This window comes from Anomaloglossus baeobatrachus, chromosome 5 (genome assembly GCF_048569485.1).
Source record: "Anomaloglossus baeobatrachus isolate aAnoBae1 chromosome 5, aAnoBae1.hap1, whole genome shotgun sequence".
NCBI classification, from domain to species: Eukaryota; Metazoa; Chordata; class Amphibia; order Anura; family Aromobatidae; genus Anomaloglossus; species Anomaloglossus baeobatrachus.
Window position 1 is genome coordinate 392,567,403 of NC_134357.1, and position 72,089 is coordinate 392,639,491.

The window sequence follows — 72,089 nt, forward strand, 5'->3', positions numbered from 1 at the left end:
GTCCCGGCTGTAACATCAGTCGGAGACCCGGCAGCGATCACGGGGGTACAGAGCAGGAATATCGTGAAAATCTGCTAAAAAACGTATTTCTTCTGCTGCATTTTTCCTGCCAAAACCTGCAGTTTTGTGTGCAAAAAATCTGCACACAAAAAAACTGCTATATGGGGACATAGCACACAAAAAACTGCTATATGGGCACATAGCCATAAACTCACAAGGACAATTTTCCACCCCCTTTTCACCCTATAATCTCAGATATTGGTTCTCTTTATAAGATTCTCAGTGGCTGGATAGACAAACACTTTCAGATATTAACCCTGTAGAATCCCAGGTTTTCTTTGTACTACAGTATTAAAAGATTTCAAGCATTTTAAGTGGTTAAGCAACTGTTCCTTTATCACATTTGATTAATCTGTTTACCCACATGACAAAGCAATGATGGTGCTAGAACATTATTTGGATAATCACAGCGGTTATACTGGAGAACTCAAAAAATTTATAATTACCGCTACAAAATATCTGTTGAAAGATAATTTTTTCCTTGTGTAACATGAAGTATTTCTTACTGAATGGCGCTCCTATGGGGTCACACTTCTTATTAGCCCTAGTAATTCTGTTTGTTGGATGGTGAGATGAATATTATATCTTTTCAGATCGAAATCAGTTTGTGGCGCCCCTGAGGCGTCAGGTGCCACAAGGTATTGCATCCAGTAACAGGTGCGGTGCTAACCTCGGGTTCCTGGAAGACCAGTGGCGGTAAATACCATTCAAACACATATCCATGCCCTTTTTCCCAGACTGGGTAACAGGCTAGAGACGGGTCTGATGGATGGCCACCTATTGGTCGGGACTTATCCAATCCGCTAGTCAGACACCTGGGAGGAGGAGGGGCTAGTCAGTGCAGTTGACGGGAGACAGACATCTTGACAGACAGTGAGTCCGAAGCCAGTCGGACTGTCCGTCCTAAGTCAGTCAGAAGTCGATGTTCAGACAAAAAGTGTAAAGTCTATATGAATTGAAAGCTGCACACCAAATTCAGAGACATATGAACAAGCATAACTGCTTTATAATACATAAGGAATGAAAAATACAATTAGCCATATTGAAAAAAAATTGAAATGTGACATTGCATAACTGCTGAGGATTATTTGGAAAAAAAAAAAAAGAGATCTTTAGCTAATGTATTGATCAATTCATTACTGCCCCATAACCACTTCACGGTAATCTCTTATTTATGGGGTCCCTAACCAAATGTTACCTCTATATGCAGTTAAAACCTGCTTGTGTGTATGGGTCCCTAACCAAATGTTACCTCTATGTGCGGTTGAAACCTGCTTGTGTATGGGAAGCAAGGGACCTGGCTATATAGGAAATTGAATAAATATGGCTAAAGAGTGGGACTGGGTTCTCAGACAGAAAACACTGCATAACAATCAAAATGACTGCTGGAACACCATTGCAAATGTGAACAGGGTGCTAGCCAAAATATATACAATCTATATGAAGTGAAAGCTGCACATCAAATTCAAAGAAATATGAACAAGCATAACTGCTTTATAATACATAAGGAATGAAAAATACAATTAGCCATATGAAAAATTGAAAAAATTGAAAAATTTCAAATAATCCTCAGCAGTTATGCAATGTCACATTTAAATTTTTCATATGGCTAATTGTATTTTTCATTCCTTATGTATTATAAAACAGTTATGCTTGCTCTACTTGAGGAGGGCTATAACATCCAAGCTGCTCAATACCTCCAGCCCCAGTAGTGAGAGACTTTGCAGCGGCGGCTTTCCCCACAAAGCCATATACCGCAAGTGGCGGCATGAAAAACACTTTATTTTTATTTGTCCCTTTTATTTCCCTTTTTATTAAGCGACCCCAGGGTCACGGAATCGGGCACTGGCCACCCGTGATACGTCCCCATGATTCAAGACCTGGGACCAAGTACCCCAAGGCCCTGGGGTGCGTCACTTTTTTTCCCTGTGGTGGCTTGGTAGTGCCGTTACATTGATGACATACTTCAAGTATGATCAGACGGCGCCGTGGCTATTTACAACCTTTGTACAGTATGTAAACTTTAATTATATAAACTTGCGATTTACATGTTCTGATTCAATTTCACATACTGTGTTTTGGATATACTGTACATTTACATGGAGGCTGTGTGTTAAGCGGGCTTTACACGCTACAATGTATCTTACAATGTGTCGGCGGGGTCACGTCGTAAATGACGCACATCCGGCATCGTAAGTTATATTGTAGCGTGTGACAGCTACGTGCGATTGCGATTGAACGGAAAAAATGTTCATCGCATGCACGTCGTTCAATTCCTAAAAATTGAACGTGAGGCTGTTCAATGTTCCCGAGGCTGCACACATCGCAGTGTGTGACACCCTGGGAACGATGAACAGATCTTACCTGCGTCCTGCGGCTCCCGCCGGCAATGCGGAAGGAAGGAGGTTGGCGGGATGTTTACGTCCCGCTCATCTCCGCCCCTCGCTTCTATTGGCCGGCTGCCGCGTGACGTCGATGTGACGCCGAACGTCCCTCCCACTCCAGGACGTAGATGTTCGCCGCCCACATCGAGGTCGTATGGAAGGGTAAGTACGCGTGACAGCAATTAATCGTTTGTGCGACACGGTCAACAAATTGAACGTGCCGCAAATACGATGGGGGCGTGTCACATCGCATACGATATCGTATGCTTAATCGTAACATGTAAAGCAGGCTTTAGGCAGAGTTAAGACCACTATTTTTCCGAAAAAAATCTCAGGCCATACAATTCTCTTTTATCAAAAGTTATCACTCTATACATACTATTAAATCAGTACCCTATGAAGAAATGTTGAGAACAAAAATAATTTGTTCTGATAATGAAGTCTTTAAATAGGAACAACAAATTGTTAAAGGGAAACTGTCAGCAGGTTTTTGCTATCATGATATAGGAAAGGAGCCCCTGAATCCAGCAGTGTATCACTTAGTTTACTGGGTGCAGCAATTGTGACACAGAGTTTTTAGATGTAGCATGTAGAAGAGGTCAGATAGCTAACCCTGCCCACACCACAACTCTCTGTGTACATTGTATATTGACAATAAGCTGCCAATTACTACTTGGGGCCGAGTTGGACCAGGATTCATTTGGGCGCCTAGTTCACCAGTGTTAATCTCCTGATGATAAAACACTCATTGCATTGAAACAATATTGACACATTCATAAAATCAGTGCCTAAGCTGCCCTCAGATTACATTGTAAAAACAATCAATATTGAACCTATTTTTTTTTACCCTTTTAAAAGATGTTCAATAAAAAATAAGCAAAGCTTTTTTTTTTTATTTTCATTGATTGTGCTGCTCATTTTTTTTTACAATGCTATCCATTATAACAAATTAATTCTGGTGAGGTTCTGACCCTTGTTTTAGGTCCGTATAGGAAAGTTATGACTCTGTGCTGTGAAAATAAAGTTTTTCATTTATTTGCTTTTGTACTGTATCATATGTCTCCCTTGTAAACTGTTAGCTATAACATAAAGAGTAACTGTCTTTGAGGCACACTCTTAACGGCTGTTAAACTTCTTAGATCCGTCTTCTTAGATGATAAATTGTTTCAAAATGAACATAAATGTTGTTCTTCTGTAATTAGAGGTGAGATTATTGTTTGATAATTAATTTGATTAAGTAAGACCTATTAGAAAGAGTTCCCTTAAGTGTGGAATATATGTATGAAGTCATTTTGTATTATCATGCTTCTGTGCTGATCTATGATCAATTGACCGCTGAAGATCAAAACCTGAGGCTGCACTATTGAAAGGCAGATAACAGAACCTGCACTTAAATTAATAATAATAATAATAATAATAATAATAAAATAATGTTTTATTTCTATAGCGCCAACATATTCCGCAGCACTTTACAATTACCTTTATTTGCTTCCTATCAATCATCTTAGAAGCCTATCTTGATTCTGTATTGGTTTGTGTAGATTAACCATGATACAGCAGAATTTCTGCAAGTGCAAGTGTCATCAGGGACTCAACTCCTGCAGGAGGTGTTCTCAGTGATGGAAGATAAAATAGTCATCCCTGTGTAACTGTAAACAACACAATAGTGACATCTAGTGGTTATTTTTTTAAGATCTGATGACATTATGCGTTCTGCCAGGAGTGGACAATTAATTGAGATCTCTTTACTGAGATGACCTCTGAAACATAGGGTTAAATGGTTTTATAAAAAAAAAAAATGCAGAAAAAATCCAGAGAAAATGCGGCTCTTTAGTTCACTACTGTAACTTTACGTTTTTCAGCAGAGACTCCTAGAGACGCAGCTAGGTAGAGCATTCTACACTTCACATGTTAATTGAATAGAATAGAGCTCCATCTCCTCTGCACAATAGGTAGATGGGGGTTCCTGTGCAGGAAAAGGGCTACAGTGCTTAATTTTTATGATTGGGGATATTGGAAGGTAAATCCAGATTAATTACTGTCTTTGTACCCTTCTGAAACTATGCCTCTGTTCAAAAACATTAAGAAAAGTGGCTGAGGAAATAGTACAGTAGGTTATAGGTATAGTTAAGCAAGCATTGTTGACCTTAGGGAGATCAACATATCCACTGCGGAGACACCATCACGTGTTTCTCAACGCAGTTGTTAGGGCCAGGTGGACGGGCAGACCCAGGAGGTGGATCCACTGGGCCGAACACCTTACTGAAGGCAAGGGGTCCGGTAGCCGGAGCACAATAGGTAGCAGGACAGTCCGTTCAATAGAGTGGAATGCAGAAGTCCCTGGGACCACGGAGTCACTGATGGTAGTCCGGGTGACGGAGCTCAGGTTCGGAGGCCGAGATGTTGTCAGGCAGAGTCCGGAACCGATGGAGCGAGGGGACGGGTCACCACAGGGATCACAGATGGTACGGACTGACGGGATGGCAGATGGTCAGCGTTCGGGGTTCGGGAATCGGCAGGGCCGGATGGCGAGGCAGTAGCGGCTCTAGAAGAGAGATTGGTGAGTATATCACAAAGACACAAGGAGACCTGACTCCTAGCTTAGGAAACACGAAGAACAGGCCCCGCCCACTTGGACATTAAACCCCTTTATACCCTGTACCTGTGTGATCAATTTCCTGTCAGTGGACGCTGGCCCTTTAAGAGAGGGTCAATGACCGCGCGCGCGCCCTAATGCGCATTCGCGAGGCCCGGGTGCCAGAAGCCAGGGCAGGGAGCGGTGAGCAGGAAGCAGGAGAGCCGGGCTGGGGCTGAGTAGCCGACGGACGCCGGGAGCGGGGACCGGGCCGCCTGGGGACCGCAGGCGATGGAGGCTGGAGACCGTGGAGCGGGGGACGCCTGACAGAGGAGCCAGGGAGCGAAGCAGGGAAGCCGGGGAGCGTGGCAGGTGAGCCGGGGAGCAGAGCAGGGGACCCGGAGAGCGTGACAGTACCCCCCCACGCCCCCCTCCCCGCAACCGGGACAGGAAGGCACGTATCAGGGGAGTACCCACATTCTCCCGGGGTTCCCAGGACCTATCCTCAGGACCATACCCTGCCCAGTCCACCAGGAAGAACTGTCGGCCCCGTACAGTTTTCATGGCCACGATATCCCTTACCGCATAGATGTCATCATCAGCAATAGGAGGAGGAGCAGAACTGGCAGCAGCGGAGAAGGGACCAAGGACAACCGGCTTGAGCAGGGAGACGTGGAAGGAGTTGGGTATCCTCATCGTGGCCGGGAGCTGCAGCTTGTAGGAGACCTCATTGATCTTGCTGAGGACTTTGAACGGCCCGATGTAGCGAGGACCCAGCTTGTAGGATGGTAGCTTCAATCGGACGTACTTGGAAGCAAGCCAGACCAGATCTCCTGGAGAGAAACACGGGGGATCCAGACGCCTCTTGTCTGCGTGTCTCTTCATCCGCAGGGAAGCACGTCCAAGGGACGTCTTGACGGAGTCCCAAATTGTTGCAAAGTCACGGGCTACAGCATCAGCAGCAGGGACATCCGAGGAAGAGGATACAGGTAAAGGGACGGAAGGCTGAAGTCCGTAAACGACATGGAAGGGAGAGCTGGAGGAGGACTCACTGACGTGGTGGTTATGGGAGAATTCAGCCCATGGAAGAAGCGTGGACCAGTCGTCGTGATGGGCGTTGACGTAGTGACGTAAGAAGGAGGTCAGAATCTGATTGACCCGTTCCACTTGGCCATTCGACTGAGGATGGTAGGCTGAAGAAAAGTCCAGAGTCACTCCCAGATGTTTGCAGAGGGCCCTCCAGAAGCGGGAGGTAAACTGAGTTCCTCTGTCGGACACAATGTGTGATGGAAAGCCATGCAACCGGAAGATTTGCTGTATGTAGGCGTCAGCGAGCTCCTGGGCAGAGGGCAGTCCAGCCATAGGGACGAAATGAGCCATTTTGGAGAACCGATCCACCACGACCCATATGACTGTGTGTCCGGAGGACAGGGGCAAGTCCGTAATAAAGTCCATTGCAATGTGTTGCCACGGAACGGAGGGTATAGGCAGAGGCAGAAGACGGCCATATGGCAGGTGTTTGGGCGTCTTGTTCCTGGCACAGGAGGAGCAGGCGGAGACAAAAGAAGCGACGTCCGTGCGAAGGGATGGCCACCAGTAGTGACGTACAATTGTACTCCATGTTTTCTTCTGACCAGCATGCCCAGCTATTTTCGAGGCATGGCCCCAGTGCAACACTTTTTGCCTGTCGGTCTCAGAGACATAGGTCTTCCCAGGCGGTATCTGAGCCAGGGTGACAGGGGCCACCGGAATGATTTTACTAGGGCAGATGATGGGCTGGAATGTCTCCTCCTCCTGCTCCATGGGCATGAATGACCTGGACAAGGCATCTGCTCATACGTTCTTGTCCGCGGTCGGAAATGAAGCTGAAAATCGAATCTGGCAAAGAACAAGGACCACCTGGCTTGTCGTGGGTTCAGTCGCTGAGCGGACCGCAGGTATTCCAGGTTCTTGTGGTCCGTGTAAATGATCACGGGGTACACTGCTCCCTCCAGAAGGTAGCGCCATTCCTCCAAAGCCAGTTTGACTGCCAATAGCTCTCGGTCACCGATGGTGTAGTTGCGTTCAGGCGCTGAGAAGCTCTTGGAAAAGAAACCGCAAGTAACCATCTTCCCAGAGGAGGACTTCTGCATGAGCACTGCTCCGGCTCCCGAAGAGGAGGCATCCACCTCCAAGGTGAACTGTCGATTTAACTCCAGACGGTGGAGCACAGGGGAGGAAGCAAATGCCCGCTTCAGGGAGCCAAACGCGGCGTCGGCCGCAGGTGACCAGTCCTTTGGATTAGCCCCCTTCTTGGTCAAGGCGGAGAGAGGTGCAGTCAGAGCAGAAAAGTGAGGGATGAACTGACGGTAATAGTTTGCGAATCCCAGAAAGCGTTGGATTGCCTTCAGTCCAGAAGGAGGGGGCCAGTTGAGAATGGAAGAGACCTTCTCCGGATCCATCTGCAGCCCGGTATCGGAGATCACGTAACCCAGAAAGGGAAGAGAAGACTGCTCGAAGACACACTTCTCGTACTTGGCGTACAGACGATTCTCCCTCAGTCTTTGTAGTACCAGCTGCACGTTCTCTCTGTGGGTCTGGAGGTCCGGAGAAAAGACCAGGATGTCATCAAGATACACCACCACACAGACGTAGAGAAGGTCCCGGAACACGTCGTTCACCAATTCCTGAAAGACTGCTGGTGCGTTACACAGGCCGAAGGGCATCACACAGTATTCATAGTGCCCATCGCGAGTATTGAACGCGGTCTTCCATTCGTCCCCAGAGCGGATGCGGACCAGGTTGTAGGCACCCCGAAGATCCAACTTGGTAAACACACGAGCTCCTCTAAGCCGATCAAACAATTCGGGGATGAGCGGCAGGGGGTATTTATTTTTCACGGTGATTTGGTTCAATCCCCGGTAGTCAATGCATGGGCGTAGGTCGCCCTCTTTCTTCTTAACGAAGAAGAAGCCTGCTCCAGCAGGAGAGGAGGACCTCCGAATGAATCCTCTTGCCAGGTTCTCTGTGATGTAGGTAGACATGGCCCTTGTTTCGGCAGGAGACAGCGGATATATCCGTCCTCGAGGTGGTGTAGTTCCCGGGAGCAGGTCGATGGCACAATCGTAAGGACGATGTGGCGGCAGTACCTCTGACTCCTTTTTATCAAAGACGTCCGCGAAGGACCAATAGGCCGAGGGCAGTTCCGGTAGGGACTCTGGAACCGGAGGTCGTCGGATGGGTTGTATGGTCTTCAGACAGTTCTCGTGGCAAGAGGAGCCCCATCGGGTGATTTCACCAGTACCCCAGCTGACTGACGGTTCGTGTGTCCGTAACCAGGGGAGTCCCAGCAGGATCTGATGAGACATGTGTGGGAGGACATAGAGAGCGATGTTCTCGGTGTGCAGGGCACCGATACGCAGTTCCACCGGCTTGGTGATCCACGAGATGGTGTCAGAGAGGGGTCTCCCATCCACGGAGGCAATCACAAGGGGTTTGTCGAGTGGAGTAACAGGCACCTGGTACTTGTCCACCGTGGCCTGCTGGATGAAATTGCCTGCTGCCCCGGAATCGAGGTACGCCTCGGCCGTGAACCGCGTCTCTCCCGTTGTCACTTGAACAGTCCACGTAACCGGGTCTGAGAGAGTCCCAGCACCTAGGGTGGCCTCTCCTACCAACCCTAGGCTTTGGAGTTTCCCGGCCTCTCTGGACAGGAGCGTAGAAGGTGTGTACCCTCTCCGCAGTAGAAGCAGAGACCCTTGGCGAGCCGTTCTGCTCGGCGTTGTTCGGACTGCCGTAAACGGTTGATCTGCATGGGCTCGTGGACGGAGACACCAGATGACGTTGACTGGAGTACTGCGGGCTTCTGCGGAGGAGAGGAGTGCCGTATCGGACGTCTCTCACGGGACACCTCTTTGGATCGTTCCTGGAAGCGAAGATCCACTCGAGTCGCTAGGGCAATCAGGGCATCCAGGGTGGACGGCACGTCACGACCAGCCAGCTCATCTTTAATTCGACCCGAGAGGCCTTCCCAGAAGGCGGCGGTAAGAGCCTCATTGTTCCACCCGAGTTCCGAAGCCAAGGTGCGAAAACGGATGGCATATTGGCCCACCGTCAGAGTCCCCTGACGTAGCCGGAGGAGAGATGAGGCAGACGCGGAGGCGCGTCCGGGCTCGTCAAAGGTGCCATGAAATGCCTGCAGGAACTCCTGGATGTTGGTGGTCACCGGATCCTCCTTCTCCCACAAGGGGTTCATCCAGGCCAGTGCCTCTCCCTCCAGATGGGACATCATGAACGCGACCTTGGCTTGGTCGGAGGCAAACAAGTGCGGCAGCTGCTTGAAATGGAGGGAGCATTGATTTATGAATCCCCTGCAGGTCTTGGGATCTCCGGCGTACCGGGGTGGTGAGGCCAAACGAAGTCTGGAAGCATCCGAGGAGGCTGCCACGGGAGCTGCGGCCGTGGATTGTCCAGTGGAAGCTCGAGATGTCGAGGATGTGGCCGCTGCTTGTAGCGCGTTCAGCCGGGCGTCCACAGAAGACATGAAGTTCAGCATGCGGGTCTGGGTCTCACGCTGGCGTGTGAGTTCTTCCTGCAAGGCCGCTAGTGCTTCGGCGGGATCCATGGCCTGTTCTTACTGTTAGGGCCAGGTGGACGGGCAGACCCAGGAGGTGGATCCACTGGGCCGAACACCTTACTGAAGGCAAGGGGTCCGGTAGCCGGAGCACAATAGGTAGCAGGACAGTCCGTTCAATAGAGTGGAATGCAGAAGTCCCTGGGACCACGGAATCACTGATGGTAGTCCGGGTGACGGAGCTCAGGTTCGGAGGCCGAGATGTTGTCAGGCAGAGTCCGGAACCGATGGAGCGAGGGGACGGGTCACCACAGGGATCACAGATGGTACGGACTGACGGGATGGCAGATGGTCAGCGTTCGGGGTTCGGGATTCGGCAGGGCCGGATGGCGAGGCAGGAGCGGCTCTAGAAGAGAGATTGGTGAGTATATCACAAAGACACAAGGAGACCTGACTCCTAGCTTAGGAAACACGAAGAACAGGCCCCGCCCACTTGGACATTAAACCCCTTTATACCCTGTACCTGTGTGATCAATTTCCTGTCAGTGGACGCTGGCCCTTTAAGAGAGGGTCAATGACCGCGCGCGCGCCCTAATGCGCATTCGCGAGGCCCGGGTGCCAGAAGCCAGGGCAGGGAGCGGTGAGCAGGAAGCAGGAGAGCCGGGCTGGGGCTGAGTAGCCGACGGACGCCGGGAGCAGGGACCGGGCCGCCTGGGGACCGCAGGCGATGGAGGCTGGAGACCGTGGAGCGGGGGACGCCTGACAGAGGAGCCGGGGAGCGAAGCAGGGAAGCCGGGGAGCGTGGCAGGTGAGCCGGGGAGCAGAGCAGGGGACCCGGAGAGCGTGACAGCAGTGATTCTAGAGCAACGCCCCCTGGGAAGTATGCAAATAAGAAAGCCGCGGAGACACCATCAAGTGTTTCTCAACGCTGCCAGGAAAGCGTTGAGAAACACGTGATGGTGTCTCCGCGGCTTTCTTATTTGCATACTTCCCAGGGGGCGTTGCTCTAGAATCACTGCGTTGAGAAACACGTGATGGTGTCTCCGCAGTGGATATGTTGATCTCCCTAAGGTCAACAATGCTTGCTTAGGTAGTCTTTTACTAGGCATTGCCCCCACTAGCCAGATTTCTACTCCACACTGATGAGGGGCAAATACCCCGAAACGGCTGTCTGTGGATGGATATCATGTTTGGTATAGGTGGTCTCCTTCACTGGAGACTGCCCTTCCCGTGGTTGTTCCTTCCCGGTGAAAGACCTGGCTAGTTTCCTGGCAGCGTTGAGAAACACGTGATGGTGTCTCCGCGGCTTTCTTATTTGGTTATAGGTATAGGGCCGTACTTGCCGCTAGGTATGCGTGGGCGGGTGCCCAAGGTGGCAGGTTGCGGAGGGCGGCCCCATCATGAAGTAAAAAAATAAATTTAAACTTCACCCTTCTTACTTCCTCTGGGCTAGATATGACAACCGCCATTTTTATTTGGAGGCGGGGGCGTGAGCATGGGTGGAAGAGGACCGATCAGCCTCCTGCGAAGGAGGAAGATAAATCATGAAGGACCTGAGATGACATCATGACCAAGTGACTCTTTTGGGTGGAGACATTCTTCAGTGTGCAAGTGAGATGGTTTTCCGGGCAGGAAATGTGACGCCCTGGCCTATCAGGTCGTCACAGGGTATTGTGCAATCTGCCCTTCTGCACGGTATCCACCCTCCTTGGTTATGGGTCCTGGTCCTTTGGTGTTGCTAACAGCTTAGCCAATCAAAATCCTAAGAACACATTACACTTTACCCACCAGACACACCATTGGGGGGACCTGAAGGGAATAGGGCTGCCCACATGGGGGGTTGGTGAGGAGAAGGTGAGCAAAGTGACAGTTGAGCTGTCGCGGGCGGAGGAGGGGACGCTGCGCACTCCCACTGCTCGGGTCCGGCTGCCGCTGCTGCGGCGGCCGCTGCCGCTCGGTAGCTCGAGCGATGGGCCGGATCCCGGGGACTCGAGCGGCGCTCCTCGCCCGTGAGTGAAAAGGGGTTTGGTTTTGGGGGTTTATTGTCCGTGACGCCACTCACGGTTGTGGTGATTTTTGGTAACACCACCGCTGCTCTGTATGGGGATCCCGGGAGCGGTGACAGGGAGCAGCAGAGTTGTTAGTTCTCCCCTCCGTGGGTAGGGGTTGGTTGTCCCGGGGCCCAGTGATGGGGTGGAGGATGAGGGATGGCAGGCCAGGTGCGGGGCCTGGTGAGGTGCAGGGTCACGGGGGGGCAGTGCTGTGCCTCACGGCACGGTGGTACTCACTCAGCCTGAGACGGTCACACAGTTCTCGGTAAAACACACGGCTGGAAAGACGGTTCCCACGGACGGCTGCTGTTGCTTTTCCCCGGTAGTTAACAGTGACTGTCTCTTTTCCTGCACCTTGTGTAATGTTGGTAGCGATGGGTTCCCACCGGTAACCCGCTCCCCGACTTGGATATGGGCCGAAGGAGCCCCTCTTTGCCCGCAGGCGCTGGCCCTGAGAAACTGGTGCCTTGGCGGTGGCGGTGTCTCTCTCATACGGTTGGACTGTTGCCTTCAATCGGGACTTAGTTGTTTGGAAACCCCGAGGTCCCCTTCACTGACGGATTTGGCAAATTTACGGCGACTCCTAGCCTTGCCGGGATCCGAAAGGCCCCTGCCAATGGTGCTGGCTTCTCCTTGTGTACCGGTCCGGTACCGCCGGGTCACCACCCGTCCACGGTCCTCACGGCAACTCTGATAGGCCACTCCTGCAGACGGTCACCGCCGTCTGCTAACCTTGCTGTCTCCGTCCGGGGCACACACCCGGACCAACTTCAGGCTCTTAAGCTGTCACTTTCCTCTTTTCACTTCCTCCTCCAAACTCTGTCTCTCCTCTCACTTCCCTAGCTTCCTCCTAACTGCCTGTGTTTTCCCTCCTCCAGGACTGTGAACTCCTTGGTGGGTGGAGACCAACCGCCTGGCTCCACCCCCTGGTGTGGACATCAGCCCCTGGGGAAGGAAACAAGGATTTCTGGTCTAGCTTTGATGTGCCTAACCGGGGTGTAGGGTGTGGTGATGTCATTACCTGTGACCCCTGGCTTGTCCAGGGCGTCACAGAGCAAAAGTTGGAGTTGAGCTAAGGTGGAGAGGAGAGTGGAGCTGAAGTGACTCTCGTGTGGAGAGGTCACAGGAGGAGCAGGGCTCCTGAGTACTAGGTGGCAGATGTTGGTCTGGGTCTGGTAGGAGCTGGAACCCCGGTCGCAGGGGATAGTGTCAGGGGGCACGGACAGCCAAGGAGGGCAGCCGGAGGCCTTGAGCTATCACCGGGCAGGGGCCAAGGCACAACAGGGTACGTAGACCCTAGGCCGGAAAGAAGCTTCACGCGTTCCGGTAATTTACCCGACTTCAAGATTCATCTGAAACCCGCTCCAAAATCGGGGTACTAGCGCACCGATGGGATAGGACTTTCCTAATGCAGTCCAAAGAAATCCTATGCGTGAACTCTGATCTGTTAGCCATATGGGCGAGCGGGACCCGAGGAGTTTTATACCCAAGGGTCCAACAGTGACGAAGGTGCCAAGGACAGGGCCACAGGCTAACAGCGACACCAAGGGCACGGACCCAAGCGTGCTCCCTTCAAGCTGCAGTGGTGCTCAGAATTCTGGTTTACAAGCTATCGGTGTTGTTATTCCTGGACTGAGTGAGTACGCTGAAAACCCCTGTTCCTATCTCCCACGGCACCCAAGCGCCAATCATCCAACGGGCCCCCGGGACACAAACCCCCTACCCACAGAGGGGTTAAACATTGGGCTGCCCCACCACCGTCGCCGGGCTCCCCAACGGCAGCAGTGGTCCCTTACATTGCCACACACACCGTGGGTGACGTCACGAGCTTTCTATCTCCCTTGTGCATGCCCCCCTTCTCCTTTTGACTCAAGTGTCTGCGCGGACCCCCCAGATCCGGAGACCCCTCGAGCCACCGCGGCTCCGGATCCGAGCGTCTCGGCCGCTGACGTGGGGGCGGTACAGAAACAACAGAGACATATGGTGGTGTGGTGCAGTCTACATGTGGGAGTACATATGGGGGTGCGGGCTACATATGGGTGTACATATAGGAGTGCAGGCTACATGTGGGGTACATGTCTGAGTGCAGGTTACATGTGGGTGTACGTATAGGAGAGCAGTCTACATGTGGGGTACATATTGGAGTGCAGGCTACATGTGGGTGTATATATAGATTCCAGGCTACATGTGGAGTACATATAGGAGTGTAGGCTACATGTGGGGTAAATATGGGGGTTGCAGTCTACATGTGGGTGTATGTATAGGAGTGCAGGTTACATGTGGAGTACATATGAGGGATGCAGGCAACATGTGGTTGTACATATAGGAATGAAGGCTACATGTGGGGTACATATGAGAGTGCATGCTACATGTGGGGTACATATGGGGAGTGCAGGCTACATGTGGGGTACATATGGAGAGTGCAGGATACATGTGGGGTACATATGGGGAGCACAGGCTACATGTGGGGTACATATGGAGAGTGCAGGATACATGTGGGGTACATATGGGGAGCACAGGCTACATGTGGGGTACATATGAGGAGTGCATGCTACATGTGTGTGTACATATTGGAGTGCAGGCTACATGTGGGGTATACAGTATATGGGGAGTGCAGGCTACATGTGGGGTATACAGTATATGGGGAGTGCAGGCTACATGTGGGGTATACAGTATATGGGGAGTAAGCTGAATAGCACACAAAGCCAAACAGCGTGAACAATACAATAAGAGAAAGATCAAACACTAACCTCAGGTTATGATTAAGAGGTTTTTCCTCATATTTTTAATATGCATTCAATTAGTTACATTTCAGTGCTGGATCTTTTTTCCTTTTTGTATCTATGAGGGATGCAGGCTATATGTGGGTGTACATATGGGGGTGGAGGCTACATGTGGAGGTAAATATGGGGGTGCAGGCTACATGGGGGTGCAGGCTACATGTGGGGGTACATATGGGGGTGTGCTTGGGATATATGGGATGCAGGCTATATGTAGGGGTACATATGGGGATATGCATATTACATGTGAGGGTAAATATTGGGGTGCAAGCTACATCTGTGGGTACAGAGTTGCACAATGGCTCAGTGGTTAGCACTGCAGTCTTGTAGCACTGGGGTCCTGAATTCAAATCCCACCAAGAACAACATCTGCAAGGAGTTTGGATGTTCCCCCCATGAGTTTCCTCCCACACTCCAAAGACATACTGTTAGGGAATTTAGACTGTAAGCCCTGTTGCAGAGAGTGTTGCTGATGTATGTAATGCGATTAATGGTGCTACATGGATGTGGACTGTATGTGATAGAGTGCCACAAATCAGGGGAAGGGAAGCACTCCTTAGTGGAGCTGCAGATTCAAGGAATTTTTACTGTAGACAGTGAGGGGAGTGATATTTATTGAGGACACAGTATGGAGGAAGTACAGTGTAATGAGGGTGCACAGTGGAGAGGACTACTGAAGTTGGAAAATGTGTGTGTCTCTTTTTGGGGCAGAGTGAGGAGCAATTATTTATTTAGGGCACACAGCATAGGCAGCTATATTTATTCAGGCTACATTATAGTGACACTTTTTATTTTTAAGGGCACTGTTAGGATGTGCTGCAGAAGACTGAAGAAGAGGGACGTCTGCGGAGATGAGCTATAGTGTCAGGACCAGATGAAGAAGAAAGGGATGAAAAGGACATCAGTGGAGATGTCACCGTTAAGGTACCTACATCTAAGGGTGCAGTTACACTTGTCAATTGCGGGGCTTAATTGGCAACTGACTAGTTTAAGGCTGTGTCTGCACTTTGCGTCGTCGTAGTTGCAGTTCTAAACGCATCGTCTGGCAGAAATTGCTTTTGCCAAAGTTGCTTTTGAGCACAGAATCGCGGTAAATACGCGTGCGTTTTTACCGCGTTTTAGCCGCGTTCTTAGCACTTTTTACATGCTTTTCCATTGCGTTTAGACAGATGCGTTTTGAACATAAAGACACTGCTAAATAAAGTTTACATAGTCAAACACAATGAAAAAAGGGGGAAAAAAAAAGAAAACAAATATAATTCTTTAAATCATAGCGAAACTAGTTATATTTCATATAACTATAGCGGTTTTATACAATTTATCGCTAAAATAACAATAAATTAATATTTTTCATTAATTTAATTGTCGGACTATGTGTGTGTGTAAAGGGACATATTTCATTATTTTGATGTCAGAAACGCATGCGTTTATGTAGTCCAAAACGCATTCTTTCTGCAGCTAAAAAGCAGGTAAAACACTGGAATTTTGATGTTTGTTGCTTTTTACAACTTCTCATTGACTTCAATGTTAGCAAAACGCAGCCCAAATGGCAAAAACAATTGACATGCTGCTTCTTTGAACGCAGAGTTTTTGCCCAAATTTATGCAAATTAAACGCTGCGTTTTGAACTGCAAAGTGCGGACAAGAAATCCCCATTTCCCATAGACTTTGCAGGAAAATCAAAACGCATGCCTTTTGGCATGAAAACGCTGCAGCTCAAAACGCTGTGGAAAAGCAGCTGAAACGCAGGTGGAAACGCAAAGTGCGGACAAAGCCTTATGCAGCTGATTGGCATTCGATTTTTAGTCTGTTCAGATTGGCCAATAGCCCTTTCATGTTCACAAAGCGATCCTTAAAGGGGTTGTCCAATCTAAAATGACAAGTCTGCACTCTGTGACTGCAGACTTGTGAATCCCGTGAGAGGATTCTCTGGTGTCAGTGCCGGGAAGGGCAGTCACGTAACTGCAATTATGCAATATGCACACTTCGGCTATAATCCGACTAGATTGGCATGGCCTCACTCAATGCAAATGTGACACCCTGGCCGGGCCAGGTAGTCACAAATAGGGACCCACATTACACCCTTCCCTCACAGGTAACACACAGCCAACCCTTAAAACCCTAGTCACCCCCCCTCAGGGCTTGATAGACACACCAGGGGGCGGAACTAGGCGGTTGGGAGACGCCCACCTAGGAGTTTTAGATAGCCTGGGGCGGGAAAGCAGAGGAGAGTGGTTTAGAGTTCAAGTTGGAGAGGAGTGTGGGCTGGAGCTGTGTGCAGCTCCAGTGGAGGCGAACACCCAAATTGAACAGGTACCAGGGTTGGAGCCCTGGTGCCTTTGGCTAGGAGGCAGGCGGCGGTCTCCGTCTGCAGGAGCCGGGCAGACGGCTCGGTGGAACCGAGGTGGACCGGGACAGGGTAGTGGCCCGCCGGTACCGACCCGGGGAACCGACTCGGAAACCGGAGCACACAGGGGGGTACTCAGACCCTAAAGCTAGGCCCAAAAGCTACTGGAACTAGTTAATTAACTGATTGCGGCCAGGACTAGAGGTCCTGTCCCACCCAAAGTCCCGACTGAAGGCAACAGCCCACTGAGCTAGATAAAAGGCCAAGGCTCAGAGATCCCACGCGCCAGCGTCTGCGGGCAAAGGGCTCCTTTGGCGACCACAAGCCGGGAGCGGACTCCTGAAGTTGCAAGCACAGGCAGTCCACCATTCTAAACAGGTGCAGGAGAAAGACAGAGACCACCAGCCGGGTGGGGGAATCCGAACGCAGTCGTCTGCAGGCACCGACCACCATCACCTTGGTTTACCAGAGACTCGTGTGTTTACTAATAGTGAGTACATCAGCATCCTGCGGTTACCCATCTCCCTGCACTGCCCAACCCCCAACGGGTCCTGGGGCCACCATCCCTGCCCACGGAGGGGTTAACAACTTGCTGCACAACAACTCCCACGGGTGCCCCGTAACTGCAGCGGTGGTGTCCAATATCACCACACACCGTGGGTGGCGTCACGAACTCCGTACGGATCAGCCCGTACATTTACGTCCTACATCCACCATCCCATCACTCCCCCTTTACATTTGAAGTGACCGTGAGGCCCCCGGGTCCGGAGACCCTCGAGCCACCCACAGAAGCGCCGGATCCGAGCAGCTCAGCTGCTGAGAGCGGGGCGGCACACAAGTGTATTGTGTGAGGCTGCTCACATCTAGTCAGAATGTGGCAAAGAGTATACATATCACATACTTGCGGTCACATGACCACCATTCCCGGTATGAGTGATGGGAGGATTTAAAAGTGTGTAGTCACATACACTCACTGCAGACTTGTCATTTTAGACCAGGCAATCCCTTTAATATGAACTCTCCATGTGTGCATAGAAAAAAAAAATGTTCTCGGCAGCACGTCTGCACAGGATGATCTGCAGAGATCTATGATATTAAAGCAAGTTTAAAGGGAATATGCCAGCACATTTGACCTATCTAACCTATTAATATGCACAGACAGGTTATAGAAACTCATACCTGTATGTCTCATTATCATACAGTATATCTCGCCTCATATAAGCGTGACTGTCTCTGTGACGTTGGCTCCTTAAGAGGAAATCTTGCACATGCGCATTACTATTCTCTACTTTCCTCCACAGTCTTTTGTCCTTCTATAGGCATAGACATTATGCCAGTGCCGTTCTCAGTGTTCCCAGCATGTTTAGATGCTTGTTGGAGAACACTGGAAACGGCACCTGCGCAGAGGGCACTTTAATTTTGAGCAGATCATTATGGATCCGGGTCTTGAGACCCCTACCAAATCGCTCAAAAGATGTCTTAGGGCTCCGCCACACATCCGTGAAAACCACGTCCGTGTAAAACGGGCCGTTTTTCGGGTCCGTTTTCCGTTTTTTAGGTCCCTTTTTATGGTATGTGTGGCCTGCGTGTGTATCCCGTATGCTAGCCGTATGTGCGTGTGGAATGTCCGTGTGTGCGTGAGTGAAATAACTGACATGTGTATGCGTTGTCCGTGTGAAATGTACGTGTGTGATGCAAAATGTCGTTACTACATGTCGGAAGACAGAGTAGCGGGATGAGAATGAACTCGGGTGAACTTCACCCGACTTCATAGTCATGCCGCGGCTCTGTCTTTGTGCCGTGTACTGATTAGCGGTCACCTGTGAAGGATTCACCGGTGACCGCTAATCCCCCGAGTGACTGAAGTGTCCCCCCCTCTCTCATACTCACCGTTCCCCGATCACCGGCGCTGCACGGCGTTCACACTGTTCCGGCGGCTTTTTCTAATTTGAAAAAGCCGGCCGCTCATTAAACAATCTCGTATTCCCTGCTTTCCCCGCCCACCGGCGCCTATGATTGGTTGCAGTCACACACGCCCACCATGCTGAGTGATAGCTGTCTCACTGCAACCAATCACAGCAGCCGGTGGGCGTGTCTATACTGTGCAGTGAAATAAATAAATAAATAATTAAAAAAAATGGCGTGCGGTCCCCCCCCATTTTAATACCAGCCAGATAAAGCCATACGGCTGAAGGCTGGTATTCTCAGGATGGGGAGCTCCACGTTATGGGGAGCCCCCCACCCTAACAATATCAGTCAGCAGCCGCCCAGAATTGCCGCATACATTATATGCAACAGTTCTGGGGCTGTACCCGGCTCTTCCCGATTTACCCTGGTGCGTTGGCAAATCGGGGTAATAAGGATTTATTGGCAGCCCATAGCTGCCAATAAGTCCTAGATTAATCATGTCAGGCGTCTCCCCGAGATACCTTCCATGATTAATCTGTAAATTACAGTTAAAAAAAACACACACAACTGAAAAATCCTTTATTAGAAATAAAATACACAAACAAATTCCCTCATTACCAATTTATTAACCCCGACAAACCCTCCATGTCCGGCATAATCCACGGACTCCAGCGTCGCTTCCAGCGCTGCTGCATGGAGTTGACAGGAGCAGCAGAAGACACCGCCGCTCCAGTCACCTCCACGCAGCTAATGAGATGAGTAGCGCGATCAGCTGATGTCAATGAGGTTACCCGCGGCCACCGCTGGATCCAGCGGTGGCCACGAGTTACCTGACTGACATCAGCTGATCGCGCTACTCATCTCATTAGCTGCGTGGAGGTGACCGGAGCGGCGGTGTCTTCTGCTGCTCCTGTCAACTCCATGCAGCAGCGCTAGAAGCGACGCTGGAGTCCGTGGATTACGCCGGACATGGAGGGTTTGTCGGGGTTAATAAATTGGTAATGAGGGAATTTGTTTGTGTATTTTATTTCTAATAAAGGATTTTTCAGTTTTGTGTGTTTTTTAACTGTAATTTACAGATTAATCATGGAAGGTGTCACGAACCACCGGGGGGGTCACTCAGAAATCCCCCGCGCTGGCTACCAGTACGTCACAATCGGGGGGTAACAAGTGGGGGTCACCCCTCCTTTATACCTCCCGACCGACAGACAGAGCACGTGACGCGCTCTCTAGCGCCCCTCTTATAGTCAGGCCAATTATGGAATTGCCCGACAATAAGCAAGGAGGCCGCTATACTACTTATGCCGATTATTGAAGGGTCCCCGGTGAGAGTAGGGTATATATTCCCCCGACCTCCGCGGGCGGAATATATAAAACCTCCCCGAATCTCACTGGCCTCCCCACAATAATCCTTGGCACAACTCGCTGCCACCAACCGCTTCACGGTAACTATTAGCCGAACACACAGACGTGGGATTCAAGATCGAGATAACAGAACAGCCCAAGATTAATTATATAATTTAATCAGCCTAAAGCACACTAGAACTACAATATATACAATAGGGAATCTACAGAATATACATATGTCAGAGTACAGTTACAAGCAAAGCATGGGTTACAAACAGGCATACACAGTTCCAGCAGTTACCTTGTGCGTCTGGCCACAGGGGGGCGCCATAGACCAGGTTTCCAGGAACTCCCTCACAGGTCTTTCCCAACCAGGCCCCCGAGCAGAAGAACCCTGGAAAATGGCCGAAGTAGGGTTATCAACCTGGGCAAATCCAGGTCCCCTCCTACCTTAGTGACCTCAGAGGGAGCACTGCTCCACCCCTGGCTGGAGTTATGGACAATATCCACAACATGGAATATGGGCCATAACTTTGCCTGGGAGCGTCGTAGGCGGACGCCAACGCTCTCATTGTGACAGTTATGAATTTAGCTACAGAACGAGAGGACTCATGACTTGTCTACTAGTTCCCCATTGGCTGATATCACGCCTGGGGTATTTCCCCAGGTCCTGCTCCCATAAAAAGGGTGTGCCAGCATCGTCCGCATGCGGAGACACCATTTTTATGGTTGCCATATTTATCGGAAATATGGCTTGCGAGATATGAACCATATTTTACTGGAGTCGTTCTGTCTGGATACTTCCAAGCTTGCTAAGTAGATAGCAGCCCCTACCACAGGGTCACGGCAGGGAGTCATCCTGTGTCCATTGTTCCCACATCATCTAATCTCCATATCACAGGAGATGGCCATGGAGGTGTAAGTGGAACACAGACCAGTTCCTTTGACACCTATCTGCTAAACAAACCGTTTATCCCTGTGGTAAATTTCCTGATTGAAGGAGTTGTGTGAAGGAAAGGGGGGGTGACACCAGGAGAGGGCTTCCTGACATAACTTGAATATCATGATTTATCGTCATATCTCCGGATTTACCTCACAGAAGGTATCTCGGGGAGATGCCTGACATGATTAATCTAGGACTTATTGGCAGCTATGGGCTGCCAATAAATCCTTATTACCCCGATTTGCCAACGCACCAGGGTAAATCGGGAAGAGCCGGGAAAAGTGCCAGAGCAGTCTCATCTCATTGATGAGGCTATTCTGGGCATCAGAGGGCCGATATTGTTAGGCTGGGGGGCTCCCCATACCGTGGGGCTCCCCATCCTGATAATACCTGCCTTCTGCTGTGTTACTTTCCCTGGCTGGTTTCAAATTGGGGGGGGAAACCCAAATTTTTTTTTTAAAAAATAAATAAATAATTAATTTTGCTGTACAGTTTAGTCACGCCCACAGGCATATGTAAACTGATGATGTCATTATGGTGCGACAAAGCGCGTAGCCGTCTCAGACCTGTACATATCCTCACTGCATCATGGCTTGTTTTTGGAAATCTAAATGGATTATTATTGAAGAAACACATTTTGTGAGTATGTTTTTTTCATATTTTGCAGACTTGAACAGAATAATATCGTTCCGTCGTGTTCGACATTTAGCCAAGTAGTGTTTTTGTTGATAATTCAATTAACAATAATATATGTACAATCTATGTCATGTTTACATGAGCATCCTATTATTTATAATATTTTAAAATATTAAAATAAAAAATATAACAAATTACAATTTTAAACAACCAACCAATGAAATGAACATAGGGATTATTTTCAAACATCAGTCTTTATTTAATATCAATGAAGAAAAAACAAAAAGCCAGCACCAAATGTGCACTACAGCACTAAACATTCCAAACTGTACTTATAAAAAATTTTTTTGAGATTTTTGGCAAAAAATTGCAATTTCTTGAGCTGCTTCGCCACGTCACGGCAAATCTCATTTGAAGCAGTCCTACACTAAAATATTTTTATAAAATGTGCCATACGGCCTCACATATGAATAGTAGAACTGCTCTTAGCAGCACTCACCTGGTCTATTTCAATCCCGTACCCATGACTGAGTCATGGCTGTGGGCGGGACAGGTCCAAGCAAATGCTGCATGAAGTAAATAGCTTGTGGACAAAGCCTGATGACTTAATGTGAACAGTCACCAACCGCCAAAATCCAGACAGATGGAATACATCCCAAATTGGGGTGCATAGCAAGGTGGAGGTCAACCACCGACCAATTCAATGAAGAAAAAACAAAAAGCCAGCACCAAATGTGCACTACAGCACTAAACATTCCAAACTGTACTTATAAAAAAATTTTTTGAGATTTTTGGCAAAAAATTGCAATTTCTTGAGCTGCTTCGCCACGTCACGGCAAATCTCATTTGAAGCAGTCCTACACTAAAATATTTTTATAAAATGTGCCATACGGCCTCACATATGAATAGTAGAACTGCTCTTAGCAGCACTCACCTGGTCTATTTCAATCCCGTACCCATGACTGAGTCATTAATCTAGGACTTATTGGCAGCTATGGGCTGCCAATAAATCCTTATTACCCCGATTTGCCAACGCACCAGGGTAAATCGGGAAGAGCCGGGAAAAGTGCCAGAGCAGTCTCATCTCATTGATGAGGCTATTCTGGGCATCAGAGGGCCGATATTGTTAGGCTGGGGGGCTCCCCATACCGTGGGGCTCCCCATCCTGATAATACCTGCCTTCTGCTGTGTTACTTTCCCTGGCTGGTTTCAAATTGGGGGGGGAAACCCACATTTTTTTTTTTAAAAAATAAATAAATAATTAATTTTGCTGTACAGTTTAGTCACGCCCACAGGCATATGTAAACTGATGATGTCATTATGGTGCGACAAAGCGCGTAGCCGTCTCAGACCTGTACATATCCTCACTGCATCATGGCTTGTTTTTGGAAATCTAAATGGATTATTATTGAAGAAACACATTTTGTGAGTATGTTTTTTTCATATTTTGCAGACTTGAACAGAATAATATCGTTCCGTCGTGTTCGACATTTAGCCAAGTAGTGTTTTTGTTGATAATTCAATTAACAATAATATATGTACAATCTATGTCATGTTTACATGAGCATCCTATTATTTATAATATTTTAAAATATTAAAATAAAAAATATAACAAATTACAATTTTAAACAACCAACCAATGAAATGAACATAGGGATTATTTTCAAACATCAGTCTTTATTTAATATCATAAAGAATGTGAAATAATATTTGAACATTGTTATGAAGCAACTTAGACTATTTCAATTGAGTCTATTTTTAAAAAAAAAAAAAAAAAATCTTTTTGAAACATACATTCTTGTTAATTAAAGACATTAAACATATTATGCAGTTTTAAAATAAAAACAAAAAACATGCTAACCAAATTATATAAGGCTTGTAATATATTTTTGATTCTAATCAACATTTTATTACATTTGATAATATTATCACTATTCATTGTTAGAACCTAAAAAAATTAATAAAAAAAAAATAAAAAAAATTAAAAGTAAACTATCAAAAAAAAAAAAAATTATTCATAAAATGCATCGTTACTATTACCCGACTCTTGACTCACACTTATGTGACAATCTGCTTCTGCAGATGTTAGAGTAACACTTGCGGTAGGTATTGTTCGACTGGTACATGGCAATATTGTCACATCAGCACCTGAGGTAGAAGGTAATACCTGTGTGTTTTGAGCATACACAGATTGCCCAATCGGTTGAGTATCTATATATATAATTGCCTTATTCTGTCTGTCTGTCTGTCTGTCTGTCTGTCATGCTCCGAAATTGTGTCCTTACGGTGACACAAAGCTGATTGGCCGCTGGGCTCGCCATGGCCCCGCCCCCCCACACGGATTGGCCTCTCGCCCCGGCTCTCTGCAGGCCCCGCCCCCCTCACGCAATGCACGCTCGCTCTGGCCCAACTGACACGGAGCTCCGATTCCCAGGTGAGTACACACACACATCAGATCACACTCACTCTCACACTCACTCTCACACACACCTCACACATCACAACATGCTGGGATATCGCTTGCTTCTACACCGGCTCCGTCAGGATCCCGGCAGCGCCAGACATAACCTTGCGATGCTGGGATCTTGACGGAGGCCGTGAACGCTGGTAACCATTATAAACATCGGGTAACTAAGGTCCCTTAGTTACCCGATGTGTATCATAGTTACCAGTGTACACCGGCTCACACTCACTCTCACACACACCTCACACACACATCACATCGCATCCACACATCAAGGTCCTGCAGCTGCGGAACATACACACACATAACAGCACACACACACACACATACACACACAAATCAGATCACACTCACACACACCTCACACATCACATCGCATCCAAATACTCACAACATCCTGGGATATCGCTTGCTTCTCGGCGGCGATACTGTGCTGTTGTGAGCTTCCAGGACCTGCCGGGGGATCACATGGCCAGAAGCATGTGATATCCCCGGATGTTGTGAGTATCAGCGCGTATGTGCAATATCGTCAGTGTGTGTGTCTTTGTGTGTGAGTGTATGCGATCGGGTGTGTGTGAGTGTATGCGATCGGGTGTGTGTGAGTGTATGCGATCGGGTGTGTGTGAGTGTATGCGATCGGGTGTGTGTGAGTGTATGCGATCGGGTGGGTGTGTGTGGGTGTGTGTGAGTGTATGCGATCGGGTGTGTGTGAGTGTATGCGATCGGGTGTGTGTGAGTGTATGCGATCGGGTGGGTGTGTGTGGGTGTGTGTGAGTGTATGCGATCGGATCTGTGAGTGTCGGCAGAGGAGCACGGCGTGCTGGAGGAGGCTGAGAGGAGAGAGGCTGAACCTGGGGAAGGCTGGGATGGGGAGGCTGATGCTGGAGACGGAGAGGCTGATGCTGGCGCAGCATGGCGGATGGAGCACCTTTGGGAGTGCGCAGCATGGCGGATGGAGCACGTTTGGGAGTGCGCAGCATGGCGGATGGAGCACGTTTGGGAGTGCGCAGCATGGCGGATGGAGCACGTTTGGGAGTGCGCAGCATGGCGGATGGAGCACGTTTGGGAGTGCGCAGCATGGCGGATGGAGCACGTTTGGAAATGCGCAGCATGGCGGATGGAGCACGTTTGGGAGTGCGCAGCATGGGGGGTGCAGCACGATGGGGAGTGCGGAGTATGGCGGATGGAGCACGTTTGGGAGTGCGCAGCATGGAGGATGCAGCACGATGGGGAGTGCGGAGTATGGCGGATGGAGCACGTTTGGGAGTGCGCAGCATGGCGGATAGAGCACGTTTGGGAGTGCGCAGCATGGGAGATGGAGCACGATGGGGAGTGCGCAGCATGGCGGATGGAGCACGTTTGGGAGTGCGCAGCATGGGGGATGGAGCACGATGGGGAGTGCGCAGCATGGCGGATGGAGCACGTTTGGGAGTGCGCAGCATGGCGGATGGAGCACGTTTGGGAGTGCACAGCATGGCGAATGGAGCACGTTTGGGAGTGCGCAGGATGGGAGATGGAGCACGATGGGGGGTGCGCAGCATAGGGGATGGAGCACGTTTGGGAGTGCGCAGCATGGCGGATGGAGCACGTTTGGGAGTGCGCAGCATGGGGGATGGAGCACGTTTGGGAGTGCGCAGCATGGCGGATGGAGCACGTTTGGGAGTGCGCAGCATGGGAGATGGAGCACGATGGGGAGTGCGCAGCATGGCGGATGGAGCACGTTTGGGAGTGCGCAGCATGGGGGATGGAGCACGATGGGGAGTGCGCTGCATGGCGGATGGAGCACGTTTGGGAGTGCGCAGCATGGCGGATGGAGCACGTTTGGGAGTGCGCAGGATGGGAGATGGAGCACGATGGGGGGTGCGCAGCATACGGGATGGAGCACGATGGGGAGTGCGCTGCATGGGGGATGGAGCACGATGGGAAGTGCACACCTCCCCCCAACACACACGCGTGCGCGCACTGCACAACACACCACACCACACACACACACTGGGAACCACAAACAACTGCCCTACACAGACACCCACACACACAGACAATGCTGCACACACAAATATACGCACATACCGCACAACACGCACATTACACAAAACATACCTCCCCCCAAAACACACCACACACACACAAACTGCGCAACACACACACAACGCTACAGACACACAGCGCTCCACAAACAACGCAACACACAAACAACACCGCTCTCACCCCCCATCACACCCAGACAACATCCAGAACATGTACAGCGCCCTACACAAACACTTGGTAACTACACACAACAACATCTATATATATATATATATATAACAAAAATCATACATGAACTACACAATACGTAAATTCTAGAATACCCGATGCGTAGAATCGGGCCACCTTCTAGTAGATAATATTTGGCTGATTTGGTTGTTGTGGAGTGTATGGGTAAGGATTTTGAATGTGTGGGGTCTGTAATAGTGATTGTGCACTAGTTTGGCCATGGAACAAAGATGGATGGACATTTAATATTGGATTAATATTTGGTATATTCGTAAAAATTGTAGGATTCATTTGAGCTTGACTAAGTTGCTGGATTTGAGTGGGGAAAGTAGGGTTAACATTAACTGTTGATGGTAATGTACTAGTTGAGGGCATGTTTGTATTTTGGCCAGCCCACATTGATATATGAGAAGGTTGTGGGACATTCAATATGTTTGGAATATCATAGGTTCGAGAAGTAGGATTTGTCAACTGACTAGTGATATTAGTTGAAGTTGGTTGGTTAGACATTGGTATAGATTGTGTTACTGCAACATCACTACTAGTGTCATGGAAATTAGTGCGCCACTGCTCTATTGTTAGTAGAACATTATTTGGAAATGGTGTTTTTTGACAGGCATCTATAAGGGTAATTATAGCAGCCCTAACCCTATCCTGATGTTCAGAATGTATTTTGGATAGACTTGTTGGCAATGATCTACAAAACCGTTCACAATCAGTTTCAGGAATTAAACTATTCATAATATTCATAACTCTTGTGTCTATTAATTCAGGCAAAGTTCTCATATCATCCCCCCTTCTCATTCTTCGACCCCTTAGTGTAATTGGATTAAAGCGTGGGACATTTGTTGCTATAGGAGATTGTGGACGATTTGAAATAGTGGGTTCTGTTGAAGTTTCCTGAGTATGTACTGTTGATAGCACACCTGTGTCACTGGTTTGATGTTCACTTTGATGACTGTCAGGTCTGTCAGTTTCTTGGGTATTGGCTACACATGGGTCAACTTCAGCCTGAGAAGTGGCCAATGCAGATTGTATTGTGGAAGGTTGGTCATCATCATCATCAAGATTGTCATCTGTCCTGTAATTATGTGAAAAACAAATATTTTTAAAAAAAATTTTCCTGTTAAATTTAAATTTATTTTTTTTTTAAAGCCTTATTTAATAAAAATGATTAAAGACAACGTACTGTGTGACCTCCATTATTGGTCTCAAGAAATCCAGATTATTAAAAAAAACATAACGCCTTTTTCTGGTTGACAATGATGATGACGGTATGGGATTAAACTCCCTCCGATATTGATCTCTTGCAGATCTTCATCGTCTGCGAACTGTATCGACTATAGAAATATATGAAAAAAAAAAAACCCAATTTAAATTATTTATGTTTGTATATTGTTATTTTACATTTTAATGTATGTTTTGTTCTACAATATCATAAAACATATCAATAATGTTTGAAAATAAGAACTATAAAAAAACCGAAAGATAGTATTACACATAGATTTTTAGGATAAAATGTAACAAATTAGTATACTCATAAATATAAAAATTACATTATCTATCGTTACAATTTATCCAAAAAAACCACACATGAATTTAATCAAATTTTCATTTTTTAATAAACAAAAGATAAAAAATAAAATATAGGCTTAAAAAAATCGGACATTTAGACAGAAACATTATGAAATTTGCAAATTGTGTGAAGGATGGTTACAAGGGAAATTAAAAATATGTTCAGTATATTTGAACATGCTAGTATTATGGGACATTTTAAATTCAATCTATATACATAGAATCCGTTTCAAAAAATATTACAAAAATAGAGAATTTATAATACTATTTTTAAAATACTACAATGAATCAGAAATTAATTACATAAAAAAATATAATATGAAAAAAAACCAAAACGAGCACGTTTAACTGGAGAACATCGCTCCCATCCATTGTTAGGAAAAAGTTCTTGGGCAACATCCTCCCATGCCCTCTCCACTATTAGCCAATCCCTGTAGCCTTCAATTCTTGTGTCCCACAGTACAGGATGCCGTTCTACAGCAGAGATTATTCTTTCGGTATCAACTCGGGGAGACATATTTTCTTTACATTTTTAGACAGACTTAAAGCACTGAAAAGGAATTATACATGTGCTTTTGAAAATACACACAATGTGCCGAGCCAGCTAGTAATGCATCACGGCTGCACGATTCTTATACCTTACACCTGCTGGCCGATTTTACATTCACAATCGGTAAATCTGCAGCACGCACACGCACCATTAGGACACGTATCCGTGTTTTTTTAATTGTGCGAACCAAATCATTGATTTTAATGGTGTCCGTGGAAGCGTGCTCCGTGCACAAAACGGACATGCTGGCGTGAGACACGGACCACAAAACGCATCACGGAGACGGACTAACGGACATAACCAAAAACGCAAGTGTAACCGCTGAGATATAGTAACATTGGTGCACGTTTGGCCGTGTCTCCAGTATACACGGAAACGGACCAAACACGCACGTGTTTCACGGATGTGTGTTTCAGGCCTTAAAGTGAGCAGCATATTTGACAGGAGCACACACAAAGGGGAGTACAGATGCAGTAGAAAGTCATAGATTCCTGTCTCCTAAGCTGTACACTTCAAAAAGGACTTTTCAGCTGTTGGTGGGGGTCTCAGGACTCAGAGCCCTATAATCGGCTAAGAATAAAAGAGCAAAAAATATACAAAAAGAAATCTATCAAAATTGAAGTTACTATTTAAATGTTTAATAATGCTACTGCCTGTGTTTTTATCAGTACTGTGGTTCCAGTATGGTGGTAGTCTGATGACAGCTGGTAACAACAACTCCCATCATCACCTTGCCATTTTCGGGTCATACTGGGAGTTTATTTATTTTATTCACTTATAAAGTGCTGTTAAGTGCACAGCGCTTTACAGACATGATCATTGCTATCCTCATTGGAGCTTACAATCTACAGTACATTACCTACAGTATCAGTATGTCTTTAGAGTTTAGTTACAGGTTCAGGCATACAATTGTATATGACAAGGTTTGACCTGACATTGCAATTGATTGCTGTTTTAAGCTTGTTGATGTATTCATATACTGATGGTCACTGTGGTGAAAGGTGACAAAGTGCTGTAGGAAATTGGTCAGGATCTGGTTGATCCACTCTACTTGACCGTTAGGGGCACTTTGCACACTACGACATCGCAGGTGCGATGTCGGTGGGGTCATGTCGAAAGTGATGCACTTCCGGCGTCGCTCTCGACATCGTAGTGTGTAAATCCTAGATGATACGATTAACGAGCACAAAATCATCGTAATCGTATCATCGGTGTAGTGTCGGGGAATTCCATAATTACGATGCTGAGACGGTACGATGTTGTTCCTCGCTCCTGCGGCAGCACACATCGCTGTGTGTGAAGCCGCAGGAGCGAGGAACATCTACCTGCGTCCTGCGGCTCACGCCGGCTATGCGGAAGGACAGAGGTGGGCGGGATGTTTACGTCCCGCTCATCTCCGCTCCTCCGCTTCTATTTGCCGCCTGCCGTGTGACGTCGCTATGACGCCTCACGTCCCGCCCCCTTAATAAGATCAGATCGACGTCGCAGGGCAGGTAAGTGCATGTGAAGCTGCCGTAGCGATAATGTTCGCTACGGCAGCTATCACAAGATATAGCAGCTGCGACGGGGGCGGGGACTAGACTGCCAGGACCCAACTTCCACCATTTTCCCCCCCTAGAAAGACACAACACCGCTCTCTTATAAATTAAAATACTTTTATTTGAATTTTCCATTTTGGAGAGAGGCATGGGGAAAAAACCACTCTCATCTTTTGGCATAAAATTTGGTCGCAGCTTTTAACCAGGCATTAACTTGCCAACATCACGGGGTTCAGGTAAATGTACCGCCTTCCGGCCGTCCGGCGCGGGTATTTCACCACCACTTTTCCTACCCCTTCCGCTGCTGCAACTTAAACACAGTAAACTCAATCAAACTTGGAAAACAAAAGGGAGGGAGGGTGGGAAACAGGTCCGGGTCCTGCAGCCGAGAGGCTGGAAGCTGGGCAGCACGGTGATATGTATCCAGGAGGCGGGGCTTAGGCCAGTCACACCACAGGAGGCGGGGGCGGCAGGTCAGTGTCTTTCCAGGGGGAAGACCTCTATTTAAACATGCAGAGGGGGCCAGCAGTCAGGGGGCAGCATCTCAAGTTTCTGGCTGCAGTGCCCCTCAGACTGCCAGGACCCAACTACCACCATTTCCCCCCCCCTAGAAAGACACAACACCGCTCTCTTATAAATTAAAATACTTTTATTTGAATTTTCCATTTTGCAGAGAGGCATGGGGAAAAAACCACTCATCTTTTGGCATAAAATTTGGTCGCAGCTTTTAACCAGGCATTAACTTGCCAACATCACGGGGTTCAGGTAAATGTACCGCCTTCCGGCCGTCCGGCGCGGGTATTTCACCACCACTTTTCCTACCCCTTCCGCCAAGGAGCAGCACAGCGCCAGCAAGCTGCGACCCCCCCCCAAAACTAAAATACCTGAGCCGTCCCAGGTATTTCCGCAACCACCATATCCATAACATCATCATTTGGGATGTACCCATCCAAGCTTAAGGACAGCCAAATATTGCCTTCTAGCTGGCGGTGCCAGACCAACAACGTTTTTTTTTTTTTTTACAACACTTTATTAACAGCACAACTTGGGTAGGCCCTGATCGACCATGCGCCAGGAGAGATCCATATTATCACATTCTTCCTTAGCTCCATGCCCCCTGGGCCAGAGGGTTACCTTCGACCGGATCGTTGTAACACTCCGAACGAAAACAGGGAAACTTGTACCTCTATGACCAGATAAGGGTAAGAGGCCTAGCTAGACGGCCTTGGACCAGCTACTTGAAGCCTATGTGTATCACCAAGTCGGTTGGAGAAAAGAGAGCTCACGCAATCTTGATCGCCTCTGATAGACCCAAGGCTGAGCCAAGCTCCGGCAACCTCTCCAATTACATCCACTGTAAAGGGAACAAAGGACCGACCGCTGTTCTGAATCTTCTTACGTGTCTAATAAAACCCGATTTCAAAACCAACTCAGTCCTGACTTCCCTCATAATGCATTTCAATTGCAGTCACCTAATCCACTGAAACTGTGCTCATGTATGCTGGCCCCTGAAGCCTTGGAACACCCCAACTCTGGGAGAGTACGTACCGGGTACCACGGCTGGCAAACACCAAAATAACCAGGAACCGTAGCATTACCAACCAAAACCAGCCCACAAAAAGGAGGACTAACTCCGTGACGCTAAAATGAAGGGCCGTCGTCGTGGGTAAAAACTGGTCCCATCACACCCGCTCGCCTAATAGACATAACCGACACCCGCCGAGTGAGGGCAAAAAGATCCAAAACATCAATGTATAGATTTGCAATGGGGGGAACAATCCAAACCCCCCCCTTTTTTTTTTTTTTAAACAATCTACGGCTAGATAAGAATAGGCTACTGTGATCCACTCGCTTGCCGCTAATCATCCAACCCTACATACCTTACACCCCACAAGACCTTCATCGCTTCAGTACCGTTCCAGAATTTAAAATGGGGAGACCGACATCGTAACAGGTTGCTTGCAACCGAAAAATGGTGCACGTTCGCTGAATACTGCAGGGGTGTGTATTACTAGAGGGTGGCTTGGAAAATCGTCACGCACATCAACCACCGGAGCAACACCCGCTGCATAACATACCATAGAACCGTCAGATCAATGCAAAATGAGGGCCCGGAGCATGGGCCTAACTTCACCAAACACCCCACCATCTAGCTGAGAACTCCAAGCCTTGATCCTGCTGGTGAGTGGAGTTACCAAAATACCTGAGATTGGGATTGCAATAGGGTGAGCGATACTAACCCAGAAAACCAGATGCCTGTTTTGCCTCCAACCCTGCGTTGACCCATAGGCATTCCAAGCCACAAAAAACCTAATCAGCCTGATTACTTATTTGAGGAAGGAGCAGGAGTAGTAGTAGGAGTAGTTGGTTAAGGCTTCTACCCACCGGCATCGTCGAACCACTGGTCATCCTCCTATTTCCCAGTCCACCCCCCCTTTTGTTTAGCTGGAACCTGAATAGGGGGAAAGGCGCAATCAACGTTATGTTACCGGACCATGCCCGCTGGGCCCAGCATAAGGAGCTTTTTTATATATATATATATATATATATATATATATATATATATAAAACTATATAAACACTTTGTATTGCAAATAATCCCAAACAGCTGGCCCTGCAACGCCGGAAATACTCCACCTACAAGTCTGTCTGTTCCTGCTCTTGAAACTATTATGGCAGGGCACCGTGGCTCAGTGGCTAGCTGCAGCCCTGCAGCACTGGGGTCCTGGGCCCAAATCCCATCAAGGACACCATCCGCAAGGAACCTGCACGTTCTCCCCGTGTCTGCGTGGGTCTCCTCCGGGCACTCCGGCCTCCTCCCACACCCCAAAAAACATACAGGTAGGGAATCCAGACAGCGTCCCCAATGCATGCAAAGCACAGCCGAATATGTGATCGCTATATAAAATAAAGGTTTTCGTTTTTTTTGTTTTTTTTTTAATTGGCAATTGCCCATATCCTGATTCCATGTTACGGAACACAAGTTAGAACTTACCGCTTCTGAGGTTGGACACATGAACCAAAAACCCGGTCCCCCAAACATTACCACTTAGTAACACCCTTGGTAGCCAGGGTAAAGGCACCTGGGAAAAACTAATGCCATAGACATGCCTTACAAAGTTAAAGCATGCCCTGTGGGTTCCCAGAGATGGAGTGTAGAGCGTCCAGGTAACGGGTACTAGTGAATAAAACTGTCTCCATATGGCCAAGCATTCCGAATAGAGGCAAATCCTATAAGAGGTTTTGTTTTGTTTTTTTTTTTATATATATATATATATATATATAAAATACAATTGCTTCAAATAATATAGTTAGTCGGCACCCTCTATCGTATAATATTAGAATAATCTCCGTCTGGTAAAACATTGGATAGCCATTTGTCAGTTATATGGACCTGGGATCAAAAATAAAATTGATTTTTTTTTTATTTTTTTTTGAGGGGATATTCATGTGGACATAATTAATCAGGAAATGTTATGGACATAATTATGCAATTAAATAAAATATAAAGATGCAAATTTTGCACATCACTTGCTCATTTTGTCCGTTAAGATGGAACACAAACCAGCAACGAAAAGGTACCAAACCTTCAACTTTTCAGCTACAGCACTAAGTTATCATGGAAATCCCATTTTCATGCATAAATACCTGATTGTATAAAGGACTGGCACAAGACTTAAAATAAATAGGAAAGGGTTTTTTTTTTTTGTTTTTTTTTTTACAGTTAGAGCAGTCAGGTTGTGGAATGCCGACCACAGTATTCAGCAATGGCAGATACTACAACTGCCTTTAATATCAGGGTGGGAGATTTCCACAGTCCACCCACGGTGTTGGTCATACATAACTCAGTAGGAAGAATGTAGAATTGGGTGGGAATCCTGTTTCCTGGTGACATCATGTTACCCCTCCCCTGGGGCACTTATCCCACCCACAATCCCACATAATGGTACTTACCAGAAGATGCAGAAAAAAGCAGACCCTACTCTGGAAATTGCACGCCCGGTTCCAACGGCAACTCCGCTGTCCAGACCAATGTACCCAGATGCTGTTCGTCCCGCCGCGGGACCTCACCAGAACTTAGTCTGAGGACGAGAATGCGTCTGCCAACGCGGCGACCTCGACCACCCGCCGTGGTGGTGGGATCTAGCTCTACCGATGTGACTATATTTATTTATTTATTTATTATTTTTTTTTTTTTTTTTTTTTATTTCCTCTTCCATGCTGATGCTCAGAGCCCCGATGCCCACGCCGATCCAATAGTGAAGATGACTGACTACGGTCACCGCAGCTACCTGCACCATGTTTTGACTACAATAGTGGCCAGGGTACCTGCAAATGACAGCATAGCACGGTGTTCAACGCCATCCCAACCGCCGCCATCCCACGCCGGAACCCTGGGAGGGGAGGGGGAGGAGGGTTTGCTCTGCCTACAGCCCCAGTGCGTACAGTGTCAAGAGGGGGGGGGGAGGTTCGTGGGCTTAGCTTTCCCCCTGGCGTCATGCCAGCCCCAAAAAGGTGGGGGGGGAGGGGAGGTTTATGGTTGGCACCCTAAATGGTGGAGTTAGGGGTATCAGCAGGTGGAGCATACGCCACCTGCAGCTGCTGCTCCTTGCGTAATGCAACTGCCCCCTTCCCTGAACAGTTGTAGTGAAGCCTAACCACATCCCCTCTTGCCCCCCCCGCTGGGATACCCGTGTGGCCCCTGACGCGGTCCCCAGGATATCCCCCCATAACGTGCAGGGGATACAGCTACATTCTGGAGGCATACCATGAGAAAATGTGGGGTGGTGGAGGGGCCGGTACAGGGGAACGGGGCTTATTACTCCAGCAGGCAAGTGCACCCGCCGCTGCAGCGCTTCCAACCTGCGCCTGCAACAGGGACCGCGCCGACCCACAGATCGCCCCCGTACTTCCCCCCCGTGCCGGCAGTGATAGGGCGGCGGGTGGACGGCGCCGCAGAAAAAGAGCGCGAAGCGCTCCTGTTTAAATTTAGCAGCAGCTCAAACTAACCGGCGGGCGGGCAGTTCCCTCAGAACACTGCTCGCCGGCACACATAGCTTGAGCCTCAGCAGGGAGGGAGCCGCTCACAGCTAACAATGCCATGAGCAGGACGCTTCCCTCCCTGCTGAAAAGGGGAGGGGGGGGGGGTGGTTGGGGCAGATTAACGGCGAGCACAAGCTGACCGGCGGGCGGGTAGTTCCCTCAGAACGCCGCTCGCCGATACATGTCACTTGTGCCTCAGCAGGGAGGGAGCTGCTCACAGCTAAAAGCGCCGTGAGCAGGACGCTTTCCTCCCTGCTGATTTTAAGGGAGGAGGGGGTTGGCGGGGGGGGGGGGTTTGGTTGTGGTTGGGGCAGATTAACGGCGAGCACAAGCTGACCGGCGGGCGGGTAGTTCCCTCAGAACGCCGCTCGCCGGTACATGTCACTTGTGCCTCAGCAGAGAGGAAGCCGCTCACAGCTAACAGCGCTGTGAGCTGAAACGCTTTCCTCCCTGCTGATAGCTCTCTTACCGCCTCCAGGAGCGGGTCCCTGTGTCCGGCTGCCCAAACAGGTCCGGGTCCTGCAGCCGAGAGGCTGGAAGCTGGGCAGCACGGTGATATGTATCCAGGAGGCGGGGCTTAGGCCAGTCACACCACAGGAGGCGGGGGCGGCAGGTCAGTGTCTTTCCAGGGGGGAGACCTCTATTTAAACATGCAGAGGGGGCCAGCAGTCAGGGGGCAGCATCTCAAGTTTCTGGCTGCAGTGCCCCTCATTGTGCTCGGCATCGCAAGCATCGGCTTGCGATGTCATAGTGTGCAAAGTGCCCCTTAGACTGAGGATGGTAGGCTAAGAAGAAGTGTAAAGACAAATTCAGCAGTTTGCAGATAGTCCTTAAGAACCAGAAAGTAGAGTTGAGCGGATTGCTAATAATCCGGGTCCGGCTGATCCGTTGCAGGTTGTCAGAGAAGTGCGGATCCGACCCGGAATCCAGACCAATGTAAGTCAATGGGGAGCGGATCCGGGACGAGAAAGAGAGAGAGAGAGAGAGAGGAGAGAGAGAAGAGAGAGAGAGACCCGGATCGGACCCTGAAACCGCGCGGATCCGGACTTTTACAGTTCGGGTACCAGGAAGTAAATCGGACGCCTCTCCAGATACGATGTGGAGCGGTAGACTGTGCAGGCGGAAGATATGCTGAATGAACCTCTCAGCCAGCATTGGAGCTGCTAGGGAGCACATGGCAAAGGTAGAGGTAATAGTAGCTCAGATGAAAGCTTCTTAGTGGTCTTATTGTAGGCACATGAAGGACAGATGGACATGAAACCCACAACGTCTTTGTGCAGGGTTGGCCACCAGTATTGTCACAAAATGAGAAGAGTTGTGTTCGTCTGTACAGCGTGTCCTGCAAGCTTAGAAAAGTGACTCCCACTGCAACACTAACTTTGCGTCTATCTCTGTGACAGATTTCTTACAGGGAGGTCACCGAGACAATCTTACTGGAGCCACTTTGGAGGTTTCGATTATTTGCTGATAGATAGACAAAAAAGACCTAGAGAGTTTGTCTGCTTTGACATTCTTCTCAGCCGGCCAGAAATGGAAAACAAAGTGAAAGTGGGCAAAGAATGGTGACCAACGGGCTGTGTGGAGATTCAGCCTCTGTGGCGACTGCCGGTAGACGAAGTTCTTGTGGTCAGCGTAAATGAAGATGTGATGCACAGCCCCTTCCAGAAGGTAACGCCACTCTTCTAGAGCCATATTAATTGCCAACAACTCTTGGTAGCCAATTCAATAGTTGCGTTCAGAAGCAGAAAAGGCTTTGGAAAACAAACCGCAGGTTATTAGTCGTTCGGTAGCAGACATCTGTGTAAGGACCACCCCGGCCCCTAGAAGAAGTGTGATGCCCTGGCTATCAGGTCGTCACAAGAGTGCCGTGTAACCTGCCCTTCTGCATGGTACCCGCTCCTCCTTGGTTACAGGTCCTGTCACTTTGATGTTGCTATCAAGAGGTGTACACAAATCCTGAGGAACACTCTGCACCACACCCACCAAACACCCATTGGGCAGCCTGAGGGGAATAGGGCCACCCAGATGGAGGGCTGGTAGAAGGAAGGCAGAAATGTCAGTGCAGAAAGTGAGTTGTAGAGAGTGAAGGTGGAAGGAGAGACAGCGGGGACAGTCCAGGTCACGCTGTGGAGCTGGGCTCCGGTACCCGTCCCAGGTGTCAGACGTTGCCCTGGCCAGAAGGAGCTGGAACCCCGGTCACAGGGGGTAGTTGCAGGGAGCACGGTGCAGCTACAGAGAGCAGGCCGGCTGCCTTGTGCTACAATCGGGCAGGGACCAGGGCAAGGCAGGGTACTCTGACCCTAGGCTGGAAAGTAGCTTCACGCAGCCCAGTAATTCACCCGACGGGAACGGAATCTTCAGGAACTGTTCCCCACTCGCTCCAGAATCGGAGTACTAGCACAACGAGGGGGATAGGACTTCCCACAACCGTCCAGAAAATCCCAAGCGTGAACCCTGTGAGCAAGCTCAACCTGCTAGCCACATAGGTGAGCGGGACCTGAAACGCTGCAAGTGTAAGGGATCCACACGTAGTACACACAGTGCCAAGGGACAAGGCTTCAGGTCAACAAGCAGCACCAAGAGGACACGAACCTAACATGCCTGTACAAGGACCACAGAGTGCTCAAGAGTTTGGTTTACCTGGTGTCAGCGTCAGTGACTTTCGACTGTGTGAGTACACGTTACCCCCCCCTTGCACCCGACGGATTCCCCACGCCATCCATCACCGGGCCCCGGGAGACACCACTGCCCTGTCCACGGAGGGGTTAACAACTTCAGCTGCCACGTACCAACGTTCCCGGGCTCCCCAAACCGGCAGCGGTGGTCCCTCACGTTACCACACACAGTGGGTGGTGTCATGAACACTATCCCAAAACACAAAAACTCCCCCTTTTTTATTTCGAGAGGCCGCGCAACCCCGCCTCGGGTCCGGAGACCCCTCGAGCCACTGCGGATCCGGGTCCGAGCAGCCCGTCGGCTGTCGCGGGGGCGGCACAGAAGCATCCATCTCCTAGAAGAACTACTTACTGATCTCGGGTCTGTGCCATACTAGGGCTGTGGAGAAGGCCTGTTTTAGGGAGATGAAAGTGCTCTCGGACTCCAGAGTTTATGTCTTAGAATCTGTATCCTCGCAGATTATGGCAGTGATTGAGACGGTTCAGGATGAGAAGTGAAGTATAAACTGGTGGTAGTAGTTAGAGAATCTCACAAATCACTAGTTGGCTTTTACACCGTCCGGACAAGGCCACTTCAGTGTTGCAAGACATCTTCTCAGGGTCTATATTCAATTCGGAATCAGAGATTATACGATACCTCAGAAAAGGAAGAGAGGTCTGCTTGAAATGCATTTATCGAACTTTGCGTACAGACAGTTCTCCCTCAGTCTTTGCAGAACCTGGCATACATTCCTCCACTGTGTGGGTAGATTGGGAGACAACAACAGGATGTGTTCCAGGTACACGACAACACAAGAGTAAAGAAGATCCGGAAAGATGACGTTCACAAACTCTTGGGAGGCCGCCAGGGCATTACTAAGCCCAAACGGCATTACTCGATACTCGTAGTGGCCACCATGGATGTTAAAGGCAGTCTTCCATTCGTCTCCCTGGCGCATATGGATAAAAAAATATGCTCCACAAAGGTCCAGTTTAGTGAAGATTCTGGAGCCTCTAACTCGTTCAAACAATTCTCGTATAAGTGTCAGCGGATGTTTCTTTTTTATCGTAATCTAATTAAGGACCTTATAGCCAATACAGGGCCGGAGAGAGGCATCTTTTTTCTGCACAAAGAAGAATCCAGCTCCGGTGGAGAAGCTGACTTCTGGAAAAATCACATAGTTAGATTCTCCTTAATGTACTCAGACATGGCTTTGGTCTTATTCATAAGGGTAGATTTGACCACAAGGTGGTGAGGAACTAGGAAGTAGGTCAATAGAACAATCATATAACCTATGTGGGGGTAAAGGCTCTGCTTCCTTATTGTCAAAGACGTTCTCATAGGCGGGTGGCAGACCCGGAAGATTTGACGAAGTTGCCAGCGGTCGGGCAAGACAGACAGGAATGAGACATTTCTCATGGCAGGACTGTCCGCAATGAAGCACCTCACCAGATCTCCATTCAAAGACAAGTTCATGTGTAGCACCCCACGGGGCAGATGAGGCTACCTACTCGTCGCCGGGTCGGGGGTGTAGATCCTCTGCGTCGTCACGGGGTGGCTTGGCCCGGTTCCGATACCCCGAGGCGTACAGGAAGGGGAGGCAAAGGGTGGTAAGAAGGATAGAGGTGATAGTTGGAGGTGGAGGATGAGGGTGACGGTTAGGAAAGTCCGTCTAAGATCGTGACGCCACCTGTGGTATGCCGCCAGGCCGCTGCGGGTGCTGCTCTCTGGTGCTGATGGAGTGGGATTACCCCGGGGAGGATGATGGAGGACGGACAGGGGTGGTGGTAGTCCCCATTGGCACTGCAACACTAGGCAACGGCGACAGCAAATGAGAGGCAGAGGCAGGGGCTGCGGTTCCAGGTCTTTTACTCACAGGTAGTTTAGGCGCTGCTCCAGAGTACTGTTCTCTGCCACGATGGGCTCCAGCCGATCCCGGATAGTCGGCGGTCACCGCCGGTGCCCGTGAAAGTCTTTCTAGTGAAGTGTCTCTTGGTTGCTATCTGGAACTTGGGCTGAGTCTCCATCTCCAAGCCATGGGCCCAAGTGGAGAGAGGAACGATAAACACCTGTTGGCTATGTGAGATGTTATCCCAAGCTATGCCCGGGAAGGTCTGCTCTAGTGAGATGGTGGTGCCTACTTATATCCCAAGTGGTGCCGCCGCCCATTGGTTGTCCTAGCGACTAGTGAAGTCCCATGCTTCATGATGGCTAACCACCCTGTCTGCCCAAGTCCACCCCCCTGTGGGAAAGCACCTTTATTGTTTTGAATGTGTGTTTTGTGAAGGCACCGACAATTAACCCTCTCCTGACCCGGGATAGATATTACCCCTTAAAAGTGGTGTAATACCCTGTGGCACCTAAATCCCAGGGGTGCCACACATGCACTCATAGCCACGGCACTTCCAGGAGCAGGGAATGGGATAGACCTGGTAGAACATAGGAGGCAATCTTCTCCAAGTGCAGCATTCCCACCTGAAGCTCCACTTTCTACGTAACGAAATGGATGGCCTCAAACAGGGCTCTCCCATCCATGGACAACACCACCAAAAAACTTGGATGACTTTGGATGGGAATCTGGTTGGTACCGGTCCACCACGGCTTTTATGAAATTCCCTACAGAACAGGAGTCCAGATAGTCTGACTCAACAAACTGTATGTTACCACGAGAAAGAGACACTAACAAAGTAAGAGGCAAAGAAGGGTTTGCTTTGTCTGAGGGTTGCCTCTCCAACAGATCCTAGGCTTCGGAGTTTCCTGGCTTCTCAGGATAGAAACAGATTATGTTCTAAGGACTACCTCAGTAGAAGTATTTCCCTTGGTGCAACAGACCTCCTGGTGATGTTTTGACAACTTCACTCGGTCATCATCATCATGAACATCATCATCATCATGATCATCATGATCATCATCAACATGATAATCATCATCATGATCATCATCATCATGATGATCATCATCATCATCATGATCATTATCATGCTCATCATAATCATCATCATAATGATCATCATCATGTTACATCACCACCGGAGTCCACTCCAGCGACTTCTACTCGGATCGCCAGGCGACACCGTGTTCCTGCCATGGATGGTGCTGGTGATGGGAGAAGAGTTGATGCCAGCGGCGCCAGTGGGCGCAGGCTCCGCTCATCCACTGGGCTGGGTTTCCTTGGGATCTGCAGTACCACTGGCTGACTATAGGTGGCGTATGTCTTCCAGCTGAAGTTACCATCATTCAGCTACAGCCAATGGGAGGACACCACACCCTTTTTAATTCCCCTCCTGTCTGCTGACTACTGCCAGAGATAGTTCTGATATTCTGGTTCCTGTTCCGCTCTGTTCTGTTTAGGGATTCTGGTGTTCTGACTTCTGCTTGTTTCCTTACTACCGTTCTGCCTGCTGTTTATGTACCTTGCTGCCCGGTCCGGATTTGACCTCTGCTACATTTTCTGATTACGTCCTTGCCTGCCGATTCTGCCCCTGTTCTGGAATTCCTGGTTTGACCCTGCCTGACTATTAAGGGCACTTTACAAACAGCGACATCACTAGCGATGTCGCTGGTGAAAGCACCCGCCCCCGTCGGTTGTGCGTCACAGGTAAATCGCTGCCCGTGGCGCACAACATTGCTAGGAACGGTCACACGTACTTACCTGCCTGGCGACGTCGCTGTGGCCGGCAAACCGCCTCCTTTCTAAGGGGGCGGTTCGTGCGGCGTCACAGCGACGTCACTAGGCGGCCGCCCAATAGAAGCGGAGGGGTGGAGATGAGCGGGCGGAACATCCCACCCACCTCCTCCCTCATTGCCGGTGGCCGCAGGTACGGTGATGTTCCTCGTTCCTGCGGTGTCACACACAGCGATGTGTGCTGCCGCAGGAACGACCAACAACCTGCGTCCTGCAACAGCAACGATAATTGGAATTTGAATGACGTGTCAACGATCAATGATAAGGTAAGTAATTTTGAGCGTTTACTGTCGTTCGTGCGTTTCACACGCAACAACGTCACTAACGAGGCCAGATGTGCGTCACGAATTCCATGACCCCAACGACATCTCGTTAGCGATGTCGTTGCGTGTAAAGTAGCCTTTACTCTCTCAGACTGCTGCCTTTCACAGGTATTGATCTCCAGGGCCCTGTGTACTTCCTAATCCCTGTATAGGAGTTAAAGGGTTTCAGGGTTCTGGGGGTCCTGCTTGGTGAGTGGCTTCCCTCTAGCCTGTCCATTACAACCCGTCAGAGTCTGTGGATCCAGGGAGGTGTTGCACATGATCATCATGATCATGATCATGATGATGATCATGATGATAATGATGATGATCATGATGATGATGATGATCATGATGATGATCATCATGATAATAAGCTGATGATGATTGTGAGGTAAATCCGGAGATATGACGATAAATCATGATATTCAAGTATGTCAGGAAGCCCTCTCCTGGTGTCACCCCCCCTTTCCTTCACACAACTGGTTTAGCAACAAATCCCATGGCCATGTCCTGTGATATGGAAATTAGGTGGCTTTAGGACAATGGACACAGGATGACTCCCTGCCGTCACCCTGTAGTAGGAGCTGCTAGCTAGTTAGCAAGGCTATGGAAATAGCCAGACAGAACGACTCCAGTAAAAAATGGTTCATATCTCGCAAGCCATATTTCCGATAAATATGGCAACCATAAAAATGGTGTCTCCGCATGTGGACGATGCCGGCACCCCCTTTTTATGGGAGCAGGACATTGGGAAATGCCCCAGGCGTGATATCAGCCAATGGGGAACTGGCAGACAGGTCATGAGTCCCCTCGTTCTGTAGCTAAATTCATAACTGTCACAATGAGAGCGTTGGCGTCCGCCTACGACGCTCCCAGGCCAAGTTATGGCCATATTCCATGTTGTGGATTTTGTCCATAACTCCAGCCAGGGGTGGAGCAGTGCTTCCCTGTGAGGTCACTAAGGTAGGAGGGGACCTGGATTGCCCAGGTTGATAACCCTACTTCGGCCATTTTCCAGTGTTCTTCTGCTCGGGGGCCTGGTTGGGAAAGACCTGTGAGGGAGTTCCTGGAAACCTGGTCTACAGCGCCCCCCTGTGGCCAGACGCAACAAGGTAACTGCTGGAACTGTGTATGCCTGTTTGTAACCCATGCTTTGATTGTAACTGTACTCTGACATATGTATATTCTGTAGATTCCCTATTGTATATATTGTAGTTTCTAGTGTGCTTTAGGCTGATTAAATTATATAATTAATCTTGGGCTGTTCTGTTATCTCGATCTTGAATCCCACGTCTGTGTGTTCGGCTAATAGTTACCGTAAATCGGTTGGTGGCAGCGAATTGTGCCAAGGATTATTGTGGGGAGGCCAGTGAGATCCGGGGAGATTTTATATATTCCGCCCGCGGAGGTCGGGGGAATATATACCTTACTCTCACCGGGGACCCTTCAATAATCGGCATAAGTAGTATAGCGGCCTCCTTGCTTATTGTCGGGCAATTCCATAATTGGCCTGACTATAAGAGGGGCGCTAGAGAGCGCGTCACGTGCTCTGTCTGTCGGTCGGGAGGTATAAAGGAGGGGTGACCCCCACTTGTTACCCCCCGATTGTGACGTACTGGTAGCCAGCGCGGGGGATTTCTGAGTGACCCCCCGGTGGTTTGTGACATATTGGTGGCATAGCGGTGGGATCGAGATAATAGTGTGTGTGAGTGTGAGACCCATACTCCCAGACACTAAAGACTGCCTGCAGCAGCTGTGGCTGCTGGGGTCTTCAGACTAGCTCAACACTAGAGTGTCAGAGTGCAGATACTGTAAGGTGTGTGGAGGCATCAGGTGTCAGTTCTGTGTCAGTGACCAAAAGTCTGCAAGAATGGCTGATGGCACCAGGAGCAGAGCTATGCAACTGGCCAATGCTAAGGCAGGAGCCGAAGAGAGGGAGGACGGTGCTGTGGACAGCAATGAGGAGGTTGCCCACGAGTCCTCCAGGAGCTCGACGCCAGAAAACCGTTCTGCCGAGGACATTGCGCAACCTGGCACTGCTGGACAAGATGAGGAGGAGCTCACCCAAGGTTCCTCAACGAGCCAGATGCCAGCCCTCCGCTCTGAAAGGGACAGTGAATCACCAGGCTCCGCAGCGTGCCGCAGATCACCACGTGCCATTCCACCGAGCCTGGGAGGCTCGGATAGCCTTCTTCAAATGGCTATGGCCCTTCTCCAGGCTGGAGACCAGAAGGGCTACAAGGAACTCCTGGCAGAGCGCAGGGCAGAGCGGCACGCAGAGCGTGAGGCTGCGGAGCGAGAGCGGCAGGCAGCGCGTGAAGAGCGAGAGCGAGAGCGACAGGCAGACCGTGACTACCAGCTGCAGCTAGCTCAGCTCCGGCCCTCATCAGCCACACGTGACCTTCGAGACACCAAACTTCCAAAGGTCCGTGTTGAGGACTTCCCAGTGCTGGAGAAGGATGGAGACTTGGACTCTTTCTTGACTGCTTTTGAACGGACTTGCTTGCAGCACCATCTGAACAAGGACCAGTGGGCCAAATACCTGACCCCCCGTTTAAGGGGTAAGGCCCTGGATGTCCTTGGGGACTTGCCTGCTGAGGCAGATCAGGGCTACGACACCATCAAGCGGGCCCTGATCCAACAGTACAACCTCACTCCAGAGTCCTACCGCAAGAAGTTCCGGAGCCTACAGAAGGGACCAAAGGACTCCTGGGCTGACCACCGGCGGGCACTTGCCCGAGCTGCCGACCACTGGACCCAAGGCCTGCAGCTTTCCACCGGACCGGAGATCCTGGACTTGTTCATCACGGAGCAACTCTTGTGGAACTGCCCTGAGGATCTCCGCCAGTTCATCCGAGACCAGAAGCCAAAGGGGTCCACGGCTACAGCTGCCCTTGCCGATGACTACACCAACAACCGGGCCCCTGAGGCCAGGAGAGCGGCCACCAGCAGCACCTGGAGAGGGGGTAAGATGAACTCTGCGACTGCCCCACCTGCCCCTAGACTGCAGGGGGTGTCCCCCTCAACTCCCCTCTCCAGGCCCGTGGCGGAACCAAGACGGTGCCACCAGTGCAACCTACCTGGACACTTCAAGGCCATGTGCCCTCAGCGTCCCAAGGCCCCGGCTCCGTCCCCGTCCCAAGGGCCGCCCAAGGTGTATTGTGTGGGTGGGGGTGGTGGTAGGTCCCTGGACAGCTTCCAACCTGTCACCGTCGGCCGGTCTGTGACCATAGGACTGCGAGACAGCGCCTCGGAGGTGACTCTGGTGCGGCCTGAGATGGTGTCCCCCCAAGACTTGATCCCTGGAAAAACCCTCGCTGTCTCCGGGATTGGAGGCACTGACCCGGCGCTGCCTGTTGCTGACATTTATGTGGACTGGGGCGCAGGGCGGGGGGTGAGGGAGGTGGGGGTAACTGATCGGATCCCCGCAAACGTGCTACTTGGGACAGATTTGGGGCAGATAACCTCCCAGTTTGGGCCCCAACCAAGGGCTGAACCTTCAGCCAGTACTGACATGCCTCCGGACAATGTTAATGTGTTATCTATGAATGATGTAAGGGAGGAGGGAGTGAACTCTGATATTTCTGCTTGCATAGACACCATAGACACACACACAGCTGCAGCTGTGACAGGGGAGGGGGTCAGAGAAAGGTGTGACAATGCCTCTACAAGTAACCAGCCTGTGAGCTGGGATCTGTTGCCCTCTGCAGGGATAAGCAGAGAGCAGGGTGCTGCAGGGGGAGGACCAGTGTGTGGGGTGGGGGCTACCACAGCAAATGTGGGGTCCCCAGAGATTTCACAGCGGGGTTCTGTTGCTGCAGGAGGGGAACAGGCAGGTGAGATTGGGGCCGGTCCAGGAGCGGAAGTGCTCCCAGGTAAGATCTCGGTGCATGGTTCCCCCACAACCGGGGTGTCAGGAAGCCAGGTAGGTCTGCCTGAACCGGCGACTTGGTCAGGAACGGAGGAGGAGCAGGCACGACCCACGGTCGCAGCGGCTGTGGCCGCTGTCACCCGCAGTGGGAGTGCTGGAAGCCAAGGGGCCTCCCGGAGGTCCGATAGCTCTTCCCCTTCTGACCAAGTGGCAGCCGAGTCAGGTGGAGGCCAGGACACAGGTCCCGGGGTACTGACTGAAGATGTGACAGTCTCGTCGATTCTGGCCACATCTAGTCAGGGGTTTCAGGCAGCGTTAGAAGCTGACGACAGCCTGAAAGCTCTTAAGGAGCAGGCGGCACAGCCTCCCTCGGACTCGGACCCGGAGCGAGTGGTCTGGGACCAAGGACGGCTGTACCGGGCCACGGTCCAGCAGGGTTCACCGGAGGCGTGGCCCAGGGACCGACAGTTGGTGGTACCCTATCCGTTCCGGACGGAGTTGTTGCGGATCGCACATGAGATTCCGATGGCCGGACACCTAGGGATCGCTAAGACCAAGGCCAGGTTAAACCAGCATTTCTACTGGCCAAAAATGGGGGCCGATGTGGCTGCCTACTGCCGTTCGTGTGAAACCTGTCAGAGAGTGGGGAAGGCGGGGCCACGCCCCAAAGCCCCACTAGTATCTCTGCCAATCATCGATGAGCCTTTCAGGAGGGTGGCTGTGGATCTGGTCGGCCCGCTGGCCATCCCCAGCAGCTCCGGGAAACGCTTCCTACTGACGGTAGTGGACTATGCCACCCGGTACCCAGAAGCAGTGGCCTTGTCGTCCATTCGGGCTGACAAGGTGGCCACCGCATTGCTGGAGATTTTCTCCCGAGTGGGTTTTCCCCAGGAAATGCTCACTGACCGGGGGACCCAATTCATGTCCCAGCTGATGGAGGCCCTCTGTAAGCAAGTCCAGGTGCGACATCTGGTGGCCAGCCCGTACCATCCACAGACTAATGGCCTGTGCGAGCGGTTCAATGGCACCTTAAAGCAGATGCTTAAGATGTTGGTCGACTCCCATGGGCGTGACTGGGAGCGGTATCTCCCACACCTGTTATTTGCTTACCGGGAGGTTCCACAGGCCTCAACAGGATTCTCACCGTTTGAGCTCCTGTACGGGCGACGTGTGCGGGGCCCCCTGGCTCTGGTGAAAGAGGCTTGGGAAGGGGATTTGGCCACCCCTGGAGTGTCGGTTATCGAGTATGTCATGCGCTTCCGGGACAAAATGCAGGCCTTGACGCAACTGGTACACGACAATATGGCTCAAGCCCAGGCCGATCAGAAGCGTTGGTACGACCAGAACGCTTGTGAGAGGACCTACCAAGTGGGTCAAGAGGTGTGGGTACTGGTCCCCGTACCACAGGACAAGCTTCAGGCAGCCTGGGAAGGCCCATACCTCGTGTACCAGCAGCTCAACCCTGTGACGTACCTGGTCACCCTGGACCCTGCCCGTGGAAGGCGGAAGCCCTTCCATGTGAACATGATGAAGGCACATCATGAGCGGGAGGCATGTGCGCTCCCCGTGTGCAACCTGCCCGAGGAGGGAGAAGCGGAAACCCTCTTGGATATGCTAGCCCAGGTTAGGGCAGGCGGATCCATTGAGGATGTGGAGGTTGGCCACCAGCTCTTGGAGGACCAACGGTCCCAGCTGTGGGCCACCCTACACCCCTTCCGGGGGTTGTTTACCAACCAGCCCGGAAGGACTGACTTGGCTGTCCATCACGTGGACACTGGGGATCATCCCCCGATCCGGCGTTCAGCATATCGGGTCTCCCTGGAGGTGCAGCAACACATGCGCCAGGGGATTGACGAGATGCTGAAGCTGGGGGTGATCCAGGCATCCAACAGCGCTTGGGCCTCGCCTGTAGTCCTCGTCCCTAAGAAGGACCGAACCACTCGGTTCTGCGTGGACTACAGGGGGCTCAATGCGGTCACGGTCGCCGATGCGTACCCAATGCCACGCATCGATGACCTGCTCGATCAGTTGGCCGGGGCTCAGTACCTGACCATCATGGATCTGAGCCGGGGATATTGGCAGATCCCCCTGACTCGCAAGGCCAGGGAACGCTCTGCCTTTATTACCCCATTTGGACTGTACGAGTCCACGGTGATGCCATTCGGGATGAGGAATGCCCCTGCCACTTTCCAGCGGATGGTCAACACCCTGCTCGAGGGACTTGAAGGGTACGCGGCCGCGTACCTAGATGACATTGCCGTCTTCAGTCCCACCTGGGAGGACCACCTAGAGCATCTAGCACAGGTGCTCAGGCGGATCCACCGGGCAGGTTTGACCATCAAGCCGGGAAAGTGCCAGCTGGCCATGAGCGAGGTCCAGTACCTCGGTCACCGGGTAGGTGGGAGAACACTGAAGCCCGAGCCTGAGAAAGTGGAAGCCATCGCATCCTGGCCCACCCCCAGGACCAAGAAGCAGGTGATGTCCTTCTTGGGGACCGCTGGGTACTATAGGAGGTTTGTTCCATGCTATAGTAGCCTGGCAAAGCCCTTGACGGACCTCACCAAGAAGAAGCTGCCCTCTGCAGTCGATTGGACAATGGACTGCGAGACAGCCTTCCGGGCCCTAAAGGACGCCCTGTCCAGCCCGCCCGTGCTACAGGCAGCCGACTTCACGCGGCCGTTTGTAGTACAGACCGACGCCAGTGACTTCGGCCTCGGTGCGGTGCTCAGCCAGGTGGACTCTGCGAGCCAAGAGCACCCAGTCTTGTACCTGAGCAGGAAGCTGTTACCAAGGGAAGTTGCCTATTCCACGATGGAGAAGGAGTGCCTGGCCATAGTGTGGGCCCTGCAGCGTCTGCAACCCTATCTATACGGGCGCCACTTCATCGTGGAGACGGACCACAATCCCCTCAGCTGGTTGCACACCGTCTCTGGGACGAATGGGCGATTGTTGCGATGGAGCCTTGCGCTCCAGCAATACAACTTCACCATTCGCCACAAAAGGGGCCGTGACCACGGTAACGCAGACGGGCTGTCCCGACAAGGAGAGGTCGCGGACGGGCGCACGGGGGAACACCGGAGTGTGCTGCCCCCTAGCGCCCTCAAAAGGGGGGAGGTGTGAGGTAAATCCGGAGATATGACGATAAATCATGATATTCAAGTATGTCAGGAAGCCCTCTCCTGGTGTCACCCCCCCTTTCCTTCACACAACTGGTTTAGCAACAAATCCCATGGCCATGTCCTGTGATATGGAAATTAGGTGGCTTTAGGACAATGGACACAGGATGACTCCCTGCCGTCACCCTGTAGTAGGAGCTGCTAGCTAGTTAGCAAGGCTATGGAAATAGCCAGACAGAACGACTCCAGTAAAAAATGGTTCATATCTCGCAAGCCATATTTCCGATAAATATGGCAACCATAAAAATGGTGTCTCCGCATGTGGACGATGCCGGCACCCCCTTTTTATGGGAGCAGGACATTGGGAAATGCCCCAGGCGTGATATCAGCCAATGGGGAACTGGCAGACAGGTCATGAGTCCCCTCGTTCTGTAGCTAAATTCATAACTGTCACAATGAGAGCGTTGGCGTCCGCCTACGACGCTCCCAGGCCAAGTTATGGCCATATTCCATGTTGTGGATTTTGTCCATAACTCCAGCCAGGGGTGGAGCAGTGCTTCCCTGTGAGGTCACTAAGGTAGGAGGGGACCTGGATTGCCCAGGTTGATAACCCTACTTCGGCCATTTTCCAGTGTTCTTCTGCTCGGGGGCCTGGTTGGGAAAGACCTGTGAGGGAGTTCCTGGAAACCTGGTCTACAGCGCCCCCCTGTGGCCAGACGCAACAAGGTAACTGCTGGAACTGTGTATGCCTGTTTGTAACCCATGCTTTGATTGTAACTGTACTCTGACATATGTATATTCTGTAGATTCCCTATTGTATATATTGTAGTTTCTAGTGTGCTTTAGGCTGATTAAATTATATAATTAATCTTGGGCTGTTCTGTTATCTCGATCTTGAATCCCACGTCTGTGTGTTCGGCTAATAGTTACCGTAAATCGGTTGGTGGCAGCGAATTGTGCCAAGGATTATTGTGGGGAGGCCAGTGAGATCCGGGGAGATTTTATATATTCCGCCCGCGGAGGTCGGGGGAATATATACCTTACTCTCACCGGGGACCCTTCAATAATCGGCATAAGTAGTATAGCGGCCTCCTTGCTTATTGTCGGGCAATTCCATAATTGGCCTGACTATAAGAGGGGCGCTAGAGAGCGCGTCACGTGCTCTGTCTGTCGGTCGGGAGGTATAAAGGAGGGGTGACCCCCACTTGTTACCCCCCGATTGTGACGTACTGGTAGCCAGCGCGGGGGATTTCTGAGTGACCCCCCCGGTGGTTTGTGACAATGATCATGATGATCATCATCATAATAATAAGATGATGATGATGATGATGATCATGATGATGATCTTGATAATAAGATGATGATGATCATGATGATGATCATCATGATAATAAGATGATGATGATGATGATGATCATGATGATGATCATGATAATAAGATGATGATGATCATGATGATGATGATCATGATGATGATGGTAATAATGATGATGAATTGAGGAGGCTGAAGGCTGTAGAACAATAAGTCTCTGGAAGGTTGGAGCCAGGCCCATTGACCTTTTATCACGAATCTCCTCCCTGGAGGTTGGCACTGGTGGGCAGGCAGGTACAGACAGACAGCAGGTACTGGAATACAGATTAGTAGGCACAGGATCGGGACGCAGGATATGGGACGTGACAACTAACAACAATGCACAAATAGAATGAAAACATTGCTCAGGCACCTCCCATAGGGGCGGATGCCTTAGGTACCTAGTGTCCTCCAGCCATTTGCTGGGGTCAATTACAAAGTGCACGTACTGCCCCTTTAAGAAGCGAGGAGTGCACACACTCGCGTCCTTTACGTGCTCCCAGGAGACCTGTACAGCATGCGCAGGCCCCTGGATTGGAAAGCAGGAGCGAGGACCAAAGATTCCACTGAGCACCCGGGAGGGTGAGTGTGCTGACATCCTAGCTGCAGGTACGCCGGTGCTGGGGTTACACAATACACAATACCATAGTCTTGTACAGGCTTTTCTGGGATTTTCTTGTTCAAATGTACAATTATGCAGAAGACTACCATTGGGAATCCTGTTTCTTTCGATTGCTTGTCATCACATCTATATATATATAAGAGCCATTGTGATGATTATTATTATTATTATTTATTTATAGAGCACCATTGATTCCATGGTGCTGTACATGAGAAGGGGTTACATACAAAATACATATACAAGTTACAGTAGACAGACTAGTACAGAGGGAAGAGGGTCCTGCCCTTGCGAGCTTAAATTCTATAGGATTTGGGGAGGAGACAGTACTCGCTAATCCCTCCCCCCACACATTAGCTCCACCCCCCACACATGCCCACATGCGGTCCTGCCAACACGCGGCTCCACCACACATGTGGCTCCGCCCACATGTGACCCTCTCGCCCGAACACGGCCCCGTCCACCCCCCACCCACACGCAGTCCTGCTCTCATGCAGCTCCACCCACACGCCGCTTCGCCCACGTGCGGCACCGCCCCCGCATATTACCACACGAGGCTCCTCCCCCCCATTACCACACGCGGCACTTCCTTTCTATGTAATTCAACCACTTCAACTAAGGTAAACGTACATTTCATTTAATTACATCCGCATTCTCCCAAATAAAATGAGCCAAGGTGACATGCCCCCCTCTTCCCAATTATCGTTGCTGCTGCAGTAACGATGTTGTTTGTCGTTCCTGCGGCAGCACACATCGCTATGTGTGACGCCGCTGGAACGACAAACATCTCCTTACCTGCGTCCACCGGAAAAGGAGGAAGGAAGGAGGTGGGCGGCATGTTCCGGCCGCTCATCTCTGCCCCTCCTTTTCTATTGGCCGACGGTTCAGTGATGCTGCTGTGACATCGCTGTGACGCTGAACGAACCGCCCCCTTAGAAAGGAGCCGGTTAGCCGGTCACAGCGACGTCGCAGAGCAGGTATGTGCGTGTGATGCTGCCTTAGCGATAATGTTCGCTACGGCAGCGATCACCACATATCGGCCGTACGATGGGGGCGGGTGCTATCACGCTCGACATCGCTAGCATCGGCTAGCGATGTCGCAGTGCGTAAAGCCCGCTTAAGACTTACATCGACACACGATATTTGGCATTGCCTGAAGCAATGTGGTGTCAGAGAAAATGTGAGATGTCTGCACGTTCCCATGCTGTAGAAAGACTTCCGGTACACCTACCTTTCCAACAATTAGTTTACATTGAGGATAAAGCGGAGCAGCGTTCTCTGGAAAAAGCTCAGTGTGATGGCACAAAACTTACCAAATGGTTCGTTCTAAACCAAACTGATCCATTAGCATGTCAGTATTTATATTGTGATAACAGAAAGTGAACGAGAATCGGGTTGTAAATCCGCGCCAAGGACTCAGAAGATTCAATGGAAATTTATGCTTCTTTTATTGGCATGCACATGTCTACGCGTTTCAGGAGTCACAGCTCCCTTCGTCAGAACAGCAAGCAAGGAACATCAAATCTGTCTACAGATTTGATGTTCCTTTTTCTTGCTGTCCTGACGAAGGGAGCTGTGACTCCTGAAACGCGTAGACATGTGCATGCCAAAAAAAGAAGCATAAATCCATAAATCTCCATTGAATCTTCTGAGTCCTTGGCGCGGATTTACAACCCGATTCTCGTTCACTTTCTATCAGCCTAATTTGGGACTGCTGCCGGACTTGGATTCCTATATGCGTGCATAGTGGTTGTGACTGGCACAACCATTATAGGTGAGTGTAATACTTGTTTTTCACCCTTTCATCACCTGGGTAAGACCCTATTGCGGTTTCTTTTCCACAGCTTTTTTAAGTATTTATATTGTGAAATACCCTACCATTATGTCTGGACAAATAAGTTTTGGAAGACAAAAAAAAGAGGTGCTGACAAGATCCTTCCAAGAATGTACTCTGTCTCTCCACAAGATATGGAAAGATTTTCCCTGCGCCTACTTCTGATGCATATCAAGGGTAAGTCATATTCATCTAACTGTACATTATTAGATCATCCTGACTTTTTTATAATTTTTAATTATTTTCTCTCTGTTGTTTACAGGTGCTACATCATTTGAAGATCTGAGAACAGTGGAAGGACACACATATGTAATTTATGTTCTGGCAGCAAGAGCCATGGGATTATTGCATGATGACTCAGAGTGGGACAAAACCATGGAAGAAGTATCTTTATTTAGAATGCCCGGTGAGCTTTGACAGCTATTTGCTACAATCCTGAACCATGCCAATGTGACGCCCTGGAGACCGGGGTACCCAGCACCGGATCGGGGGTCTATTTCTTGAGGGGATGTCACAGGTGGCTCGACCCGGGCTGTGGTCTCAGGCGATGCACAGTGCAATGGGGGGGTATTTACAAGGGATAAATAACAGTTTATAAGAGTTTTTCGTGACGCCACCCGGAATAAATGTGGCTATTTATGGCCACCGCTGCCAGTAGCTGGCTGAGGATGATGATGTGGGACAGCTGAGGTGGAAAGCCCTTTCCGGGTAGGGCTGTGGGTCCCAGGCAGGTGAGGTAAAAGTCAATGGTGGTTATAGATGATGGTATTGTGAGGAGACTTTGGGGGCGCAGACACTTACTTGATCAGCAACAGGTTTTCTCAGCTTCGATGGTCCCAATCCTGGATATGTGGCAACTGTCCAAATGAGAAACTGAGGCGCAGGCAACGTTTAACCGGTTTACTTTAACAAAAACTGCATAACAACAAGTCCAGTCGCTGGAGTCTGTATCAGGAGGACTAAGTTACTCTGCCCTGCCGGGTCCTTGGTCTCCTTCTTTGCGCTGTCTGTGTGTGGCCCTGCTGCTGTGAGTGAACTGGCTGCTGGCCCAAACTGTCCCTCTCGGGTCCTAATTCAACAGGCAACTCGAGTCCTTTTCCTTTGCTTACCCCCTCTGGGAGTACCGCTGAACTCACTGGATGTTGCTGTGTCTGACCCTGGTGAAGCTTGAATCGCCTTCACTTCTCCTGGTTGCTGTATTGTGTGTCCGTATTTGCGCCTTTTCAGGGGTAGATATTAATGGCTACCCGGTTCCTAAAATGTTCCTTTTCTATGTCTCCTCCTCCTCAGACCGATGGCTTGGGCCTGGAAATTGTCAGTCTCTCCTAAGTACCTCAGAGCAATTTCTCTGTGACTGCTCCTCTGAGCGTCCCAGCTCCAACTGAAAAACTAAACTGTCAATTTTACCTCAGATCAGAATATATCTAGGGGAGTCTCTTGAGCTCCCCCTTCTGGCCAGAGGTGGTAGTGTGGTGTCTGCCCTACTGCTTGTGTTGAGTAACTAATGATGGTTTTGCTGTGGCTAATACCCCTAGGGGTGCCACATTCCCCCTTAGTGAATAACAGTACTCCGGGACTGTGATACAATAAACAAATGATATAACAAATAATATTTACAGAGTCGTAAAAATAAAAAAAATACAAAAACCACTCAAAGTGCAAAAATAGAGTTCTGTAAAAAGTCACTTCAAACAGCGTCCATTAATACAGTTCTATTTTTGAAGATATTGAAATAACTAACTATCCGCTAGAAAAGGCACTGCAATTAGCGTCCTGGAGTCTAAAAGAAAGTTGAAAAAGATTAAAAAGCAAAAAGCAGTCTTTCTGGAGTTTTAGTCTATCGCCTCCGGGCTGGTAACTATTTACAAGTAGTTTTACCACAACCAGTCCTGTGGCATGGTTCATAGTTAATAATGAAGAAAAGTTCAAGAATATGTAAGTAGTTCATACAGGAAAGTCTCTGTAGGTACTGGGCTTAAACGTTGCAAACTAAGAACTAATGACTGAACTACATTTTTCTAAATTCTGTTAAATGTACTGCATAACATATACACAATTCACATTTCGACTTATTCACATTTGATAATCTGCATATTTTGCCGGTAGTTGACCTTGAGTACTACGCTGGGACCTACGTAAGGCTAGTGTACTAGGTGTACTTAGCGTGATGATATGAGTGGATGTGTACCTACCGGGTGCTTCTGGTTCTGCTAAGGGTGATTCCACGTTTGTGGGGTTGGCAAGTCCACCGTGACCGGGATCACTATAACTAGGAATCTGTTCTTCCTGTCTTGGGACTTCTTGTGGTACAGGGTCAACTTCTGATTCTGTTTGTTTTGGGGCTTCTGGTTGTATGGACTCTGGTGTTAGTTCTGGTACTTGGTAAAAGGCCATCATTGGTACTACCACTGCACCATGGTACGTGGGCCAGGTTTTAGGAAAGTCTCCTAAGACTGTATGAATTTTTTCTTCCTCTTCCTTAACTGGTTGAACCTGTACGGGTTGGATTACTTCAGGTTCCGATTGGATAACTTCTGGCTCTTTCAAGGTTTCAGGACATAGTTTCAGATTGTCTCTTGACACTAGTACTGATGTTAGGCCTCCGTTTTTGCTGATAAGGCACATTTTAGGATTGTTCACTGTTGCTGGTAAAACTGTGTACGGGATGGTTTCCCACTGATTATCCAGTTTATTGGTGCGACGATTTCTCTTTAGTACTTGGTCACCAGGTTTTAACGGGGTTGCTAGAGCATGCTGATTATAAGTTCGTTCTTGTCTTTCTCTAGCTTGCTGGAGACTTCTTTCCACACACTCTTGTACTTGGCGATACTGCTGTTGACATAGGGTATCCCAATTGGAATCTTGCACTTCTGCATCCGGTTTCAGAATTCCCATTTCTAGATCAATTGGTAGCTTATCGGGTCTTGCACGCATAAGGTAAGCTGGGGTGCAATTTGTAGAGCTTACTGGGACATTGTTATATAGGTCTACCAAGTCGGGCAATTTCTCTGGCCATTGATTTCTTTCTGACTCCGGCAAGGTCTTCAATAAGTCAATTACAATATGGTTCATCTTTTCGCATAAGCCATTTGTTTGAGGATGATATGCTGTTGTCCGGATCTTCTTGCAACCATACATATTGCAGAACTCTCTGAAGATCTCTGATTCAAAGGCTGTACCTTGGTCTGCAAGTACTTGCTCAGGGTATCCATGGGGTCTGCAAAAGTATGTTTGAAACGCCTTAGCTGCTGTTTTTGCTGTGAGATCTTTCACGGGTAGCACCACTAAGAAGCGTGAGTAATGGTCCACGATGGTTAAGGCATAGACATAGCCAGACCGGCTTGGTGTCAACTTCACATGGTCTATGGCGACAATCTCAAGTGGTTGCTTGGTGACTATGGGCTGGAGTGGTGCTCTTTGGTTTCGTTGATCTTTCCTTCTGAGGTTGCACGGGCCACAGTTTCTGCACCATTCTTCAATTGAGCTTCTCATACCAACCCAGTAGAATCTTTCTCTCAAGAGTATTTCTAGTTTCTTTGATCCAAAATGACCGGCACCATTGTGGTAAGCTTCCAGAACCATCTTTACATCCTGTTTAGGCACTATTATTTGCCAGACTAATTCATGTGTCTTTGGATTAGTGTACCTTCTGCAGAGCTTCCCTTGATACAAGAACATTCTGCCTCTCTCTTTCCAGAGTTGATGCGTCTCTTCTGGGGCATTCTGGTTGGGAAATGCACCTTGTTACGTCAGCAGTTCCTTTACCAACTTCACAGCCGGATTGCTGTCTTGCGTGTCAGCCCATCTGTGGTGTGCTAATGGGTTAAGAGTCGCTTGTTGTTGTTTCTGATAGGCACCTGACTGATACTGTCCTATCTTGGGACTATGGAAGGCCGGTAGTTCAATTTCTTCAAGCTCCTCCGGTTCCTCTTCCACATTTTCCAAGTGTGGCATCCGAGATAAGGCATCTGCATTTCCATTCTTGCGGCCTGCTCTATACTTGATCACAAACTTGTAATTAGACAGCCGGGCTATCCATCGTTGTTCCAGCGCACCTAATTTTGCTGTATCCAGGTGGGTCAACGGGTTGTTATCAGTATAGATGGTGAATTCTGCAGCTGCCAGATAGTGTTTGAAACGCTCGGTTACAGCCCAGACGACTGCCAATAGTTCTAACTTGAAGGAGCTGTAATTTTCCGGATTTCTTTCAGTAGGCCGGAGCTTTCTGCTTGCAAAGGTGATGACTTTCTCCTTGCCTCCCTGCTTTTGTGACAGTACTGCTCTTAGTCCCACATTACTGGCATCTGTGTAGAGGATGAAGGGTTGATGGTAATTTGGGTATGCTAGAACCTCTTCTCCTGTCAGTGCCTTCTTTAGCTTTTCAAAGGATTCTTCCCTCTCGTCACTCCACTGGAAAAGAGGATTCCGGGCTGAGAGCTTCTTTGACTGCCCTACCAGGATGTCTTGTATGGGTGCTGCTAACTTTGTAAACCCTTTTATGAATCTGCGATAGTAGCCCACCAGTCCCAGGAATTGCCTGACCTCTTTCACGCTGGTGGGTCTTGGCCAATCCCTTATCACGGTTACTTTCTCGGGATCCGGTGCTACTCCTTCTGAACTTACAATGTGTCCCAGGTACTGCACCTTTGGCTTAAGAAGGTGACATTTGGATGGCTTGATCTTCATGCCATATTTGGACAAGGCTTCAAATACTTCTGCCAAGTCTTGTAGGTGTTGCTCATAAGTCTTGGAGTAGACTATTACGTCATCTAGGTACAGGAGGACGGTTTCAAAATTCTTGTGTCCTAGACAGCACTCCATCAGTCGCTGGAAGGTACCGGGTGCATTGCAGAGTCCGAACGGCATACAATTAAATTCACAGAGACCCATCGGTGTCGTGAATGCTGTTTTTTCCTTGTCTCTCTCCGCCACAGGGACCTGCCAATACCCACTTGTTAAGTCTAAGGTAGAAAAATAGTTAGCAGATCTTAATGCTGCTAATGATTCCTCTGTTCTAGGTAAGGGGTACGCGTCTTTATGGGTAATGTGATTAATCTGCCGGTAGTCCACGCACATTCTCATGGTTCCGTCTTTCTTTTTAACCATCACTAGAGGGGCCGCCCAGGGGCTACAGCTGTCTCTTATTACCCCGGCTTGTTTCATATCCCTCAGCATATCTTTTGCACATTGGTAGTGAGCAGGCGGTACGGGTCTATATCTCTCTTTTATTGGTGGGTGGTTACCGGTGGGTATTGTGTGTTCTACCCCTTTGATCTGCCCAAAATCTAGCGGGTGTTTACTGAAAACTTGTTCATATTCTCTCACTAGCCTGTACACCCCTTGTTTTTGATGGGTTGGTGTTAAATCTGTTCCTACGTACAACTGTTGAAACCAATCCTCCAATTCTCCATGTGAACCATTGTCATCCGCCTGGCATGACGGATCCAAGGGCTCAATGGCTGTGATGGCATTGTTGTCAACGGTATATAGTTTTGCCATAGTAGCATACCTCGGTAAAGTGACCTCTTCTTCTCCACAATTTAAAAGACGTATTGGCACCCTTCCCCGGTGTACCTTGACTACTCCCCTAGCTGTCAGTATAGTGGGCCTACTATCAGTGTACACGGGTTCTACCAAAGCCTGATAATCTCGCCCTTTTATGCCTATTGCGGCTCTGCACTATACCAACATTTCGGTTTTAGGCGGAATTACAATAGGGGTTGGATCACTTACCCTCACACTGCCAATTTCTCCACCTGCAACTTCTACCTGTTGCTTTAACACCAAACCTTTTATCTCTCTCTGTAGAATTCTTTGCTGGTCACATCTGGCAGTCTTGGCGAGTTGCTGTAAGACAGTAAGGACCTCGGAAAAACAATTTTCTATTACATTCATTCCTATCAATACAGTTGGTTCACAATCTCGCCGGTCAACATCAACAACAATAATACCTTGCTTCTGTAATTCTACTCTACCAATTTTGACAGTCATTTCCCTAAAACCTACTTGCGGTACTATCTCACCATTACTAGCCCATATACTCAATGCAACGTTAGATGGTCCTTTATCAATGTCTGTATCAGCCCAGTACCTCTTATAAAGGATATGCGGAATCGATGATATCTTGGAACCGGTGTCCAGCAGGGCGTTGAGGGGAATACCGTCCAGCACGATAGGGATAACGGGACGCCCTCCTACGTACTTGTCATGCTAGGGTGTTGGACCTTGAAAGTTCATTCCTGCGAAGCGGCCCGCCTTCCCAGGGGATCCTTGTTTAAAGCACATTCCCGGGCAAAGTGGCCTGGCTCCTTGCAACGACGGCAAATGGGCTGTCCATCCGGCTGGTAGCGGTCGCTGGGTCGTCCTCTCCATGCTGAGTATCTCCTGGGCCTCATCCATGGAATGTCCTCTTTGCTGGTTGCCAACTCGATCTTGGGTGCAGTCTGGGATCCACGCAACTCCTGAATGATTTTAGCCATTGAAGCAACGGTGTCTGTCAGGGCAGCAAGCTTTTGATGGAGAGCCTCATTGGTGTTAGGCTCCAGAGATTTAGCAATAGCCCCTGACATGGCTGAGGTCACTGGCACTCCCTGCTGCTGAGGTGCCTCTGCAATAGTTTGAGGCAAATCCAAATCCCGGGCGCCTCTGCCTGCTGGAGACGAATGGCACTTTCCTTTAAGTGAGCAAATGTCAGTTCGGGATCCTTAAGGCTATGTGCACACAGTGCGTTTTTCTCGGCGTTTTTTGCACGTTTTTCGGGTGCGTTTTTGGCCTCAAAACTGCATGACTTTGCTTCCCCAGCAAAGTCTATGAGTTTTCATTTTTGCTGTCCCCACACAGCGTTTTTTTTCAGCTGCGTTTTTGTGGTGACCACAAAAGCGCAGCATGTCAATTATTCCCGCGTTTTTCACTGCGCTTTTCATCCATTGAGTTCAATGGGATGTTGAAAGACGCAATGAGAAACGCAAATAGCTGCGTTTTGGTGCGTTTCTAAGACCAAAAACGCAGCTATAAACGCAGGAGGTGGGTAGTAAAGTGACGTGTACAGGAAGAGGATTCCTTCTGTCAGTATATACAGAAGCGTGAATCCTCCCGGTACTGTCACCGTCGCTTCCACCTCCCGTCCTGTGCATGTATGCTGCCGTGCGGCGCCATGTACGGGCAGGAGGTGGAAGCGGCTGCGAAAACAAAAGTTAACAGTAGAAAAAAAAAAAAAGTTATACTCACCTGTCTGCAGGGTCCCGGTGCCATGCCCGCTCCCATCTCCTCTCACGGTATCGCCACCCCCGCTCCGGCTGTGTGCAGACGGCCGGGAAAGCTCCGATGGATGCAGGACCTGGCGATGGATCACCTGATGCAGTCACCTGACGCATCAGGTGATCGTAAGTATCGCGGTGATGCGGGCGCCCGGCCAGTATCAGCGGATGCGTCAGGAGACTTCATCCCCGATTACCGGCAGCTGCTGCAGCGATCGGACAGGATCAGACTCCCGCCCCATCGCTGCAGGAGCTGCCGGTAATCAGCACATAAGTGAGTATTATTTTTTTTTTTTTTTTGCACCGATGCATCTGCTGATTGTATAAACGGCTTTTATGCAATCAGCTGATGTGTGATGGGATTCAGGCACTTGATCCTGACACATCATCTGATCGCTTTGCCTTCCAGCAAACCGATCAGATGATATTGGATCCGGATTGGACGGCGCGGGACCCTGACCCAGGATTACTGCGGAGGGGGGGGTTCTTTATTTCAATAAAGATGGAGTCACTAATTGTGTTGTGTTTTATTTCTAATAAAAATATTTTTCTGTGTGTTGTGTTTTTTTTATCTTTACTAGAAATTCATGGTGGCCATGTCTAATATTGGCGTGACACCATGAATTTCGGGCTTAGGGACAGCTATACAGCTAGCCCTAACCCCATTATTACCCGGCGAGCCACCCGGCATCAGGGCAGCTGGAAGAGTTGGATACAGCGCCAGAAGATGGCGCTTCTATGAAAGCGCCATTTTCTGGGGTGGCTGCGGGACTGCAATTCACAGCGGGGGTGCCCAGAAAGCATGGGTACCCTGCACTGTGGATTCCAATCCCCAGCTGCCTAGTTGTACCCGGCTGGACTTAAAAATTGGGCGAAGCTCACGTCATTTTTTTTTTAAATTATTTCATGAAATTCATGAAATAATTTAAAAAAAAAGGGCTTCCCTATATTTTTGGTTCCCAGCCGGGTACAAATAGGCAGCTGGGGGTTGGGGGCAGCCCGTACCTGCCTGCTGTACCCGGCTAGCATACAAAAATATGGCGAAGCCCACGTCATTTTTTTTGTTTGGGGGGGCAAAGAAATCCTGCATACAGTCCTGGAAGGAAGATGCTGAGCCTTGTAGTTCGACAGCTGCTGTCTGCTCTCCTGCATACACTATTGGATGGAGGATGCTGAGCCTTGTAGTTCTGCAGCTGTCTGCTCTTCTGCATACACTAGTGGAGAATGAAGAACACATTGAAGAAGGAAATGACATCAGACTTTTTTTTTTTTGTTCACTGATAAAAAACGCATAAGGACGCAGTGAGCAAAAACGCAGCAAAACGCAGCAAAAAAACGCACCAAATTGCGGCAAAACGCGTGCGTTTTGTGCCGCGTTTTTTCGACGCAGGTGCGTTTTTGTGCGTTTTTAGCGGCCAAAAACGCACAAAAACGCAGCGTCAAAAAAACGCAGTGTGTGCACGTACCCTAAAGGCCAGCATGCTTAAATGCCCCCGGTGAGAAGGGGTTAAGAGTCCTTCAATAAGTTGATCTTTCAATAGCTTATCTGCTCCAGTGGTAAAAACAGGTTCTGCTAATGTAAGTGCTTTCAGCGCCTCCTGTAGATTTAAAGCAAAGTCTCTCACGCTCTCATTGGATTTCTGTTTACAATTAAAGAATCTTGTTTTAGGCTATGTGCGCACTGGGAAATGGAATTTTCTTGAGAAAATTCCGCATCCTCTCAAAGATTACCGCACCCGCGGTAAAAAAACGTGGGAAACCGCACCCGAAAACCGCATGCGGTTTGCCGCGGTTTGCTGCGGTTTTACCGCGGTATTATTCGCGGTATTGCCGCGGTTTTGCCGCGTGCGGGTTGGGATGTGCTTTATTGCATTCAATGCAATAAAGCACATTGAAGAAAAAAAAAAAAAAAAAGTCATTTAATTCTGAGATAGTAGATAGACAGAAGAATAGATAGAGGGATAGATAGACAGACAGAGGGATAGATAGATAGATAGATAGATAGATAGATAGATAGAGGACAGATCGCTGCATTTCCCACGGTCGGCAGTGAGTTCACATTACCGGCCGTGGGAAATGACCGGAAATTACCTCTGCTGTCTGCTGCTTTCATTCAGCGCTGTGTCTGTAACCGTCGCGGCTGGATGGAAGCAGCGCAGGACGCCGGAGCCGGAGCTGTGGATTATGCCGGAGCTTTGTTTGGGGGGGGTTAATAAAATGGTGAACGAGGCTTGTTTGTTTTATTTAAAATAAAGGATTTTTCTGTGTGTGTGTTTTATTCACTTTACTTACGGGTTGATCATGTCAGCTGTCACATAGACGCTGCCATGATCAAGCTTGGAGTTAATGGCGGTGGTCCCCCACCATCATTAACCCCTTGTATTACCTTGCTACCACTGCTACACGGTGGCAAGAAGAGCCGAGGACACACCGGTATTGCCGCATAATGCATGCGACAGTGCCGGGGCAGCTGCGGCTGATATTCTCGGCTGCGGGAGGGGGAGCGAGGCGGGGGACATTATCCCTGCCCCTCTCCCTCCCCAGCCTGAGAATACCGGGCCGGCGGTGTGTGCTTACCTCGGCTGGACGGTAAATATGCAGCGGAGCCCACGTTCTTTTTTTTCTATATTTCCGTTTTCTTTCTATGTGTGTTCTATGTGTCTGTGTCTATGTGTTCTATGTCTGTGATGTGTTCTATGTGTGTGTGTGTGTCTGTGATCTGTGTGTGTTTACTCTCTGCACGGCTTTCTCTTCCTGTAATGACATCACTTCCCTGCAAAACCGCAGACAAGCGATGCACATTACCGGAGGTAAACCGCGAAATACCGCAGGGAATAACGCAGGAAAACGCAGTGAACCGCACAGAATTTACTGCCTGCGTTATTCCCTGCGGGATTTCATGATTAACATTGGAGTCAATGGAGTGAAATCCCGCAGCGATGTGCGGAAAAGAAGTGACATGCACTTGTTTTTGCTGCGGGATTCCCGCAGCAAAACATGCAGCTGTCAAATTCCGCCCAGTGCGCACAGGATTTTTTTTCTCCATAGGATTTGCTGGTGATTCACTGCAGAGATGTTATGAACATTTTCTGCAGCGAAACATGCAGCAAATCCGCGGAAAATCCGCGGCAAAATCCGGTAAGTGCGCACATAGCCTTAGCCTTACTGCCGGCAGTGATTTCAAAAGCTGCTTTCAATCCGGCTATTACATGTTCAACAGTGTCTTTTGCATCTACTGGCCAGGCTGTAACTTCCCGCAGGGCACTGCCAGCTAATTGTCCCGTAAGATGACCAACACGCTAAATCTCTGTCAGGGCAGGGTACATGTTGAAGTAGGCTTGCAGCTTCTCATTAAAGTTATCAAGAGTATTTGGCTTACCTTCATAGTGTGGTAGCCACTGGGCACCTGGAGTATAGGGCATCAGAAATGGCATAATGGGCGCTGCTCCTTGCGCTGCTGGGCTGCCAGACGCTCTATTCATATTTTGTCCTTCTGCTGCGGTCGCATCACCTGGTGCATCAGCATCTCCGTGGTGCGACATGTTGCACCCCCTTAGTTAATCTGGACCCTTCCGGTCCTCTGCTTCCGTCGGGATGGCGCACAATAGTTCCGCTGTGCAGCAGGATTTGTTTTGTTTGTTTTTTTTTAGTCAGAGCTCAGGCTGTGGCGCAGTTCAAATAACACAGTCTTGTGTCCAGGCAGTTATGAGGTGATTACCTCAGAGGATGGCGGCCATTTTGTCCCCATGTCTTTCAATGGGAAAAAGTCAATTTCAATGGTTTTCAATGGGGAAAATAAATTTTCTTTAATAAAGTCAATTTTTGATGTTTTTCACACAGTTTTTGACAAATTTTACTGGAAATCACGGCACACAATACCCAGTTTAGCTGGGCACGGTAGATCCTGTTCGTGACGCCAATTTGTGTTGCCCTGGAGACCGGGGTACCCAGCACCGGATCGGGGGTCTATTTCTTGAGGGGATGCCACAGTTGGCTCGACCCGGGCTGTGGTCTCAGGCGATGCACAGTGCAATGGGGGGGTATTTACAAGGGATAAATAACAGTTTATAAGAGTTTTTCGTGACGCCACCCGGAATAAATGTGGCTATTTATGGCCACCGCTGCCAGTAGCTGGCCGAGGATGATGATGTGGGACAGCTGAGGTGGAAAGCCCTTTCCGGGTAGGGCTGTGGGTCCCAGGCAGGTGAGGTAAAAGTCAATGGTGGTTATAGATGATGGTATTGTGAGGAGACTTTGGGGGCGCAGACACTTACTTGATCAGCAACAGGTTTTCTCAGCTTCGATGGTCCCAATCCTGGATATGTGGCAACTGTCCAAATGAGAGACTGAGGCGCAGGCAACGTTTAACTGGTTTACTTTAACAAAAACTGCATAACAACAAGTCCAGTCGCCGGAGTCTGTATCAGGAGGACTAAGTTACTCTGCCCTGCCGGGTCCTTGTCCTCCTTCTTTGCGCTGTCTGTGTGTGGCCCTGCTGCTGTGAGTGAACTGGCTGCTGGCCCAAACTGTCCCTCTCGGGTCCTAATTCAACAGGCAACTCGAGTCCTTTTCCTTTGCTTACCCCCTCTGGGAGTACCGCTGAACTCACTGGATGTTGCTGTGTCTGACCCTGGTGAAGCTTGAATCGCCTTCACTTCTCCTGGTTGCTGTATTGTGTGAAACTAATGCAGCCACGGATCCGGTGTCCGTATTTGCGCCTTTTCAGGGGTAGATATTAATGGCTACCCGGTTCCTAAAATGTTCCTTTTCTATGTCTCCTCCTCCTCAGACCGATGGCTTGGGCCTGGAAATTGTCAGTCTCTCCTAAGTACCTCAGCAATTTCTCTGTGACTGCTCCTCTGAGCGTCCCAGCTCCAACTGAAAAACTAAACTGTCAATTTTACCTCAGATCAGAATATATCTAGGGGAGTCTCTTGAGCTCCCCCTTCTGGCCAGAGGTGGTAGTGCGGTGTCTGCTCTACTGCTTGTGTTGAGTAACTAATGATGGTTTTGCTGTGGCTAATACCCCTAGGGGTGCCACACCAACATCACAAGTGGACTTGATTTATACAACAAATATAAAAATAACATGATGGAAGACTTCCTCCTGACTCACAGCGAATATATGGCCAGTCAGCAAACACTTGCCGATATCCAAGACCACTTACGACAGTTTGCTAAAGATTGCAAAAGATGTGGACTACCTTCCCCATCAGATGCGAATCAAATGTGTGACATTGTTGATGTGGAAAGGGAGAAACATGAATCTGAACGACTGCAGTTTCTGATGAACCTAGAACAACGAGGCGCCTTTGAAGCAATCATGAATGCAGCTAATAAATATGCTTTTTTGTATCTGGTGCAGGAGGTTGTGGAAAGACGTTCGTGTATAAGGCTTTGACATCTACTATACTTGGAAATGGTGGCATTGTAAAAACAGTTGCTCCTACCGGTTTGGCAGCTACATTACTAAAAGGTAATTTTAATTACGATTACAGAATACTGAAAAACTTAAATTTAAGATGTCTGTATTGAAGATTTTTTTTGTTTTACGCAGGTGGTAAAACAGTCCACTCCGGATTTGGAATTTCAATTCATTTGAATGAGAGAACTGTATCAAGTATTAAAGAAGGAACCTCAGTCTGCCGAGAGCTTCGGGATACTAAGCTTATTATATGTGATGAAATTTCTATGTCTCACGTTCATCTTGTCAATGCCGTTGATAGAAGCTTACGTGTTCTCCTTCACAATGAAGAAGCTTTTGGTGGGATCCCAATTGTTGTTGGAGGAGATTTTTGTCAGCAAGCTCCAGTTGTACTTCACGGAAATCACGTTAGTATTGTAGAGGCATGTGTCAAGAGCAGTCCAGTCTGGAAATCCTTCAAGGAACTGAAATTAATCAGGAACACGTGAGTCAATCCTGATGAGGTAGAGTTTTGTGAGTGGCTGCTAACTGTTGGATCAGGAGTTGAAGATGGGAATACGGTGTATTTTGTGAAGCTGAACAAAGACATGCTGACTCATGACGTTGTGACGAGCATATTTGGGAATGACCTGAACTCCATCACTCCTGCTCATCTTGCTTCCAGAGCAGTACTATGCCCTAAAAACTGTGACACGCTGACAGTCAATGAACAAGTGTTGAACATGCTTGGAGGTAAGACTAAATCATACTTCAGTGTCAACAAGATTTCATCCTGTGAGACAGAAGAAGAAAGTGCTCAGTACCCCATCAAATTTGTACATTCCCTGACTCCTATGGGCCTCCCTCCTCATATGCTGAACCTTAAGAAAGGCTGCTGTGTCATGCTACTCCACAATCTAAATGCAAAGAAAGGACTGTTCAATGGTACTCGATTAATCGTGTCGTGGTCAAAAGGTTCTCATTCCATGAAAACCATTGAACACTATCGAAAATTGCGTTATCCCATTTAAGTTAACAAGAAAACAATTCCCACTTTGTCTGGCTTATTCCATGACAATTACAAAGTCGCAAGGACAAACATTCAATAAGACTGGCGTTCTCCTACTTGATCCTATATTCACACATGGTTGATTATACACTGCATTCTCTAGAGTAACATGTCAAAAAGGTCTTTCAGTTCAAATTGTACCTGTTAGAAGTCAAGGAAAGATCTTTGAAAATGACGAAAATGATTATACATTCAACTGTGTTTACAGAGAAATTTTAATTTAATTTATGTTTTGTTATGAAATTTGTTTAGATGCTGGAATGAATAAAAAATGCACATTTTATTGAATCCAGTTTGTTTTCGATTTTAACACTGTGAATAAAATGTATCATTGGTATTATTCAGATTTTTGATGATTATTATTAACTTCATTTTAATTTAATTTACCACCTGCATAAGCGCTACTGAATGTTGTCATTATTAACTTTAGTTTAATCACCAGCAGCGTTAATTAGATAGCAATGAGCATGCTGAGTGTTAGCTGGCTGGAAACCGCTAGTAATAACTTATATGTGAATTGCATTATTGTGGTCGTGTGTCAACTTACCGGTATTTCTCTTCATGTTTCTCTAAATTATGAACTATTAGGATTCCCAATTTTAGACTCCCAGCCTAATTTAAAACTTGGCCCACAAAATCACTTCTGAGGTTTATTCACTCTGAGTTTTTTAAGGAGTTTTTGGAGCAGAAACTGAGAGAAGACTTTTAAATTCCTCTCCAAAACCTCAATACAACACAAAAACTTAAAATTTCTACTCTAAAAACTCAGTAAAAAAACCCTCAGGTGGCAATTCATTAAAATGTTTGACAGAAAGCTCACAAACATTTTGTGCAACAAATGATGTGACTTCTGGTGGTTTCACACTAGTTCAAAGCAGCTGTCAAAATAGATGGAGCTGGTGACGAGTCGGGTCAGGATGGTGCGTGGCACGTCAAATTCAGCTAAAGTGCTGTCAATTCTTTCTCCAGAAATGCTATATTTTTTGCCAATTGCACAGAGGCTCATACACTGAGAAGATGTGCTGAATTCATTATCGGCGTGCGCCTCTTTATAAATTTGGTGCATCTGACGAGGCCATGGGGCACTCATTTCCGGGTCGCGGTTCTGTCTTTGGGATGCTGCGGTGGCAGGGCCCGGTTCCGTGACCCCGGCAGTGTCAGTTAAAGTAGAAAAGGGGAAAATGATAGGGACTGTAGTTCGTGACGCCACCTGTGGTACTCAGCCAGAGATAGCCGATGCTGCAAAATGGGGCCTCTGAGACAGATGGTGATGCATCTTGGTTGGTATAGCTCTCCACAGGTAGAACTGGGCCCGAGGGCAGATGGGGGTAGTAGTCTATGATGGCGAGAGTGCTGGGCTCAGGCGCAGACGAATAACGGAGCGACACAGTGATGCAGTCTCAAGGTTTTTACACACCGTAGCAGGTTCCAAGGTACAATGACTAGTCAGTGACCGCCTTTGGAGTGCTGGGTTTCACTGTGATGGGCCCCAGTCGATCCTGGGTAGTTCGGGGGAAAAGACCAGTGCACCCTTCTTGTGTTCCTTTCCCTGGTCCTCTTACTGGGCTAACTTCTCCCCCTCCTCTCCTGCGCCTACGCACACAGTGCCCTGAGCCGGTGTCCGCGGATTCTTCACAATGGGAGCCTGTCGGCCTAGTCCCTTTGGTCCTATGTGGTCACCTTCCAGCGGATTCGTGTGCGGGTTTGGCCTTAGTACTAGATGTGTCCTCAGCCTCTGGTTTTACTAGCGGAGCACGTTGGTTCTTCTTCTCTAGTCTAGGGACCAGTCCCCGTTCTGTGGCCAAGTTCCTCCACTCCAATACACTCTATGTGGAATGAATGAATTTGTCGCACTCCTCGTGGGCCCTAGGACCCTTTCTGTCTTGTGCCTGGATCGAGCTGCACCAGCTCCAGACCACAGGTCTTCACTCCTCTGTGGCGCCCCTGAGGCTTCAGTCGCCACAGAGTATTGCAGCTTATTTAAGCTGCGGTATTCGCCTCGGGTATGGAGGGGGGTTAATCACCGGTCTTCCACTCTCACACTGTACATAAAGCTTACGAGCCTTCTCTCTGGGGAGCTGTGCTAGAGTAGGCAGGGGGTTGGCCATCACGAAGCATGGGAATTCCCTGGTCACTAGGAAAACCACCTGGGGGCGGGTTCCACTTGGCGTAGAAAAGGAGCAAACTCACATAATGACTTCTCAGTCTACCCGGGACATCAGTTCTGGGACACAACACCACCTCTTTCTTCTCTTACCAGGGCCTGAGGCTTGGAGCAGAGCGCTCAGCCCTCGTGCCTCACAGTGGGAAGGACAACTTTAGAAAAGGACTTTCTTCTGCTTTCAAACACCGGTGGTTTCTCCTAACTTATCCGGAGTCGGCGGAGCCCATTACAGCATGTGACCAGTATTACACAGGTGACTCGGACTCTTTATTACCGGCACCGCCGCCCCGCGCCAAGTGCCACTACTACTTCTCTCATCATCCTCCTTGGGGCCCACTCCACCTCTGGGGAGCGAGACCATCTCTGCCGCTATTACCATCCGCCCCCGAGGACAACGACAGCAGCAGCGGCTATTCCCTGGCCACATACCACAGGTGGCATCACGACATTCATCCTACTACTACCCCCATCATCTTCCCTCATTATTGACCTCTTCCTTACCAAGGGATGGGATACCACACCTCTGACTGAGGTGCAGTACCTCTGTGGTGACTGAAGCCTCAGGGGCACCACACATCAAACTCCAGTGATCTTTTCATTAGGGTTGGCTACCAGGTGCTTTTGAGTTGCTCACTTAGAGCCGAGCATCAACCTGTTGTGTGCTTACTAATCATTGGTCTAGCAGGAGTTAATTTATGCTGGCCTGTGAATTGCTGCTAGGGTCATGGGTTTCTGAAGACCTATCACGGCCACCTCCGCACTTTAAAAGATGATGGAATTTTCTCCTCCATGCCAATAATAGTATTTGGGATTCCGGTCTATGTGCATGCTTGTGGTGAACTCTTGTATGCTATTCTGGTGTGTTGTGGAAATACTCCTGTCATTTGATTATTTCCTTCCTTTTATTTCCTCCTGAGCATGTTTTGTCTATACCCCTGTGCTCTGTGAGTGATTGTTGTGAGTTTGTGTTTGGTTTTCCCCCAGTCTGTCTTTTTGTGTGGGATTTACCACTCCAGTCCCAACCGTCCTCTGTTTTGGTGGTGAGGTGGTTTTAGACCTAGGGCTGATCAGGAGTGAGGGCTATGCTGGTGGTCCAGACCTCTTCACCTTTAGAAGTACCTCTGGGATAAGGGACAGTTAGGGCTCTCTAGCCTGTGGGCCAGTTCAGGATCCATTATTCCCAGTTACTATGTTACCTTCATGACAGCACTATTAGGATTCCAGAGTCTCAAACCAGTTACGGTGATAATTTTCAGGTTATTCATTGGGTTTTGCTATATCCAATCCCTGTGGTGGCTGCTTCTGGGCAGATACAGTGATATAATGTATGATATTTCGCTGTATGACTTTTGTTCCTGCATATAAAATAATGTACAGACGTGCTGGTTAATCACCACCACAAGGATAAATTACACCCTTTGACAGGTTTACAATTGCACTTATCTTTTTTTCCAAGTCCTTTCACTTAAAGAAAGTATCAGATGGCTGTATTCCCCTGTGACACCTGGAGTTATGGCTGACACATCCACATATAAGTGTGCTATACAACAAATACTCCATTAATTCTATATCACAATCCACCGGCAGCTGTGCAAACAATGGCTATCACTTTCCCCAGCAGTTGGACACAATTACATTTACTTTTGCTCTTTTGTCAAAGGCACAGTCTATTGTTACACAGGTAGGAAATGAGAGAGGCCCTAGACTGGAGGCCCTGCCAGAAATGGAAAGCATTGTAAGGATCACATAATACATTCTTTACAATAGTCCAGACTGGGTTAATTTCTAACATGCAGGTATTAAATTGAACAAAATTGGATTGCAGAACATTACAAGAAAGCGTGAACTCCAGCGAGGCTTCCAATAGGGAGGGACAAGGGCCATCCATATAAAGAGGCCCAGAAGGTCATCAGTTTTGGATTCATTCAAAGTCAGAAAACAGGCTATAAAGCAAACTTACCAACATTTGTGTCGCCAGGGGTTAAGGAGATACCCAGAACCGGGCCAAGGGGTCGCTTCTGGAAAGGGGATCACGGTGTCGTGACCCGGTCTGTGCTCCCTGGTTCCACAATAAAAGGGGGGGGTTATGTTCGTGACGCCACCCGTGGAATGTGATCAGAGATGACCACCGCTGCTGCAGAACCTCCGGGGTGATGGAAGGCAGCTTGAGATGGGACGGCTCCCCACGGGTAGAGCCTTTTCCCCGGGGCAGTATGTTAGTCTATGGGGGGGAGTGCAAGACACGAGCACAATAAACAGGCAGACTCACGGTTTTGCAGTTTCTTTGTCCTTTACTGATGATGGTATTCAGCAGAGTACTGTCCACGGAGTCTGTGAGGGGTTCAGGGTTTCTCCCACCCAGCCGGGCCGTTTTGGCTTCCTTGCCTGCACTGTGTGTCTGTGGCCCTGCTCCTGTGTGAACTATGCAGCTGGCTCTGCTCGGCTCTGCTCCTAGGTACCGACCTGACAGGCAACTCGAGTCCTTACTAGTATGTTCCTGAACTCTGCGCTTGTTGCTTGTGTCTGTGGTACAGGTGAAAGATCTGGAATCTTCACTTCTCTGGTGGTGACTGTGCAGTATGTAACCTGCAGTCTCGGATCCAGCATCCGTTCTTGTGCTCCACTGGGATGAGCTCAGCAATGCTCTGCCTCCCAGGAATGTTCTCTGTGTAATCTGTCTCCTTTCCTCAGACCCTCAGATAGGCCTGGAATTGGTCAGTGGATCCTGAGGTGAGCTAAAGCCAGCTTCCAACCTACAGATCCTTTCTCCTCAGTGCTCTGCACTGAACTTCCAAACTGAAACTACTCTGAAACTACTTCTGACCATTTCCTCCCTCCACCAGAATATACAGGGAAGCAGCTTGGTCTCCCCCTTCTGGCCAGGAGGTCTTGGTGTTGTGTGTGGGGAGTTAACCCTTTGTGTTGTTACTGTGGCAACCCTGGGGTGCCACATTCCCCCTTAGTGAAGAACAGTACTCCGGGACTGTGAAACAAACAAACAAGTTATCACAACAATTGTATATATACAGAGTCTCAAAAGGAAAAAAATACAAAAACCTTAAAGCTCAAAAAGAGTCCAAAACGTTCAAAAATATATAAGTGTTCATACAGTATAGTCTCTGTAGGTACTGGGCTTTTGGTCTTAACGTTGCAATTATATAAACATTTAAACAACCAAACACTTCTTAAAGGTGTCTCTACTCTGGTCATAAGTGCAGTAGACCTCACGGCCCTCGGGCCACCAACAATGTGATCAAGTTGTAACTCTCCGTGCTGCCACCTTACACCACTCTTCTCTCACCTTTTCTGTACACTAAACTGTTACGGTTTTTCATATAAACATTATAACATATGTACATTTTATATGCAATTCCACATTAGTCTTTATATCTTGCTGGTATCTGACCCTGAGTACTACGCTGTGACCTGCGTACTGCTGGTGTACTGGGTGTACTTAGCATAATGGTGTGGGTGGAAGTGTACCTATTTGGTGTTTCTGGTACTTGTGAGGATAGTGGACTGACTGTAGGACTGGCAAGCTCACTGGGACCAGGAATCTGTTCTTCCTCTACGGTTTCAACTTCCAGTTCTTCTTGTCTTGAGACTTCTTGTGGTATGGGTTCTGATTGTGGTTCCACCACTTGAGGGAAGGCGATCATTGGGACTACTACTGCTCCATAGTAATTTGGCCATGTTTTTGGGAAATCTCCTAAGACTGTATGGAATACATCTTCTTCCTTCTTGACAGGTT